General features: G+C 44.7%; 3 protein-coding genes across 12 annotated transcripts; 1 reads left to right on the top strand and 2 right to left on the bottom strand.

Annotated features, from left to right (window-relative positions):
* Positions 1–14,547: 14,547 nt before the first annotated feature.
* LOC133387851 (uncharacterized) lies at positions 14,548–22,655 on the bottom strand. Of its 2 annotated transcripts, XM_061633556.1 has the most exons (3): positions 22,155–22,655; positions 21,464–21,598; positions 14,548–15,622 (listed from the first exon to the last, which is right to left on the bottom strand). In XM_061633556.1, exons 2-3 carry the CDS (start codon positions 21,543–21,545, stop codon positions 15,018–15,020), a joined length of 687 nt encoding a protein of 228 aa, XP_061489540.1. In that variant the 5' UTR covers positions 21,546–21,598; positions 22,155–22,655; the 3' UTR covers positions 14,548–15,017. The 2 variants fall into 2 exon arrangements, with proteins under 2 accessions (XP_061489540.1, XP_061489530.1); XM_061633546.1 differs by having other exon boundaries at positions 21,464–22,655.
* On the top strand, positions 21,470–35,056 carry LOC133387832 (uncharacterized). Of its 8 annotated transcripts, none has more exons than XM_061633533.1 (4): positions 21,472–23,606; positions 26,121–26,393; positions 27,144–27,377; positions 34,217–35,056. In XM_061633533.1, exons 1-4 carry the CDS (start codon positions 23,201–23,203, stop codon positions 34,267–34,269), a joined length of 966 nt encoding a protein of 321 aa, XP_061489517.1. In that variant the 5' UTR covers positions 21,472–23,200; the 3' UTR covers positions 34,270–35,056. The 8 variants fall into 8 exon arrangements, 4 of the variants coding, with proteins under 4 accessions (XP_061489497.1, XP_061489471.1, XP_061489517.1 ...); XM_061633523.1 differs by lacking the exon at positions 34,217–35,056 and adding an exon at positions 28,205–32,760; XR_009763582.1 differs by having other exon boundaries at positions 21,470–23,606; positions 24,736–27,377; positions 34,217–35,054.
* A 1,656-nt stretch (positions 35,057–36,712) lies between these two features.
* On the bottom strand, positions 36,713–69,022 carry LPL (lipoprotein lipase). Of its 2 annotated transcripts, none has more exons than XM_061633474.1 (10): positions 68,506–69,022; positions 53,938–54,113; positions 51,833–52,012; positions 49,395–49,506; positions 47,152–47,385; positions 45,261–45,503; positions 43,722–43,842; positions 42,034–42,216; positions 40,447–40,551; positions 36,713–38,821 (listed from the first exon to the last, which is right to left on the bottom strand). In XM_061633474.1, coding segments are annotated over exons 1-10 (1,476 nt in total). In that variant the 5' UTR covers positions 68,627–69,022; the 3' UTR covers positions 36,713–38,820. The 2 variants fall into 2 exon arrangements, with proteins under 2 accessions (XP_061489458.1, XP_061489447.1); XM_061633463.1 differs by having other exon boundaries at positions 36,713–38,816.
* Between the last annotated feature and the right edge of the window lie 2,012 nt (positions 69,023–71,034).

Below are 71,034 nucleotides of genomic sequence, written 5' to 3'. Positions count from 1 at the left end.
CAAATGCCCTTCCTGCAACATGAAGTCCAATCCTGCCCTGCCCCAGAGACTCATGATAGGCAACAGCGTAATAAACGGGGAATTTACCTATGTTGGATGGGGTTACACTCCCCCTGAAGACCCAGGTTCGCAGCTTGGGGGTGCTCCTGGACTCTGCCTTGAATCTGGAAGCCCAGGTCTCGGCGGTCTCCAGAAGCGCCTTCGCCCAGCTAAGGCTGGTCCACCAGCTGCGTCCGTTTCTGGAGACGCCTGAATTGACTACATGCCCTGGTTACATCCCGGATGGACTACTGCAATGCACTCTATGTTGGGCTGCCCTTGAAGACTGTTTGGAAGCTAAAATTGGTTCAACGTGCTACAGCTAGGTTGCTGACCGGGGCTAGCTTTCGTGTTCACACGACTCCTCTGTTACAGCAACTTCATTGGTTGCCGATTTGCTTCCGGACCCAATTCAAGGTGCTGGTGATGTCCTTTAAAGCCCTTCACGGCTTGGGCCCTGTCTATCTGTCCGATCGATTGTCTGTTTACGAACCCCCCCGTCCCTTGAGATCCGCTAATGATTTTCTTCTTACAATTCTGCCAGTTTCACTAGTTCGTCTTTCAGGGACTAGAGATAGAGCATTCTCAGCTGTTGCTCCTAGACTCTGGAACTCGTTACCTGTGGACATACGTTTTGCCTCTTCGCTTTTGTCATTTCGCCGCCTGGTTAAAACGTTTTTATTCCAGATTGCATTTAATTTAAATGAATAATTAGAGTTTTTAAGTATTGGATTGGGCTTACTGTGACCTCTAAATATAGAGATTGTAATTTTATTGCTGTATTTGTGCTTTTATCTACATGTTTTATTATGTTGTTCGTCGCTCTGAGTTTCTGTGAAAATAGAGCGGCTTATAAATATTTTTAATAAATAATAATAAATAAATAATGATGGGGGGGTAATCCTGGGACACACAAACCAGAGCAAGTGAAGAGCCATTGCGTCCCACTGAAAATATGAATGCAGTTTTCCAGACAATCCTAGGTTAACTTTCTCCCTGAGACTATTACACATGCCAGGAGTAAGGGAGTAGCATTCCACTCAGTTTCATTCTTCACCTGCATTATGAAGTGGTATACAGTCCAGCAACAGATAAATCACCTGACCTGCGTCTGCTAATTCTGTCTCTCAGCGGTAAGTTAAACAGAAATGTAAACTTAAAAAAAAACTCTGTCCACAAAAGCCTTTAACTAAAGAGGACAAAAAGAGGAGGGTGGCTATCCTTTTGAAAGGGCTTTCCTGAGAATGAGACACATCAGCACCCACCGCATAAGAACATCCACTGCTTTTCTCAAGTGAATTCCATGACAATCTTTCTCCACTCCACCAGACTTGGACCCAGGATAGGCTATGCAGATAGGAGCAGGCTTGATTCTTTGTGGACGGATCTCCAGGGAACAAGCTCCACTCCAATGCTGCCCCTGAGAGCATCCCTTTACTTTCTCCCATATGTGTCCCACTTCCATTCATACTGATGGGGGAAGGTGAAGCTCTACACATTGTGATGAGGACAAAACCTGTCTCTCCTCCTGTGCTGCATGCGCAGCACATATTGACAGGGATCCTGCATGACTGTGTAATATCACTCTGCACACAGAAGACTCCAATGGTTCCGTCCAGTGTACAAACCTGCCCAGTTCCCCACCCCACCCCACACATATACACTCCATCTGTCATAAAGGTAGACATTTTGCTTGTAATCATTCATTATGATTTATGACAGATGGAGTGTATATGCACCCTGTGCCCTCATCTGATGGAACCACCTCCTTGTGAGGACTTTTTTGCCCAGGAAGTGAGTATTAAATCAATAAATCTGTTACTTGAATAGGACTTACCATGGAACAAATACATACCTTTAGAATGAGTTATATTTGATCAACAGACGCATTCTTTATTATAAGTTATTATTTGCATTGCATTCTCCATTATTATGCTACACAATTGTTACATTCGCATATTGACAATATGCAGCAGGGAGCACTGGAAGTGAGGAGAAGAGCATAAATTGGCAGTAGAAGGGTGCAGAGAACATATTCATGCCTAGGCACATAAATCAACAAAAGTTAAGCATTTATGCAACTCTCCTCTTCCAATGAAATTAATAGGATTTAAAAAGGAATTTCAACATGGGCAATTATTTAAAAGATGTATCTTCTTAGTTCTCAGAATAATCCTATGAGGTCCGTGACTATTTTCTCCGGTTTACAGACAGGAAAGTGATGCTGCAAGTTAACTACTTGATTTCCACCCACCCACCCACCCACCCACAGTGAGTTCATGGCTGAACTGAGTTATTAGGATCACCAGTCTCACACGTCTGAGTAAGTCTTTAATTTTAGAGACTCCTCTGTCTCTAAGATTAGTGTGAAGTCTGCCTTTTTTCATAGCCTGAATATCTGCAATGGCATATCTTTCTGCAGTGCCAGAGTAATTAGTATATATCTATTGTTGCCTTTGGTGATATTGCGCAGCTGTTGGCAGTCTGCACCCTGATCTTAAGCATTTGTTCCCTGACAGGAAAGTCTTCAGGTTGAGCTATAATGTAAGAAGTAGAAGAAAGCCATGAACAGAACTCCCAGGAATATGCGCATTCTTGATGGAGCACTTGTGGCATTATTGTTTTGACCAATTTGGTGATAACCTATCACTGTTAAATGCACATAGCCACAACACTGGTTAACAAGGGCCACTGTGTTCACTCTGACAGTTTTGCTTGCAAAAGCATCCTGGATTCAGAAGAACCACGTTTGTCACCCTCACCCACATTATGTTGTGATAGGGAGATTGTAAAGTCCTAGAAACATTGGACTGGCTATCAGTGGCCTACCCCTTTAACCCATTTTGTTAAATAAGTCGTCTATGGGGGGAAATAGCCTGGAGATAATTTGGGGACAAAAGTTTAGTTCAGTGATATAGTTTATTATTATTATTATTATTATTATTATTATACACAAATTTAAAAACACTTTTTAAAAATAACAATTTAAAAACACATGCTAAAATGCCTGGGAGAAGAGGAGAGTCTTGACCTGGCACCGAAAAGATAACAGTGTTGGTGCCAGACACACCTCATCATGAAAATTATTCCATAATTTGGGGGCCACCACTGAGAAAGCCCTCTCCCTTGTTGCCATCCTCCGAGCTTCCCTCGGAGTAGGCACCCGGAGGAGGGCCTTTGATGTTGAGCGTAGTGTACGGGTGGGTTCGTGTCAGGACAGGCGTTCCATCAGGTATTAGAGTACATGCTTTACATGCAAAAGGTCCCAGATTCAGTTTCTTGGCTTCTCCAGATAAGACTGAGTAAGACACTTCTCTGAAAACCTGGAGATCTGCTGCCAATCAGTGCAGGCATTACTGTGCTAAATGGACTTATGATCTGACTTGGTGTAAGGTAGTTTCTTATTTGCTTTGTTCTCATTTGCAGGGGCCGAGAGAAGCCTCCTGTCCACAATTTCTTCCAGACAAGTGCCCCAACTCTACTCTTACATTTAAATTAATTGGCAGTCACCTGTGTGGAAAACACATGTTTGAGGGTATAAAGAATAGTTCTACGCTTTACCCATCTTCCAATGTCACTTGGAAGTGAAGGCTCTATGCAAAGATGTCCATCAGTATGGTCCAGTTTGGGTCTAGATTTGTGACATGAAAATTATCTGAGAATCATTACTTGGGCACAAAGATGGTCACAAGGCGGCTCTGAAGAAATCTGAGTCTGTGATAACATGATAGATTGTTGCTTTGCTCCTCTAGGGGGCACCTTCCCACTGTGCTGGCTTCTAAAGTCTCTGAAACTAATTTCACAGACAAAATGCAAAGCGGGACCCAGCAGTAAAGAAAGTGATTATGATGATTCATGATAATGTTAATTCATTTGCCAGAATCAGATGAAGACTTCATTAATAAGAATAAGCCTCACAACAGACATAAGCCTCAGCTTGACGGTAAAGAGAACTTGTCACCGCCCCTTATTTAAGAAATTATCATATATATCATATATACCAGCAAACTCATTTCTCCAACAGCCATCCTTATGTAGCCAAAATGGTACCATCCACCCACAAGAGGGATACATAAGGAGGCATGGCGGACCTCTAAAGTTTGCAGAAATACACAAAAGAAATTAGGAAAAGAACCCTAAGGTGGCATAAAGCCTCCCCAACAGCCCAGTGAGGAGGACTGGGCATACTCTGTGGGCACAGAATGCTGACTGAAAATTGGGGGGGGGTGTAGGGGAGGGGAAATAAGTGTATCCTGGAAGGGGCCATGGCTGAACAGGAGCACTCCATGCAGGTCCCACTTATTACTAGCAAGGGATAAAGTTCAAGAAGCCTATTTTCAGATAATGCATTACACAACATATTTTGCATCTTTATTTCCCCTCCCTTGAACATGGATGCAGGGCTCAAATTCAAGAGTGATTTTAAAGGACAGTGCATCATTCCAGATCCTTTGGAAATTGGGGGTGGAGGGGATCAAGCCAGTTTTAGAACTTGAAATGAACCATTGTGTTCTGAATGTGTGCATCAGTTTTCATGCCAATATCTCAGCCTTCCAGTCAGATATCCTATTAAAATGCATTTTACATCATTTTCCTTGTTTCCCTAATAAAAAGTGCAGGAGCTAAGCTCTGTTCAAGCAGAGAATTAAGTCCTTTCAGCAGCACTTATTTCTGAGTAAACATGGTTAGGATCATACTGTGTATATGAAATTTATTTGGGGGGGGATATATGCGTACAAAATGTGTAAGCAGAAATGTGCATGAAACAAGCATTTCACATTGAGATATTTTTATCACTTCCTTGAAGTTGCTTAGCTACCATTTCTTTAACTTTTTACATCATCCAACATTAAAAGGGAGTTCTTCACCTCGCGCACAACCATATAAACTAAAAGCAACAGCTGAATGTAAGCCCAAACAATGAAACAAATTTACCATTCTTCATCAGAAAGTGACCAGATGGGAGGCTGGTGTTGGTAAGAACAGAAGATTTGAAAGCACTGCTTAACAATCCTGAGCTTCGAACTACACATGGTTATGTCCAGGTTTGTTGGTTGGTTTTAGGGGACGGGTGTGCAACCTGCAACACTCAGTCTAATTTGATGTGGGCCTCAGACTAATTGCTAAAGCACTCTGCATGTGATCAGTTCAGCATATCTAACAATCTTAATGCATCCATGTTTGGACGAGAGGGGACTAACAGTTCCTGAACCAGTCTTGCACAACTTACTACCCACCAAACAACTTGTCATTCCTGTAGTGCAGCCCACCAGGTGTTTGACTTCTCTATTCTTGCAAGCATGAGGTTTATTGTGCTCTTGGTGAGCCATATCACACATGGCCAATGAGTTGCATTCAGCCTGATCTGTTTCTGACTCACTCTGTCCTCTTCGATCTGTAATTTGGGTTTAAGCCCGTATATAATGAAGCTCTGAATTCTCCATTCACTCTTATGGGGAATCAAAAACTGATTATAACTTTTTTTCCCTTTTGGCAGAAGCAGATGAAATTTGCAAGCACTATAGTGGATTCAGCATGCCAGGTCCAGGTCCACACTTATATTACACACATATACACACATGTATATGCATACATACAATATCACTCTCATGCACAGTGCACACAGATGCCAGAGAGAAATGTTTCACTGGACTTCCTACACCAGTTTCCCAGTAGACGGGTCACTGTTGCTTACCGGGAGGGGGAGAGATGAGGCAGCAAGGAGGTTGGCCAGGGCAAATGCACCAGGGGAGCCAATCCAGTACTCATGCCAGTGTGTTTGCACTGCAACGACCTCCCTGCCGCCTCTCTCTCCTGGTAAGTGACAGAGATTCACCTGCCATGAGACTAGCATAGCGGCCCTGCCCCACCAGGTGAGCTGCTTCTGATAGCAGATCTACACTATGTTGTTGTTTAATACTCTTTTTATCTCCCCAGTGATTTCTGGGAACTGTAAATCTATGTTTGGGATGAATTAAGGGTCTTTGACAGAGAACCTTTTCCAAACTACAATTTCCTGGATTTTATGGATGAAGTCATGAACGGGTGCAAAACAAATAAAAGTTATTCTGGATGTGCCCACAGTGCACACACAGTCTTGTAAAGGCACACAAGCACAGGGCCCTTCCTTCTGCTTATGTCTGTGGTATAGAACAGATTGGGACCATGGTTGATCATGCTTTGAAAGGGGAATGTGACGTTTCTGTTCCTCATGAGGGTGAGGGTGAGGGTGAAAATATTCATGATGTGCATCCTCAATGCTTGAGATACCAGAAAAAGATGTCCTTAACAAACCATCCCTTGTCCATGAGCAGGATTTCTGATTTCCCTGAGTATGGTGACCAGCCCATTTCTTGCATGATCTACTCACTCCCCTTCTACCGCTCCTGACCCTGGTCAAAGATTCCACTTTTAAAAAGCAACAGTTTGGCAACTGGAATAAATTCAAGGAAGCAATTATTTGGAAATATGTCTGATTTATCCTAGTGACAATTAGTATGTGGCACACATGCCTTGTGCTGCTAATACATGAGTTATAAAGCTGGCTGGCTGGCCTTGGGACAGCCACTGATTAACCTACCTCACAGGGTTATTGTGAGAGGAGGAAGAACCATGGATGCCACCCTGAGCTCCTTGGAGGAAAGGTGGGACATAAACGTAATAATAAATAAATCATATTACAAAGTGTCCTGCATTAGATTAAAACTAGTAAATCTTCATCCAATATCAACGGGGGGAAATCACACTAACAGTTTTTAGGGTGTATTTTCTACCCCAATGAGATGTCCTATGTATGGTGATCTTGACCCCAGATAACACTTGTGTCTGTGGTGTCAGAAGTGTGCTTGGCAATACCCAAACACCCAGAGCCAGAAAACACTTATTCAGAGGTGGACATGATACAATGTTTCTGTGCATTTGACTCAAGTGCTCTTTGTTGACCTGTCCTTGACCATTTTTCTATGAAAAAATGGGTGTTTTTACTACTCCAACCCACGGTCATTGGCTGGAGTAGTAAATGAACCCCAATGTAAGGCTGGGACACTGTGCCCCAGGTGGCTTTTGTTTCCAGAAGAAAAATGGTAAGTGGCGACTGGCTGAAATTTGGGGACGTTGTATGGGTGACATTATGTGACAGTGTCCGAGAAAGACTATTCTGTAGGTCCACTTATGTGTAAACTGTGCAGTGAAAGCTGTGCTGAGGGTGGGGTTTTGACCCACAAAACTGGGTGAAGAAATCACACAGAGAAATTATTCTTGCTTACTCGGGCATTTTATGGCTGAAAGATATTGGCCATGGCAATCTTGAACTTAGCAACTGTGGAGGTATGTGATTGCTTTTAAATGTTTTCAGATGTTCTAAATGTTTGTAGATGGCCTTTAATTGTTTTAAATACGTTTGTTTTACATTGTGCTGTTTTCACATGTTGATATTTACTGCCCTGGGCTCCTTTGGATGGAAGGGTAGGACAGAAATTTACTAATAAATAAATAAATAGAGCCTTAACGCAACTCAGGTCCATAGCCAGCCTAAAAGTTCAGGGAGGCACACAAAAGTTTGGGGGGAAGTTTCTGTAATAAATGTAATTCTTTTTTGTAAAAAATAAAGTAGGAGGAGAAACAAATTAGTGGGTAGCCCCCCGCATCACCCCTCCCCCCCAGATATGGGCACGAGGCACCGTGGAAATGTATTGAGGCATAAACCTCCAGGCTAGAAGTATTGGCAAGAAGTATAATCTGTGAAAGCTGAAATGCATACAAGACAAGCAAAGGGAGATGTTCTCTTGTATATATTCATGCTTTGCACAGAAATATTACAGACAGTACCTCTTGCATTTCATGGCTTTTTTTCACCCTGTCTACCATTTCCCCTCATGCACAAACTGTATGACTGTATTAGGGATGGGGTTCACTGCATGGGTCCAATCCACTTGTATCATGACAGTCCATCGTTTAATCCCGATCCGCTATTTTTTTGTTCCCGCTTGCTCTCACACTTGCCAGTTCGATCTGCTGTGCACATTTTTGAGTAATTTGATCTACGGTTTATTTTTTTTCCCCAGTGGCCAAAATTTTGTATTTATCAACGTAGATACTTATGTAAATGATGTCAGTATTTGACATGGGTTTTTGGTGGCGAGAAAAAATTGCATAGTTTTTAGGTAGCTTACATGAATGATCACAATGTTCCCCCCTTTTTTTGGCAGCGGGAAAAACACTGCGTAATTTTTAGGTAGCTTGCGTGAATCATCATCACGGTGTTCCACGTGGTTTTTGCCAGCGGGAAAAACACTGTGTAATTATTAGATAGCTTACATGAATGATTATGAAAATAACTCAACGTAAAATACGAGGGAAAGTTTTAAAGAATAAATTCTTGCTGATTTGCAGCTATGGCTGCAAAATCCATGCCAATTACAGCCATGGCCTGCAGCAAGAAATAGGTGCCGGTCCAAAAGGATGGCGAACTATCAAATTCACCTGGAATCCAGTGCCAGGTCTGATTTAGCAGATATTCTCCCCCATCCCTAGTCTGTATGCTCATATGTATACATGCACCCAGAAAGATTAGGTCTGAGGTCCAAAGAAGAATCAGAGAACTTAAGAACGCCTGGTGGATAAAGAAAGCTCAATAAATCCAGCATTTTGCAGATGCTCATGATGCACAAGGCTTTTTTAATGCCACAAAGGCCATCTACGGACCAACAAATTATGGTATAAATCCCTTACGTTCAACAGATGATACCAAACTTCTAAAGGACAAGGAGTCTATTGCACTGCGTTGGAAAGAGCATTACCATGACCTCCTTAATTGTAATTCTATTGTGGCTGATGAGGTCTTCTCACAAATTCCACAATAAACTAGAGACGAGATTGCAGTATCCCCTAATTTGGATGAAGTCAATAAAGCCATTAATCAAATGAAGAATAACAAAGCTATTGGACCTGATGGGATTCCTGCAGAAGTCTTTAAAGAAGGTGGGCCTGAACTTACACAACAACTTCATAAGCTCATCGAAAAAATCTGAATGAGGGAGGAGATCCCGGAAGACTTTAGGGATGCCATAATTATCACTCTTTTTAAGAAGGGTGATAGAACAGATTGTGGGAACTATTGAGGTATCTCTTTTTTTGCTACCGCAGGTAAAATCCTTGCAAGGATCCTTGCAAATCGCCTCCTACCTATCTCAGAAGATGTCCTCCTCGAATCCCAAAATGGTTTCTGCCCTTCCAGGGGGACAGTGACTAAGGCCTTTGATACTGTGAATCAAACCGCTCTCTGGACCATCCTTCTGAAAACTGGATGGCCTGATAAATTTTTGAATATTTTGCGACTCCTTCATGAGAATATGACAATGTTGGATAATAATGACTTTCAGAGCAATCCATTCAGAGTCAGATCAGGTGTAAAACAGGGATGTGTCATTGCTCCGACCTTATTTGCTATCTTCATTGCTATGATTCTACACCTTATTGAGGAGAAACTTCCTACTGGTGTGGAAATCATATATCGAACAGATGGAAAGCTTTTCAATCTCAGTAGGCTGAAAGCAAAAAGTAAGGTAATGTCAACCTATGTTGTAGAACTTCAGTATACTGATGATAATGTAGTCTCCGCACATTCAGAAAAAGATCTTCAAACTATCCTAAATGTCTTTGCAGAAGTATATGGAAAGCTTGGGCTCTCACTTAATATTAAAAAAGCCAAAGTGCCTCATCAGCAGGTGCAAACTAGTGCCTCTGTAGCACCATCAATCCAGCTTAGTGGTGCAACACTGGAGAACATTGATCACTTTTCCTATCTTGGCAGCCATCTCTCTGTAAAAGCTGACATTCAACATCGTCTGAGCTCTGCGAGTGCTGCATTCTCCCGAATGAAGGGCAGAGTGATCAAGGATCGGGATATTCACAGGGAGACCAAACTACTTATTTACAAAGCCATTGTACTACCAACCTTACTTTACCCCTGTGAAACATGGACCATTTATAAACACCACTCCCAACTTCTTGAAAGATTCCACCAACGCTGCGTCTGGAAAATTCTGCAAATTACTTGGAAAGATAGATGGACTAATGTTAGCATATTGGAAGAAGCAAAGACTACCAGGGTTGAAACAATGATCCTCCAACATCAACTTCGCTGGACCGGCCATGTTGTTCGAATGCCTGATCATCGACTTCCAAAGCAGCTACTTTACTCCCAACTTAAGGATGGAAAACGGAATATCGGTGGACAGCAAAAGAGGTTTAAAGATGTTCTTAAAGCTAATCTTTAAAAATGTAACATGAGCATCGAGAACTGGGAAGCTTTGGCCCATGAGCGTCCCAATTGGAGGTCGGCTATTATCAAAGGTGCTATGGACTTTGAAGAAGCACGAGTACAGGGCGAAAGGGACAAACGAGCTAAGTGGAAGGCACATCAAGCAAATCCTCATTGCGACTGTCTTCCATCTGGAAACCTATATCCTCACTGTGGGAGGCTGTGTGGATCTAGAATTGGTCTTCACAGTCACTTATGGACCCACTGTTAAAGACCTTATCTTGGAAGACAATCTTACTCGGGCACGAGTGATCAGCAATGAATGAATGAATGAATGAATGAGGCAGGCAGGCAGGCAGGCAGGCAGGCAGGCAAACAGACAGACAGACAGACAGACAGACAGACAGACAGACAGACAGACAGACAGACAGACAGACAGACAGACAGATAGACAGACAGACAGACAGATAGATAGATAGATAGATAGATAGATAGATAGATAGATAGATAGATAGATAGATAGATAGATAGATAGATAGATCTGCCAAATGAGGATAATATTTTACTGTTCTAATGAAGGCTACAATACTAACCACACACACTAGGGAGTAAGACCCATGGAAAGCAATGGGATTTACCTCTGAGTAAAAATGCTTGGGATTGCACTGATGGTCTTTTGGGTGCCACAAGACCCTTTGTTGTGTTTGCTGTGACTGATTAACATGGCTACTCTGCTCGGCTGAGGCTTCAGAGAAGGATGATAGCAGGCTGCAGCCTCTGAAACAGTGACTGATTTTTTTAAAGAGCAGCATAGACAGCCTGATCCTATCCATGTTTCACAAAAGTAAATCCTATTGTGTTCATTCCCAAACTAGTGTGCGTAGGCCTGCAGCCTTAGGGCACAATCCATTGACTTTCAAATCAATGGGAATTTTGCCATATATTTATAATAGGATATGGATTGCTCCTTTAGTCTCTATGGCCCTGAGGAAGGCTCAGTGAGCATTTGCCTTGTATGCAGAAGGACCCAGGTTCAATTCTCCACATCTCTAGGTCAGACAGGGAGTGTCCCCTGTCTGAAATCCTGGAGAGCTGCTGGTGGTCATTGTAGATAATACTGAGCTGCATGGACAAATGGTCTGACTCGGGAAAAGACAGCTTCCTATATTCCTGTGTTCAAATGCCACATTGAGAGGACTCACACTTTCTGTTCTTGGCACATGGCTCTTCAGCTAGTAAGGGAATCGCTTATTTACTCCAAGCAGAATAGCTTATTTGGAAATGAAACTTGACTCCGTGTCGACTTTCATTCTGTGCTCTGCTACCCACTGTTCCTAATGTGCGGCAGATTGTTGAATCACGATGCCCTAATCCTCCATCTTCCTCAGGAGTTGAGGCATATGGAATATAGCTCCCTGTTGGCGGAAGCTGCAGCCAAAAGATGGGTAGAGTAAATGTCACAAAGGAAAAGGAGGGGGATTTGTCTGCATGGTAGAAATACATTGCTTGATGGAATAGATTTCCATTACGAGAGGCAAGGCACAGTTGGTTAACGTAGCATGCATTACAACTCTCATAAGCATTTCTTATTCTTATTTATTTATTATTACATTTATATCCCACTGTTCCTCCAAAGAGCTTAAGGTGGTGTGCATGGTTCTCCTCTTACCCATTTTTATCCTCACAACAGCTCTGAGAGGTAGGCTAGACTGAGAAACTGTGACTGGCTCAATGAGCACTCATTGAGCTTTATGGCTTAATGGAGATTTGAACTTTGTTCCCCCAAGTCTTAGTCCAGCACTCTAACTACTACATTATACTGACACCATAATTGCCCCTCTTAAAACATTCTGCCATATTTTGTTCCACATTCTGGAGGCCTTTTAAAAAGGCATTTAAGTTTCACTTTCCAGCTCCCTGGTGCTTGGTCATGCTGGCTGGGGCTGATGGGAGTTGGAAGCCTACAACAGCTGGAGTGCCACCAGTTCCCTATCCCTGATGTTAGGGTCGGACTCGTGCCAAGGGCGTGTCGGGAGCAGACCAGGGGAAGGCTGGAGCCGAAGGAGCCGAAGCCTTCCCAGTCCCCCAAGATGCCCAATTCAGGAACAAAACTATGCCAGCCCTTTGGGAAAAAATGAGAGGGAAATTGTGCAAGGAAACCCCCCCTGAAAAGTGTGTTTGGATTATTCAGAGCCTCTGATGTTAGAGCTCACCTGACCCACCAGTACTATTGCTCTGTAAATGAATTAATGTGAGGCTCTGGTGGCCTGACCCTCACTCTCTCTGACGTAAGCAAGCGCTGGACCTATCTGCTGAAAGGTAAGAAACGTTACTGGCAGAGGGCAAATTCCTTACGCTTTGATGGCTGGGTGACGCTTGCTATGCTCACGCTCGATGCTGGCCAGCGGACCTCTTGACACTGAAGAAAGGATGTTTTGATGGCTCTGCGGTTTGCCTCCTGAATACTTAGCAAGCAAGGCAGGCTCTTAGATAAACAGGCTAAAGAGGTAGACAGACTCCTGCTGAAAACCCAAACCGCTGGAAGATTGGACAGTGCTGTTGTGTCTCTGAGGGGAAAACATGTAAAGAAACTGATTTCAATACTCGGTCTAAAAAAAAGCACTTCTTTGACCTTCTTCACCAGAGTGTCTGATTGTGGTAAAATCACTGAAAGGTTTTGAGTTCACAATAACCGTACATTGCAGTTACGCTGGAATGCAGTAAAATATTTATGGAGTGCAATCAAGTCACTACAATGAGGGGGTAGGGTAGTTTCCCCCCCCCCCAAAAAAAATAGATGAGTTACAAAATAAAGGGTAGCACACCACCACACATTATTTAAAAGAATAGAAAACATAGGTATTTAGGCCAGCCCTAACATTAAGCACAGTGAAGCCATTGCCTGGGGGGGCAGACATCTTCAGCCATTCCTCTTGAGCCCCTGGCCATTTCACTCCAATGCCGATCAGGGCTGTGCAGGGCACAATCCACAGCCTGTTGTGCACCCCGTAAGCTAGCCTGCTGCCCCCAGGTGCAGTAAAGGATGCTATCCCATGCTGACATAAGATTCAGCTTCTGTACATGGAGTGAGAAGGGTGCCATTGTGTCCTTTGCCTCAGGTGGCTAAATGTCTTGGACAGGCACTGGTCTGTATTATTCATTACTTTATTTATTTATGTAGCAGGCTCAGTGTCTGTGGCACTTCACAAACTGCAAGTGAGCAGGTCACTGCCCCAGGAGCTTACAACAGAAAATTCAACACAGGACAAAACAACAGAAGGAGGAGAAACAAGTGGTGGCAGAAGTAAACACCATCCCTCACTGACTGGGGACAGAGCCATAGGGTTTCATCTTCTTTTGGTGATAAATCACCGAGAATGATGGTGCATTTTGCAATAAAAGGTAAAGGTGTCCCCGCACTTGTAGTGCGAGTCGTTTCTGACTCTTAGGGTGACGTCTTGCGACGTTTACTAGGCAGACCGTATATATGGAGTGGGATTGCCAGTTCCTTCCCCGGCCTTTCTTTTCATTTCATTTTCATTTTACCGACCATGGATGGATGGAAGGCTGAGTGGACCTCGACCCCGTTTACCGGAGATTCCACTTCCTCCTTCTGTTGGAATCGAACTCTGGCCGTGAGCAGAGCTTTCAGCTGCGTTACCGCCGCTTACCACTCTGTGCCACGGAGAATCTTTACATTTTGCAATACCTGCTTGCAAATACACACAATGAGCTCAAGGGAGTAGATGACCACCATGATAGATGGCGCCCATCTGCAAAGCAGGGATGGGGTGGCCCTCCAGATGTTGTTGGACTCCAAATCCCATCAGCCCCAGCTGCTACAGCCAATGGATGGGGGCCATCCCTCCTGTGAAGTAACATCACTTTCCCTCAAAACCCCGTTCCGCGCCCACTTACCGGGCAAAGGGGCGTGTTTGCGGCCGCCGCCGCTGCCGGGCCGCCATCTTGGGGTGTGTGCGTGCACGCAGCGCGCAGGCACGCTGACGTAGCACGCAGCGAGGGGGCGGGGCGTCAGACGGCCATTTAAGGCCGTGCCGCCAGCCGCCCTCCCTCACAGACGGCGGGAAGCTGGCGGGGTGGCCTTAAATGGCCTTTGGCTGCCCCGCCCCCCAGCCTCGTCACACGCCAGCACGCCGGCGCGCCGGGTGCGTGCGCGGCCCCAACATGGCGGCCAGGACATCGGCAGTGGCCGCAAACACACCCCTTTTCCCGGTAAGTCCCGGGGACGGAACGGGATTGCGGCCTATTGCCGAAATAAAACACAGACACCATTTCCTGGGTTAAATAATGGGCCACTTTATTTAAACAGAAACAATTAACTAACGAACCTGCAGAGGGAAAATAAAGTGCGGGAGTATTCTGGTGCTCCAGGCGAAGCCTGCTTGCAGCTATCGGGCGAACAGACCCTGCCTGAGCCCGGGGCTGCCCTGTGCCAGCCCCCGGCTCCAGCCACACCCTGAAGATGTGTAGGGGGTCCAACCCGCATCACCGCCCCTCGGAGCCCTGAAACTCCGAGCGGATGAGGAACGTTGGACCAAAGGCGGCCTGTACCCCACCCCCGGGCCGTGTAGCCCTGAGCTGCAGGCCTCCAGACCGCCTGTCACCCCCAAAGGTGCCTAAAGGTGTCACCTAGCTGCCCTTTCCCTTTAACCTATCCCCGTACTTCTACGCCACAAAAACGGGGGCAAGCCTCTGCTTAGTCTCCCTTTACCCCACACCCGATAAGAATCTGGTGTAAACCCCTCTGCAGGTCCCCAAGAAAGATGTCATTGCCCATGTCGGTCAAATGGATGCCGTCTGGCCGAAACAACTCCAACCTGTCGTGGCCAACCTCTGGGTGGTGGATGACGGAACCCCCCAAGTCACAAAGGGCCCTCTGAATTTGCCTGTTCACCTTTTTCCGGGCCCTGTCCATCCCACGTGGATCACCGGTACAATTCCACTTCCTGCGCGGCAGGATGTCTGACCACACTAGGTGCACCCCCGGCCAGCGACGTGCAATGGCCCGGAGGTCACCGCATGCCTGCTCAATTAGGGCCTTGCCCTTCAACAGGCCCAAGTCATTCCCCCCCAGGTGGATGACCAGCACCTGGGGCACCACCAGTTCCACAGCCGGCTGAAACAAGGCCGGCAAAAGCCCGTCCCATCGCATCCCCCGCCGTCCCAGCCATCGCACTGCAGCACATTGACTGAGCCCCAGTTGCGTGCCGAAGCGGGATTTCGCCGCCCTGCGGCCGGCCCAGAAAACCATGCTGTGGCCGCAGAGGAGGATGCATGGCTGCTCCGATCTTGTCCAGCAGTCTGTTGAAACAACAATGACATTAGGGTAAGGAGGGGGGCGACATCTGCACTCTGTCACCGTGCATGCCAGCAAGTGGTCTGACATAAGCCTTGTATGCGTCCGATGACCACCCGCCCACTGCCTGAAGCCTGTCCTTGGGGAAGCCCAAGAGGGCTGCTGTGGACGCCGCACCTATCCAGAAGGAGTGTGTACCGAACTTACTGGGGTCCCTACCTAAGTTCCGCAGTGCCGCCCTTGCCACAGACCAAAACTGGTACTTAGTAAGGGTTGGGAGTTCCTGTGTATGAATAGGTACCCCGACTGTGGGCGCCTTGCTGCCACAAAGTCACGCAGGGCTGTTACCGGGCAGAGTTCAGTCCGCTGGCATGGGGCTATTAAACCGAGAAAGCAGAGGTTAAATTTCCACAAGTGAGCTACGTGACTTAGAAGCGAAAGTTGGCAGAGCTCGAGCCATCTTCAAGGACACGTTGCTAAGCAACCTAGGCTCAGGCAGCTGGCCTTATCTATATAGAGGGCCAGCAGACACTTGTGAGTGTGGGGGTCGAGGAGTTTGTACAGAGAGAGCTTGTGATATATTGTCAGTAAAGTGACTCTTAAAACTTATTGCTTGTCCGGCTCATTGCTTCAACTGGCATCTAGCCTGTCACTATACTGTTCTGCATCCTGGGCATCTGCTTGCGCCAGATCCAACATCCAACAAATGTCACCAGGCGGCCTTTGCTGTGCTGATCCGTCTTGGACCGCCTGAGCCGCAAGAGGGCCCACTCCACCCTCCAGCTGAGGTCAGAAACCAGAAAAGCCCAGAGGGAGTAATTGGTCTTAGAAGCCGCCACCACCTCCCCAATTCGAAAGGCCCCGAAAAAAAGGGTGAGAGCCGCAGCATGGTATAGCAGATCTTCAAAGGAAGAAGAGCACAAGTGCCTCCACTGTCCCTGCAGGCCAAACAATAGCTCTGGGGAAAAGGGGAGGCGGGCATCCGGGGGGCATGGGCACTCACGGGACCAACCCTCTAACATACGGCAGACCCTAAAGTCACCCGTGTAATCCTGAAAGCCCCGTGCTTTCGCTAGGAAAGCGAGGCCTGAGAGCTTACCTTTGATGGTCCTGACTGCAAGGCCCTTCCGTTTCCCCTCCACGCAGAACTCCATAAGATGCTCCACGGGAATGGGCCATTCCTGGGCGTAGCCCCCGGACTCTCTGAAGTTTGTTAGCTCCCTACCTGCCCCCTGGTAGCTGGCCAAAGTGCTTGGTGCCACGGACAGGCTTATGGCCCTTTCTGATTCAATCCTCCAATCTCCCATAGCTCTGGGGGGACCACATCCGGCAGAGCCTTTGCCCACGGTGCCAGCTGGCGAAACCTCTCCATCTGGTTCCGTGATAGAGCATCAGCAATACTATTGTTAATACCCGGAACGTGTCACGCCAGGAACTGGATATTATAGCGAAGGCACTGGAGCACAAATGCTCGCACCAGACACATGACGTTGGGATTTCTAGAAGACAGGGTATTAATGACATGCACGGTGGGGAGGTTGTCGCACCAAAAGTGGACTGAGGAATTCCCCAGCTTGTCAGGCCAGAGGTGTACTGCCATGACAATGGAGAAGAACTCTAAAAAAGTGAGGTCCCTGGTAAGGCCAGCCTGCACCCAGCCCCATGGCCAGCAGCCGTGGCACCATGATTCCTGGAGAACGACCCCAAAGCCGAAGGAACCTGAGGCATCGGAGTGAACCTGCAGCTCTGCCTCCAGTAGGCGATCCTTTCTCCATAGGGAGACCCCATTAAATTCCCGCAAGAAGGTGGACCACACCGACAGGTCGGCCTTTTTTTTTTTTTTTTTTTTTAACAATAATTTTTATTCAAATTTTCATAAAACATAGAAAACAAAATCATAAAACATTCAAAGACAAAAAACAAAACAAAACAAAAATGATTAAACAAAAAAAATAAAATGTTGACTTCCCATTTGTCACATATCAAATCAGTTATAGGTCTACAATATATAACAATCCTGTCTCTTAAATCATATTATAAAATCACTTTCCTCCAGTAGTTATCTTAATTAATCATCAAATCTCATAAACATTACTTTATTCTTTCCACAAAAAGTCAAAGAAAGGTTTCAATTCTTTAAGAAATATATCTATCAATTTTTCTCCAAATAAACATGTCAATTAATCCATCTCGTTAATAATTATAATAATCTTATTGTCATAACCATAGTCCAAATAAACATTTCGATTAATCCATCTCATCAGAATCTGTTAGGTCCAATAATTTCAATAGCCATTATTCCATTATCCCTATTAGTTCCATCTTCCATCTTCAATAGTCCTGTTAAGTCCAGTAATTTCAGTGTCCAATCTTCCATTATCAGTATTCCATAATAATCTTGCTGTTGTAGCCATAGTCATATAATAAGAGTCTGATGGGAATTTCCTCTATCCCAAATATTTTCTTGCCATCCATTCTGAATAAGTTGCTGAAATACTGTTGTAAAGTCATATCTGTGTTCTTCTTTTTTACAAAATGCACTGGCTCATCTCTTAAGAGTTTTTCCATTGTCACATGGCTGCAGTTAATTCCATAGATTTTCTCTATATCAAGCTCCATCACGTCATTCCAGTCCAGAAGATTATCCAAGCCATTAATAACTTTATCTCTAATATCTTCATTAATTTCTTCAGAGATAACGTTAAATTCCAAACAGTAGATTTTATTTCTAAAATCCATAAACTCCAGATCTTTTTCCAATTCCACATTTGTTCCAATCTCCAGGGCTTGTATCTTCCCTTTATTTTTTCTTTTCTCATCTCTGATCTCATTCTCCTCTCTCACAGGATCCCCTATTTCTTTAAGCTCCTGCGTCATTTTGCTCAGTTCAATTTTCAGCTCCTTACTACCCTGTCGCAGGGTTTGTTTCGTTATCTCAATCTCATCCATTATTTTCTGAAACATAGTTACTTCCAGATTCTCAGCCACTTTCTTGATTGCCATTTTTAAAACCACAAAAACAAAGCAAAACAAAAATAAAGAAGAACCACTTCTTATTTCAGCAACAATTGGGTTAATATTCCAGGCTTGATGACATCACAGTATAAACAGAGCAACCTGCCTTATCTCTCTATGTTCAAGAATGCAAAACAAATTTAGTTCCCAGCATCAAAACAGTTAGTGGCGTCGTGAAGAAGCAGATTCGTCAAAAAAAAATAGACCAAAAAGAGAATAGTCCCAGACAATATAATATTCCTCGGAATAGAAATCAGGAATAGAAATCCCTCTTCTGTTTATATCTTTAGAATGCACTTCCAGGACAGCTTTTTGCGACAGAAACAGAGATAAGCTGTTAATTTCGTGAATAACAGAGAAGAGTTATAGCTCACCCAGAAGTTGTCCAAAGCCGATCAATCTGACAAATCTCCTTTTGCTGCAACAATTTAAACCAAGTAAAAAAAATAATAGAAAGAAGGGTGCTTGCCTGTTAGTCCGTTCTCTCTTTAAAGAAAAGATAAACGTATCGCTTAAACAGATAGAGCTTGTTCGGAAGTCCGTCCGGCATTGTTGGCTGGACCTTATCTCATAAATTAATGAAATCCAGTCCTCCCAACAAAAACAGGCTTTTGAGGTTGATCTCTACGTTTCTCCCTGCCCGGGAGAAATTTCATCAGTCAAAAAAAAAATGTTCTGACTGATTTATATCTGAATAAGCTTCTTTTGAGGCAGGAGCCCGTCCCAAAAGCAGGCACAAGCGAAGTCACCCTTCCCGGAAGTCTGACAGGTCGGCCTTAAGTGCAGCTGTCACCCGTGTGCGGTGGTGGGGGCGTGATAGGCCGGACATGGCCTCGTATATGCGCCACAGGAAAGCGTGCCCGGGCGCTACCACCCTGCATGCAAAGTTCAGATGGCCTGCCAGCTGTTGGAGGGTGGCTAATGTACCCTTATTAGACCCGGCCACCTCTGAGATTTTTTCCCTCAGGGACGCCAGTTTATCTCGGGGGAGCCTGCAGCATTGGGCCACCGTATCTATCTCGATGCCCAGAAAAGTGAGGGTGGTGGATGGGCCCTCAGTTTTCTCGGCCGCGAGGGGGACGCCCAGTTCCCCGGCTAGCCCTGCGAAATGCGCCATAAGGGCCCCACAGGCGACAGAGTCTGCAGGACCCGCAAACAGATAGTCATCCAAATAGTGCACCACAGAATGCGAGCCTGAACGCCTCTTGACTGCCCACTCCAAGAAAGAGCTGAAGCGCTCAAAAACGGAGCATGAGATAGAGCAGCCCATAGGCAATGCCCTGTCCACATAATATTCACCCGCAAAAGCTAAGCCCAACAGCTCGAAGTCCTGAGGGTGGACGGGGAGGAGACGGAAAGCCAATTTAATGTTGCACTTTCCCATAAGGGCCCCGGGCCCGCAATCCCTAACCATCCATACCGCCCTGTCGAATGATGTGTAGCGGACAGAGCACAGCTCTGCTGGGATAAAGTCGTTGACTGACTCCCCATGCGGGTAGGACAGGTGGTGTATGAGGCGAAATTCGCCTGTTGCTTTCTTGGGGACGAGGCCCAGAGGTGAAACTCTGAGTGAGGGGATGGGTGGTGCCGCAAAGGGGCCCAATACCTGGCCGGCCATGACTTCCTTCATAATTTTCTCTCTAACCACTGATTCCCTGCCCACCGTTGATTTAAGGTTGCGGGACATGAAAGGCTGCCTGGGACCCAAATAGGGGATCCGAAAACCCACTGTAAAGCCTTTGAGTAAAAACTGGGCATCTTGTACTTTGGGGTAGAGGCGCAGTAAGTGTTGGAGCTCAGTGAGTTTAACTGGGCTGGGGCCCCTTTGCTTGAGCTGCGCCTGCAGCCCCTGGCTTCCTTGTCCCCGCCGCATCCCTGTCCCCCCCCCTGAAGGGGAGGCCTCTGGGGCAGCTAGTGCAGGAGTGGGGGCCCCCACATAGGACACATTCATGTCTAAACTTGCATGGGCTTCGACCGCAGTGGCCGCGTGAGCTGAACTCCCAGCAAAGCAGGCGGGGTTGAACCCCCTGCCCCGCAGGCCCGCGGGAAGGAGCTGCCGAAGCCTGCCGAACTAAGAGATGGCCACTGTCTGCCCTATCGCCTGCCATGGGCTTGGAATGTGACATGAATTGCAGCCACACGTCGGGTTCCTTTTTATCCCAGGGGAGGGAGGTGTCGAAGGCCGCCCTCATACGGAATGCCTGGTCATAGTCCAGCCATGCCGTTCCCTGGAACTCAGAGTAGCCCCTATATATGATGTCAAGGTATTTAATCAGTACTGAGGCCCTATAAGGCTGCCTCTGTATTACCACCCCCATGTACGTAAGGAATGCAGGCAGCCAGTTAGCCCAAGAGCGCTCTGTGCGTCGCCTCTTGGGCCTATCGGGCTCTGCCTGTTCCCCTTTATCCTTGTCCTTCCCAACTGGCTCCCTGTACAGGAGTGAAAATACGTCAACATACTCCCCTTTCCATATTCTCTCCTTTGTGGCCGGCAGCAGGTGAAAACCTAGTGGGGCAGATGTCTCCCCAAAGGGTATGGCCCCCTCTCTGACTGATCCCAGAGGGTCGGGTGTCTCTGTAGGGGGGTTGGCCGACAGGGAGAGCTGATTCCCCCCTTCCGCCGTCCCAGCGGCGGGGTGCCAGACCTGCTCGCAGGCCTCCCTTAGGGGATGCTGCTGCTGTGGCGTAAACACTCCCCCCCCCCGTGGGAGTCCCTGCCTGTCTGTATCCCTCGGTTGCAGCTGGTGGGGAAAAAGGCCAGTAGGGGAACCCCCATGGAGGCCAGCTCCACTGCTGCTGCCCTTGTTGGCGAGGCGCAATAGGTGACTCACCCTGAGTGCTGTCCACCGAAGGTCCCTGTGTGGGCTGCATTGTCGGGGCTGCTTGCCAGGTGGGAGCCGCTTCTGTCTCCATACTAGGCGTCCTTGCTTCCACCCTGGGCCCTGCTTCCAGTGCGTCCAGTCTTGCTAAGATGGAGGCAACATCCCCTGTGTCAGCCCTATTCACTGGCTGCTGCGCTTTCCCCCTATGACGTTTGGGTGCTGGCCCTTTTGCTTTCCCCCTCGCAGGTTGAGCCCTGGGTGCACTAGGCTGGCGTGGGCCGTGCTCAAGGGCCTCCAGCCTAGCCAGTATGGCAGCCCATGGGGGCCCCTCCTCGCTCCTAGCACCCACTGCCGCTGGGGGTGGGCATCTCCCTCCTGCTTTGTGGGCCTTTCCTTTCCCTTTTGGCCCCCCCTGTCCTTTCTTGGGTGGCATCTCTGGTGCTTTGTATCCCTGGCCTAGCCCTGTCCAGGAAGAGGGGGGGGCTGGCCTGCCTATTCTCTGTTCCCCTCGCACCCACTTATCTGAGGCCCAGGGTCGTGTCACCCGCCCTTCCCTGAAGATGCCCCAAATAAATTGCAGCCTAAAGGCCGCCTAGCCTGTGGTCTTTGCTGCCATCGGTTCCGATCCTGCGCCACAGGCCTCCACCGAGGCCTCCTGGGATCCGCTGCTGCCGCCGCTGCCGGAACTGTAGGAACTCACGAGGGCCCGAGCCTTGCTGCCGTGCACGCCTCGATGCCGCCGATGCCGCCAAGCCTCGCTGAGCCCAGCCTCGCTGCTCTGCTTCTCGATCTCCCGAGGGGGCTAGGGAGGCTCGCCGCCGAAACCTGGTCCAGACGAGGCAAAGCCTCCTGAGGCCACGTGCGCCGCGAAAGGAGCCACGCTGCGCCGCTGAGTCCTTGAGTCCTTGCTTCTGCCGCCGGACTCACATCAATTCGCTCGCCGACGCACGTGGCTCCTCAAGGCTCCTACGGGCCAGGCCTTGGTGCTGGGTGGCCGGCGGCGAGGAGCGGTCGGCGCGCCTTGATCGCGGCGCGGCAAGGACGGCGGAGAGGCCCTGGCGCCCTGGAGGGGCAGTTGGGACTAGGCCTCTGGAGGCCCTCCAGCGGGAGGTGCAGCAGCAGCAGCCGTTGAGCTCCTCGCCAGGGAAGCCTGCAGGAGGCATCTGCAGACCCGGCGGAGCAGTGGAGGGAGTCCTAGGCCTCAGGAGGCCCTGCGGCGGCGGAGGTGCGGTGGCAGCGGCTGTGTGGCTCCTCTCCAGGGAAGCCTGCAAGAGGCAGCTGCAGACCCGGTGGTGCAGCAGAGAGAGCCCTAGGCCTCGGGAGGTCCTCCAGAGGAGCGAAGTGCAGCGGCAGCACGGCCTAAAGGCAGCGGCGGATCTCAGGCGAGGCGGCCTTGTGGCCGCGTTCTTTTTCTTTGATTGCTACCCAGGGGTCCCCTGTGGGAAGGTTCTCTGCCCCTCATCCACCCCATAGCAAGGGAAGTGGGTCCCAGCCCCATCTTGCATGCCCTCCATTTCTCACTTGGCGGCCCAGGTTGCCAGGATTGTGGGGTGAGATAAAGGGGCCCATCAGCAGGGGAGGGGAGTGAGCAGGGGACACAGTCCAGCTGGGCTGTGAGGGTGCTGCCCCCCCTTATAGGTATCCCCACGCTGACCACCTCTCACTTTGCCAGGAGGCACTTCCACAACGGGCATAGGCCTTGGGGGTCATTTCTGCTGGATAGACCCGGCTACACTCTGGCTCAGGATGCCACCTAAAAAAGGTCAAGGTGGGCCAAAAGGGAAGGGAAGGGCCCCCAGGGCAGAGGGTAGGTGCCCACCCCCAGCGGCGGAGGATGGGGGACAAGGGGAAGGCATGCCATGGACTGCTATACTGGCCAGGTTAGAAGCCCTGGAGAGGGGCTCAGCCCAGCCGGCACCTGGGAGAACAAAGGAACCACCCCCCAAGCGGCCCCGGGATAAAGCGCTGCGTCCAGTCGGCGGGGCTAACGCTGCAGCTATTACTTCTATCTTAGCACGACTGGACGCGCTGGAGGCAGGGCCTAATGGGGCCGCAGCAAGAGTGCCCAGAGCAGAAGCAGGACCAGCGTTGTCTTCACATGCAGCCCCGGGACCACAGCCCATGCATGGCCCCTCAGCAGACAACATAGTGGGTGAGTCTCCCTGGGCAGAACAACAACAGGGGCAGCCCCAGTGGGGCTGGCCCCCGTGGGGGTTCCCATACTAGCCTTTTTCCCCACCAGCTGAAACTGAGCGGTATAGGCAAGCTGTGATCCCCATGGGTGTGGGGCACGGCACGCCACAACAACAGCCTCCCCTAGGGTTGGCCTGTGAGCAGGTCTGGCAGTCCACTGCCGGGACAGGGATGGGAGTGGGGGTGCAGCCCTCCTGGTCGGTACCCCCTCCTGCAGAGGACACTGACCCTCTTGGTTCAGTGAGGGACGGGGCTATACCTTTTGGGGAGACATCAGCCCCACTGGGCTTTCACCTGCTGCCCGCTACAAAGGAAAAAATATGGAAGGGGGAGTATGTCGACTTATTCTCACTTCTATACAGGGAGCCAGTTAGGAGGGAGAAGGATAAGGGCGAAGAGGCAGAACCAGACAAGCCCAAGAGGCGGCGCGTAGAGCGCACTTGGGCCAATTGGTTGCCTGCATTTCTGACATACATGGGGGTGGTGATGCAGAAACAGCCACAGAAGGGCCCTATCCTGATTAAATACCTCGATATCGTATATCGGGGCTACTCTGAGTTCCAGGGGGCAGCATGGCTTGCCTATGATGAATCGTTTCGTATGAGGGCGGCCTTTGATACCTCCTTCCCCTGGGACAAAAAGGAAGCAGATCTGTGGCTACAGTTTATGTCTCACTCCAAGCCCATAGCCAGGGATAGAACAGACAGCGGCCACCTCTTGGCCCGCCAGGCGGCAGCAGCTCCTTCCCGCAGGCACGTGGGGCAGGGGGTTCAACCCCGCCTGCTCTGCTGGGAGTTCAGCTCCCGAGGCCACTGTGGTCGTACCCCCTGCAGGTTCCGACACGAGTGCGCAATCTGCGGGGGTCCGCACTCCTGCGCTGCCTGCCCCAGGGGCCGCCCTTTCAGAGGTGGGAACAGGGACTCAGCCGGCGCAAGGAGACCGGGAGCTGCTAGTGCAGCTCAAGGAAAGGGGCCCCAGTCCAGTTAAACTCCCTGAACTCCAGTACTTGCTCTGCCTTTACCCCCGAGTCCAAGACGCCCAGTTTTTGCTCCAGGACTTTACAGAGGGTTTTCGGATCCCCTATTCAGGCCCCAGGCACCACTTCATGTCCCGCAACCTCAAATCAGTGGCAGGCATGGAATCAGTCGTGGGAGAGAAAATTGGAAAGGAGGTCATGGCAGGCCGCGTTCTGGGCCCCTTTACGGCACCACCCATCCCTTCACTCAGAGTTTCCCCGCTGGGCCTCGTGCCCAAGAAGGCACCAGGTGAATTTCGCCTTATACACCACCTGTCTTTTCCCCAGGGTGGGTCAGTAAATGACTTCATCCCATCAGACCTCTGCTCTGTCCGCTACACATCATTTGACTGCGCAGTTCGTATAGTTAGGGACTGCGGGATTGGCGCCCACATGGGAAAGTGTGACATCAAATCTGCCTTCCATCTCCTCCCTGTGCACCCACGGGACTTTGAGCTGTTAGGCTTTGCCTTCATGGGCAAATATTATGTGGATAGGGCATTGCCTATGGGCTGCTCCATCTCATGCTCGGTTTTTGAGCGCTTCAGTTCTTTCTTGCAGTGGGCAGTCAGGAGACGGGCAGGCCGGCAATCAGTGGTGCACTATCTGGACGACTTCCTGTTTGCGGGCCCTGCAGACTCGGGCGCCTGTCAGGCTCTTATGGAGCAGTTCGCAGGGATGGCCGGGGAACTGGGCGTTCCCCTTGCGGCTGAGAAAACTGAGGGCCCGTCCACCACCCTCAATTTTCTGGGCATAGAGATCGATACAGTGGCCCAATGCTGTAGGCTCCCACAGGATAAGCTGGTGGCCCTTAAGGGGAAAATCTCGGAGGTGGTTGGGGCAAAGAAGGTGACATTGGCCACACTACAACAGCTGGCAGGCCATATGAACTTTTCATGCAGGGTGGTAGCACCCGGGCGCGCATTCCTGCGGCGCGTGTACGATGCCATGTCCGGCCTATCACGCCCCCACCACCACACGCGTGTTACTGCCGCTCTCCGGGAGGACCTGGCAGTTTGGTCCACCTTCCTGCAGGAATTCAATGGGGTCTCCTTATGGAGAAGGGATCGCCTGTTGGAAGCGGAGCTACAGGTGAGCTCCGACGCCTCAGGTTCCTGCGGTTTTGGGGTCATTTTCCATGACTCATGGTGTCATGGCAGCTGGCCACAGAACTGGGCACAGGCTGGCCTGACCAGAGACCTGACCTTTTTGGAGTTCTTCCCCATTGTCATGGCCGTACACCTTTGGCCCGACAAGCTGGGCAATTCCTCAGTCCACTTTTGGTGCGACAACCTCCCTACGGTGCATGTCATCAACACCCTGTCCTCTAGAAACCCCAACGTTATGCGGCTGGTTCGTGTGTTCGTGCTCCAATGTCTTCGCTATAATATACAGTTCCTTGCACGCCATGTCCCGGGTATTGATAATAGTATTGCTGATGCTCTATCACGGAACCAGATGGAGAGATTTCACCAGCTGGCGCCGTGGGCAAGGGCTCAGCCGGACGTGGTACCCCCAGCGCTATGGGAGATTGGAGGACCGAATCAGAACGGGCCATAAGCCTGTCTGTGGCACCCAGCACTTTGGCCAGCTACCAGGGGGCAGGTAGGGACCTGGCAAGCTTCAGGAAGTCCAGAGGCTACACCCAGGAGTGGCCCATCCCTGTGAAGCATCTTATGGAGTTCTGCGTGGAAGGGAAGCGGAGGGGACTTTCAGTCAGGACCATCAGAGGTAAGCTCTCCGGTCTATCCTTCCTAGGGAAAGCACGGGGCTTCCAGGACTACTCCAGTGACTTTAGGGTCCGCCGGATGCTGGAGGGGTGGTCCCATGAGCGCCCACACACACCTGATGCCCGTGCCCCCTTTTCCCCAGAGCTACTGTTGGGTCTGCAGGGACAGTGGAGGGTTCTATGTTCTTCCCATTTTGAGGCACTGCTATACCATGCTGCGGCCCTCACCTTGTTCTTTGGGGCCTTCCGAATAGGGGAGGTAGTGGCAGGTTCTAAGATGGATGGCTCCCTCCGGGCCCTTCTGGTTTCTGATCTCAGCTGGGAGCCAGAGGGGGTCCGCCTGCGACTCAGGCAGTCAAAGACGGACCAACACCACAAGGGTCGTCTGATTGTGTTATCCCCATGCCAACAGGAGGAACTCTGCCCGGTTAGGGCCCTGCGGATCTTTCTGGCAGCCCGGGGGCTGCAGCCAGGGTACCAATTCAGGCATAGGGACCTCCAGCCCCTTACCAAGTATCAGTTTTGGTCGGTGACAAAGGCAGCACTCCATAGGCTAGGTGTGGATGCCCGCAAGTTCGGGACACACTCCTTCCAGATAGGAGCAGCCTCCACGGCCGCCCACCTGGGTTTTTCCAAGGGGCAGCTACAGGCAGTGGGCAGGTGGTCCTCGGATGCATATAAGACTTATGTTAGACCACTAACAGAGATGCAGGAGGCCAGCAGCTAATGGCAATTGTTGTCGTTTTTGGCAGGCTGCTGGGAAAGATTGGAGCAAGTGAGCATCCTCCTCTGCGGTCACAGCATGATTTTCTGGGCAGGCCGCAGGGCGGTGAAGTCCCGCATTGGAACACAGCTGGGGCTCAGTCAGTGGGCCTCAGTGCGGTGGCTTGGGCGCCGGGGGATGCGTTGGGACGGTCTCCTGCCTACCTTGTTCCAGTCAGCTGTGGACCAGGCAGTGCCCCAGCTGCTGGTCATCCACCTGGGAGGTAATGACTTGGGCCTGTTGAAGGGCAAGGCCCTGATCGAACAGGCATGTAGTGACCTCCAGGCCATTGCGCTGCGCTGGCCGGGGGTGAACTTGGTATGGTCTGACATCCTGCCGCGCAGGACGTGGAATTGTGCTGGTGACCCACGGGGAATGGGCAGGGCTCGGAAGAAGGTTAATAGACAGATTCAGAGGGCCATCAAGGGCCTGGGGGGTTCTGTCATACACCACCCAGAGATCAAGCACGATAGGCTGGAGTTGTTCAGGCCAGATGGCGTGCACTTGACTGACGTGGGCAATGACATCTTCCTGATGGACCTGCAGAGGGGTGTGCACCAGATTCTTATCGTGTGTGGGGTAAAGGGAGACTAAGCAGAGGCTTGTCCCCCTTTTGTGGCAAGGAAGCGTGGGGGAAAGGTTAAAAGGGAAAGGGCAGCTAGGTGACACCTTTAGGCACCTTTGGGGGTGATTGGCGGTCCGGGAGCCTGCACCTCAGGGTTATACGGACCGGGAGCAGAACACGGGCCGCTTTTGGGGCCAACGTGCCTCATCCGCTCGGAGTTTCAGGGCTCCGGGGGGCGGTGATGCGGGTTGGACCCCCTACACATCTTCAGGGTGTGGCCAGAGCTGGGGCCTGGCACAGGGCAGCCCCAGGCTCAGGCAAGGTTTGGTTGCCCTATAGCTGCAAGCAGGCTTCGCCTGGATCAGCAGAATTCCCCCTCACTTGATTGTCCCTCTGCAGGTTCATTGGTTATAATTGACTCTGTTTTAATAACGTGGCCCATGATTTAACCCAATGAATGGTGTCTGTGTTTATTTCGGCAATAGGCCGCGACAAGCAGCTTTCACTTCTCTTCCAGTCAGAAGCAAACCTCAAAGCAGTTTTTCCCTTGATTGCTACAACGCATCTCTCAAATTGTTTTCCCTGACTGTTTGTTCTACACACAAACAAACAAACAAACACACTGCAGACCACTGGCATGAGATCCAAATTATGTGACAGCAACAGAACCATTATTTTAAGGATTTATGAACTGCTTCCCATCAAAGTGGTATACCACAAAAATATCGCTTATCAAAGGATGATGTGAATGAAGTGTCTATAAAGGAAAACAACAAAGACAGACTGCAGTTTGGAGAGAGAGAGAACGAGCAGACTGAGCTGTAGTGTCTGTAAGCATTTGGAGGTACTGGCTGCCTCTTTGGACTGAAGGCCTGATGCAAGAGAAGTGGACTTTGACTGTCTGATAGACTGTTAGCTGTGCCTCCATCTGCGCTCAACCTGTACATTTGTAAATAAACCCAGCTTTACAAAACACTAATAACCCTCCTGTGACCTCCTTCCAAAGGTAACCAAACCTGGTTAAGCCCCTGGAATTTCTCACCGATCAGAGAAATGGAGTGAATGTAACACTATCTTGCAGGGCTTTAAGGAGTTGCTCTTCCTGGAACTGTATTCCTACTTTTTAATATTGGATTTTGCAGCGTTCATTTTGGAATGCCAGGTGCAAATCTTTGATTGTGGGCCTCTAGTTTTTGAGGGAAGTACAAAGAATTCCTGTAAGATTCAGGGAGACATTTTTGACAGATTACTAAATCTCTCCTTGAAGCCCAATAGAAGAAACTAATGGAGAAGACTGCATCTTAAGACTGGTATTCAGAGACACCTCTAGAGACACCTCTACAGCGTCTGATTGAGCAAGATAAAGTGAGAAACATGTCTTGGAATAAAGCAGTCCCTTTTCCATCACTTCTTTGTTAGTGTGTAAAGACCTCAGCCAAGATCAAACATCTTAGGTCACTAGGCATTGTGCCAACATATAATAACATTCCCTTGCATGAATGTTTTTAAGAGGAGTAAAGATAACTGTATATTGGATTTTCTTTTTATCTTGATCAGTCTTCAGATGTCTTTTCCTCAGCTGGCTGAAGATGGCTCTAAAGCAATAAAAAGAACCTTCCAAAATGAATTGAATATTTGCCGAGTTACAAAGCTCGACAAGGAAATATGTTCTTCTAACTTTTTTCTTCATCCTCCTCTTCCATTTGATTCTGGCAAACAAATTGATTTTTGAGACATGTTGTTTTTTAGCTGTGGGTGGATGCATGCACACGCTAGAGGATCAACACATTGAGCTTAATGCAAAATCTCTCAGGTCCAGTTTCCAATGAAGGGCCTGCTGAAAGTCAGCAACATCCCAACTACAGAAGCAACCCAAGAAATAATAGCTTGGTGTGCTCTTGTATTATCTTTTGCAAAGCTGCAGAGGCTGCTGCTGGGCAGAACTCTTTTGAAATTCACTCTTAAATTTAAATGCTGAATTGCTCCCAAGCTTGCAAAGCAGTGCAAACTATTAAAAATATATATTTTAAAAAATACAATATAAAACAGGCCCTCCAGATGTTGCTGGACTACAGTTCCCATCATCCCTGACCATTGGTAATGCTGGCTGGGGCTGATGGGAGGTGGAGTCCAACAACATCTGGTGGGCACCAGGTTCCACCGTCCTGACAGAAAATAATCACAAATGAAAAGCGGAAACAGAAAGAGAACTAAATAAAATCACCATCAGTTGCCTCCCAACAACCCAAGTGTGTTCTTGTGTAAAAAGGTTTCACTGAACCTTTCTGAAAGCCATCATTGAACTGGCCAAACAAGTTTCCTAAGGCAAGTTCCAAGTTCCAAAAGGCTATCACAGTAAAAATCTAAAACTATCCCATTCGGGGCAGGGACACAAAAGAGGTCTTCACCTCATCCATTGAGGCACATAGGAGAATGTATAAGAAGGAGGTGTGCCTTTCAGTCCCAGGGTCCAGACCACCTGGGGCAAACCTAGCAACTTGAACTGGATGGGAAAACAAACTGGTAATCAGCACAATTCTTTGAAAATAGGTATTAGACTGGCCATTTATGCATTGCCAAAAAAGAAGACATATACCACCAAAAGGGGAGGGGGCAAAGAAAGGCACAGATCTGCACATGCTAGTGTATGTAATAGATGGAAATTGATAAATAATTACTGTAATTTAAATATCTCACCACAGTGAGGAAGAGTGTGACCAAGTGAACTCTGTAACTGCTCAAGTCTCCTGCCCAGGAGCTAAGTGATAATAGGCAACTTCTTCTGCCTTCTCAGGGTTCTTAAACTTTAAACTGAAGTTATAGCAGTCAGCCCTTCACCCATGTCAGCCTGCCCACACTTTGAGATTTGCTTCAGCGGTCTGGCTGATGTGCCTGCCTGGGAGAACAATCGGTCTGGCAGGGACAAGGAAAAGGGCTTTTTTATTGGTGGCCCCACATTTGTAGTGATACAAATCCTCCTTTCTGGCAATGGGGTTGACTGCTGTTTTAATGTTTTAAAAAATATTTATAATTTTTAGTTTTATTAAATGTTTTAATTCTAAATTGCGTGTTCTATATTTTATTGTTATACATTTGCTTGACAAACATGCCTTGGGCACAGCCTTGTGAGAAAGTGTCTTTTTAAAAGGTGGAATGTAAACCTATTAACACGGACAAATAAATGCAGCCTTGGACCATGAGGGCAGCCAAGTGTTTTAAGATGACCCACAGAGACTACAAGCATGAATTTCCCAGTCTTCAGCTTTCAGATCAGACAGTGTGCCCTCCCCCTTGCTATCCATCTCTTGCTCCTTTTTGCATTGTTGTCTTGCTTCCTGATAAGCGTATACCCGTCTGACCATATTTTGTCATAATTTCTAACATTTACTCAATCCCAGTAGGCGTTAAAGTCTAAGATGGTATTTATTCATTCTGATGGCTGAAGATATACACATACATGAAAAACAAAAACGTCCTACAATATCGGCAATTCAAAACAACAAGCTCAGCAAGCATATGCAATTGCTAGCTGTGCGTCGTATTGTGCCGTAGTGGAAATCTGCATGCTTTGACATGCAAGTGCTATAGTGCCAAGGTGCCTCTATTACCCACTTGGAGACTTAGCATCTAGAAATCCAGGGGAAAGAGCAAACTCCTAAAGCCCCACCAGAGCTGTCCCTGCACCCCCACTGAGGTATGCAGACAGGCAGGTGGTTGGGGGAGGGCTTTGGAGACTGAGGAACAAAGCAAGCTGCCTTATCCTGAGTCAGGCATCACTTTTAAAATGTTAGTGTTGATAGGGCCTGAATCAGACAAATTCATTTTGACAGAGCATGGTATAATCAGTTTAGCTGTGAGATTGACACCAACACTGGAGACAGAATGAACTATTAACTAGGATTGTTTATTAAATGGATATTTTTTACCTAAGGGAATACTGGTGTTTACTTCAAGTTTTACATGTGCTTGATGGCACTTTCTAAGGGCTCAAGAGACACGCTTGCTGCTGCCAGCCTCGAAGAGGTCAAAGACCCTCAACCTCCACCCCAGCCAAATTTGTTCACAACCAGAGTAGCTACTTGGTGCAATCTGCCTCTGACCCCAAAGCTTCTCCGGTTGTACTTCTGGCTGCTTGAACAGTTTTGCCAATTTTAAAACCCACTTGTGTAATCTCCATTTGGTAAGCTGCCTTACCAAGGCCTCTTAGCCAACACAGCCACCATCTCCTTTCTTCTGATCTTCACCAGCATATAATCATCACACTAGGCAAGACTACCTTGATATCTACCTGAACTTCAGCATTTTCTGGTCTTTGCCTCACACCTCCCTTGTCAACCGACATTCTCAGCTGACCTTATATATCTTCCCATGAACACAGTTAGCTGCCATTTCTTTAGTGACTTGAACCTCCAGCCAATCCACTATCAAAATGAATGTGCCTGAGCCCCAGCTGAAAAGAGTATTAGGCAAGGCCAGGTTAAGGGGGCTGGGAACCATGGTGCAGTTCCCAAAATAGGGTCCCTCCTTGCTAGGGTTGCTATATTCTAGTTCTACATGTCTGGACAGGCTAATGTTTGTAGTATGCAAATTAAGCATATTAATAGTTGCATTTTTCAGTTGTTTTATTTTTGTGCCTAGTAATTACCACCACAAACTGGGAAAGGATGTGAGGAATCTTTAAACAAAAAATTACATTATCAACGCAATGCAGCACTATAAAAAGCCAGCATAAAACAAAAAGCCAGCAAAGCATAAATGAAAAGCAATATTGAAACCAAGAGTTTGTCTGTACCAACAGTTAGGAAATGTGAAATGAACACACCACTACAATTTCTAACATAGACAAAAATAAAGATTTCAATATTTCAATTCAGTCAATCATCTCACCTAAACAGGGTATTGTCTGAGCAAATCGCTTTCTGTACTGTGTCAATATTAAATGTTTGCTGGTCCTATCATCTTATAAGCTGTTATCCCCTGATGAAGGCCTGCAGATAACAGGCTGAAACGCGTTGGGTTTTATCTATAATAAAAGTTCCTATTTTCCAGCATCTTGGTCTTTGACCCCTTTTTTGATTCCTCATTGGCTAAGAACAACGAAAGGTTGGAATAAGTTGATTTCTCACAAAATGATTGGGCAGAAAACTGTCTCCACATTTTGCCTCTGGATCCACAATGGCTAGAGAACTTGCTTTTTAAAAAGAAAGAAAGAAAGCTGGGAATCCAGGCCATCTAATGGGCTAAGTGGGTACCGGGTAGCATGGCAAGAATCCAGGTAAAACCTGGCTAACCAGGCAATATGGCAACCCTGCTCCTTGCCTGGGAAATAAGGCAACACAGAATAAATGTTGTGGTATCTTAAAGACTAACAAATTTATTATGATACAAGCTTTTGTAGGCTACAAAAAATACTCTGACTACTTGCAATTTCCCATTTTAAAACTCATTGGTTTTGTTTACTTCCAGCCTTGGACCATTCACTCAAGTATCAGCCTACAATACTTTATGTGGCTGTTGGGAAGATATAGGGTGGAGTGCTTAGTGCTTGTATCATTCATATGCATCAATATTGCTTCCTTTAACCAGAGTGATGATCTTTGTTCTATAATGGGCCATATTTTACTGCCTCCTCCCTCAAATTAGTACAGCTGCAGTGCTTCAACTAATCTTAATCTGACCTGATTATTGTGGGTTTTAGATGTGTAAATCCCAGTTGTGTTCAGTTGAATCTATCCTCAGTAGTTGAGGAAAAACTACATTTTTGTACTACAGATAGGTTGGTGTACATAGCCACAAAGAGCAAATCAGACAGCTGTGCATTTCCAGCTACAAGACTGAGCCTGGCTATTATTTTTACTTTCTTACACTCTCTCCCCTCCCAAAAAAATCAGATTAATCTGCAGCAGTCCATTAACTCTCTCCTGACCAAACTTTACAACTAAGAATCACAGGGCTGCAAGGAAGCCCTCAAATGCATATCTAGACTAAGCCTCTAAATGTACAAATAATGTAATAACCAGTTCCCATTCGTCTCTTTGTCACATCCTGAGTTCTCACACTCTTGAGAGTAAAGTTGGAGGGGACACACACACACATACACAATCCCAGTGCTGAGTTTGGGAAGGGTTAGGGTAAGTTAACCACATAAAATGGGCAAAACTGTCATTGTCTCATAAGATTGTTTTTCAAACAAGCCTGAAATAAAGTTAAATTAAAATTTATTTTTGTTTGCTCTTTTAAACCACCAGCACAATTGTGCCAAGATTAATAAGGATGTGGATTTTATTTTCATGACATCTGAACATAGCAATATAATTAAACTCCAACTGCATGCATTGATTGGTGTGTGTTTTTAGTGGAAAAATTTGCTAATGTAGAAATTCTCCTATCCTAATTTTCTACTAGTATAAGCTCCATTTAAAAAAACAAACAAACAAATGTTATTCTCTCTTTATTTCTGCATAATGAATTGTGTCTGTTTTGATGCATTCCTTCAGGCTGCAGAGAAAAGAGAGAAGTGAAGAAAGGTTCTCCCCATCTCCTCTCCTGAGAGACCAGCTGCCTTTGGCCCACCCTCAAAAGTCACCTAGCAGCAGGACATTCCATCAAGTTACCTGAGCAGTTTTCTTCCCCGCTGGTTGTTATAGGAACTGTAACTTTAAAAACTGGGGCCTGAGCTTAACCTTTTTTCCTCTTTCCTCTCCACTCCTTTCCCCCCAAAATAAAAATATTTTTGTATAGTATGTCATACAACGGACTGTCAGGGACATTATTCATTCACATTTATATCCCACATTTCCTTTCTCCCCATCCCTTCCATTTCATCCTCACAATCCTTTGAGAATTAGACAGAGATAGTAACTGCCCCAAGGTCACGGAGGGAACTTCATGGTTGAATGCTGATCTGAGCCTCAGTCTCCCAAACCTTAGTCTAACACTCTAACCACTACATCATACTGCCTTTCTGAAACAATTAAAACAAAAAAAGATGGTTATGACCAATCGGTTGCTTCCTGTTTTTATGGAGTGTCCAAATCTATTAATTAGTAATAGTAGGTTAAGCAATAAACTGTGACTGAATAAATGAAATTGAATATATGGAATACCTGTGTGCATCTAGTAGCAAGTATTTGGATAGGTAGGCAACACATTATATTCTGATACCAACAGTTCATGAAATAAAGGTGTGGGGAAATAACTCAAAAGGACAATATCCACATTAAAAGAACCACCATTTGACTAATTGGTCTTACATTTATGAAACCTATATAATGAGACTTTTGTTATCTCCGTGTTTGGGTGCGAATGCTCTGTCAGAACCAAAGGCCTGCTTCAAATGTCCCTGTGCTCATCACTGATGTTTTGAATTTATTTTCAGCCATGTGAGGGTCTTCTGGCCTTGATTCAACCACTGAGGGCTTAAAAGGAGTATGTCTACCATGCAAAATAAACTGGTTTAATGACAGTTCCCACTCCCTAAAGGTGCTTCCAAATGATTTACTGTGTAATTGGTGCTTCTCATGCATGGAAGGGTCTTTTAAATGCCATCACTGGCATCAAAATGCCAGGTCATATTTTTCCCAATTTAATTGAATTTACCTCTTCCATGGGGCAAATGGAACGATCTATTTGCAATGTTAAGCTCCCCACCCCGGGGAAGTACCTAAAATAACAGTAGTTCTACAATAAGGGTGGTTAGGGACCTCTTTTACAGTCCTTTGAGGGAAGCCACAACAGTTAATTAGTATGAAACGGGTAAGTGTTTGAAAGATAGATATGTCATTTGTGGCAGGTAGTTTCAGACAACACACAAACATTCTACAGAAATGAAACTTATGTCCAAAGAACCGCTGGAAAAGTTGGGATTTAAAGACCTAATAGAAGAGAAATCAGAAACCCAACCTAAGACATTGTAATGAAGAGAAACGAAAAGGGAGAAAATCCTGACCATCTCTTATGGAAAGCAGCAAATCTGCAGTAGTACATATTGTACATTGTATATTTCAAATGTGATTGCAACATGAAGTGCGCCTTCAAAGAAAATGCTGTAACTGTTGGCCAAATAGAAGAGTTACAGTGCAATCTTATATGCTGTCTACTCAACAATAAGTCTCATTGAGTTTAATGGGGCTTACTTTCAAATAAGGGGATAGGATTACTGCAATCCTATCACCAATTTATTGGGAGTAAGCCCCAGTGAACTCAGTGAGAAGTACTTCTGAGTAGACATGTGCTGATACAAAACAAGCCTCCCCTCTGAATAATGAAGTTTTGTAGGAGATACAGTAAATGGTTTTCTTTAGGGGTTTGGGGTGTTAATGGTTACTTTTTTGTTTTTAAATAATTGTTTTATTATGTTCATAATGTTGAAAAGTTGTTTTTGGTTATATTTGTTATGTCACTGTTTTATTATTTTTTGTTATTAGGAAATTGTTTTTGCAATTGTTTTTGACATGTATTTTTGTTCACCTTGTTGTAAGCCGCCTTGAGCACAATTTTATGTGGAAAGGCGGCATACAAATAAAATGATGATGATGATGATGATGATGAAAGTGTTAGCTTAACCTGGGTCAATTCCGCTCCTTTTGAATAGCTGACCAGAAACACCTTGAAGCAATAGGGAACTGATTGCCCTAATGTATCACATCAAATTGTTACTTGGGATTTTATTCATATGAATGAACTGCCCATCCTATTTCCATATAGGCATGCTTATGGAAACAGGATGTTCCTTACAGATTGGATGGGAAAACATTAATTTCAAACAGATATTTCAGTGCACTTCTACCTTTCTTTCTGAAAGTATGATTTATTATAGTTCCCCACCCCTTCAAGAAAGTCAGCCCAGTGTCATTCCATATTAACTTGTTGCTTTTAATAAGTTTGCATATTTCAGTGTAGTACAAAATGGAGATTGCATCTTGAAAAAAGTTTCATTGCAGCCTTTCTCATATAACTGATTAATAATTTCTCAATTTGAAAGCTGTTAAAAATTATGGCACACATATTTTTAATTATGCATATAGCCGTGATAACATCAGCAATATGTACATACTAAACTTTTACACATATACACACATGTATTTTACAGATAATAAATAGGAACATTTAAAGCCAAGTTATATTTTCTGACATATAAAACCCTTCACAATTTGGTTATCAAATGCTGTTGGTGTTTATATTTATCTTAATTTGAAATGTGCAACATAATACAACTATCAAAACTAAAACCTCCCTCTTCAGGAAGCTCAAAATGGAAGCTTTATCAAGAAGAAACTTTGGGTCACCTTTATAGATCTCCTTCAGGGCTCATGTAATGAAACTCAAAATTATCCTACCTAAACCATGATTTGTGAGAGTATGGAAATAATTTTTGAGCAACTTTACTACTATAAATTCTTTTTAAAAATAATGTTCTTGAAGGATGCTTAGACAGAGGGGCTGTAGTAGACCACAGTTTTGTCTACACACAAACACACACAGAGCTTTAAACAATTTCTTTGTGACAGATTTTTGCTCAAACAATAAATATTAAATTCAAGACAACCCATCACACAAGTGTTAGAAGGCCAGTAAATATTTTTTCAGGCATCTTCATACAAATACAGCTTCCATTGTTAAGTGTGTGATTTTAAAAAATATACACACATTAATATTGTAATTGGGTTATTGGTTATAAAACTGAAATGATTTGTAAATTATTTTGAGCATGCTATTAAACACTTCTTAAAACCCCTTTGTTTTATACCTCTTCCACGTGTTTGTGGCTTTCAGATTCAAAGGGTACATGTCTGTGCATATTCCAAAAGTGTGCAATACTCTATTTTGTTAAATATTTGCATGATTTCAGACAAACACTGTTGTTTCAGCTTCTGACGTTCGTCACATTGCTGAACAAAAGCAGGTTCTATTCTCAAAATAAAGAATATCAGTATCAGAAAGAGAAATACACTGCCTGTTGGGATTAGGATAAAGGGAAGTAAGAGTGATCGCAGTTGTGATAATTGCTCAAGACTAGGTGTTATAATTTTGTATCAGTTAAAACAATTTGAAATAGATTATAGAAATAGTGTTCCTGCAGTCTTTTAACAGATTTCTGCTCTTTTTTATTAATTATTTGGTTCAGTGTCACAGGTTGGATTCTTGTTTAAAAGAAGAACACAGGCACTGAAAATGCTAGCTAAATTTATCTGGAAAATTTATTTTCATATAAAGAAATGTATGTATTAATAACTAATTCCAATGTCTAGGTAAGTATTGACCAACTGTAGAAGAAAATACCCTGGAATCTATGTCTATTCAGTCACGTTCAGGTTTGGATACGATATTTATCTTACAGGCATATGTCAAGTGAGAAACCTATCTAATCACCTAATCCTTTAAGTGAAACCATTGAGTTTCGGCCAGCAAAGGATGCAACAATGAATGAATTGGCTAAATGGACATTGCCCAGCAAAATGTCCAAGTGGTAGATCAAACAACAACAACAACTCATCAGCTTAAAGACAGCTTAAAGATGGCATGAATATGTAGCTTTTAAATAAATAGGTTTTTTTACACACAGTACGTTGTAAAAATTAAGAAACTTTATAACAAGGTGGCATGAGAATTACTGTAGTTTGTTCTCAATAATGCATCGCATTTGTAAGAGGTTTCTTGCTTTGTCATTAAAAAGAACAACTTGCTCATTTGCTCTCTTGTGCACTGAGATGAAACAAAAATGCTCTGACCCAAATAAGGACATCCACATTAGTAGGGTTTTGCATACATATCACCTATTGGATCAGGAATACTGTGCGGGTTTGGATTCTCTTCTAAATGAAAATGTCCACTGCACTGCATCGATTTCAATTGGATATGAATTCAGATGGGCACCCCAAACAACATTCTGGTGCAACCAGTCTATAGCTGGGTCTGGGTGAAAGTCTCCCAGAGTAACTAAGAACGTAGACAGTATTACAGAAGGCTGATAAATATTTGAATAGTTTCAGTCCCTGAACAGCCAACATACTGAGGTTCTTTTCCAGAACGGAACTTCTTCATCAACTTGCTATTTTCCGAAGAACTCAAGTGCTGATATTTATTTCATTACTTGACCTGGTCTCCAAAAAGAAAAGGGGGGGAAAGCACAAGTTGTCATTTAGAAGCACAGTAGTTAAGTGTTGAAGTCATAATCAAGTCAAAAAAGAAAAAAATATGATTTAAGATGTTTTAATAGATGTTTTTAGTATTTTGTTGTGTGTTTGCCACCCTAAGCTCCTTCTGGGAGGAAGGGCATGACATAATAAATAATAATAATAATAATAACAACAACAACAACAACAATAAATCATCCAATTCAGTGATCTGAGGACATTAGGGCACAAAGCTATCATCCTTGGGAGGGTTCCCTAGGAGTATAGGACTTTGCAGATCTCCTTCTCCATGGGCAGAGGGAGATCCATGGGCAAAGCAGAAGGTCCAGACACAGAGATATCCTCATTGCAGTCATCTTCAAAGCTGTTCACACACACACACACACACACACACACACAAAGGGTGGGGGAAAGTGCACCAGTTCTTAGGCTGGCATGTTTGTTTCCCCAATAAATAGGAGAGAAAATTTTGAACGGAAAAAAAACTGCTGACAGAAGGCAACGGGGGGAAGTAAAACATGGTGCACCCTCCTCCCACTTTATCAGCATGAGCCCACCAGGGCATAGGATTTGGTTTGTCTTCCTTTCTCCCTCCCTTGTCAAAGTAAGATTGCTCTGCCTCAGTTGGCATAATTGTCCAAATTAAGAAAACTAGGAACTGCAATTCTGTAAGGGTTGGCCAAGTACTTTTAACAGAGTTGGAACCCCTTCCCAAACTACATTTCCCAGGATTATTTGGGGAACATCATGACTGTTAAACAGGTATAGAAGTGAGGTTTGTAATGCAGATGTGCCCTGGGGCTCTATTGCCAGGATAAAATTGAATGGTTCCTCCAGGTGTTATTACACACTAGCAAGAAGCACATTCCTTTGACTGAGGCATCAGACAAAGGTTTATATAAGCCTCATCTCTGCAAGCAGCACAAGAGTCTTAAAGAGGAACTGGTAAAGCTTTCTGGGAATCATGAACTCAATTTCCCTGAAACATGTATTGGCATTTATACCAATATTCAGAGGTCAGCTTTTATACTAAGATTCAGAGCTGGAAAGGTTACTTTTCGAAACTATAACTCCCATCAGACCCAGTCAGCATGGCCACTGGATTGGCCTGATGGGAGTTGTAGTTCAACAAAGTAACTTTTCCAAGATAGCAGGTTGTGTACAGAACTTTTCTCTTCATGGAGGAGCCAATCATGCAGTATGAAGAGGTACAGTTCAGCAGAATTGCATCACATGATTTTGATTGTTGTGGAATTTGGCTCTTAATTACTGTTTAAGAAGAGCAGGCATGAACTGAGTTCGGTAGTGACCCATGTCACGGAGTGGAACTGTGCTCCTGACACTGGTATCACTGCAGCTTACCTGGATGAGACTAAGATGGAGCAGATAGTGGCGAGGTAAAGGCCATGCAGGCGCACCAGCAGAAGAGCCAGATTGGGTCCACCACTGTGCCTGCCCGCCCAGTCCTGACCTCAGTGCTGCCATGCACCCCAGACAGCTGCAGCTACACCCCTGTCAGAAGGATGGCTGTGCCCCCACCACTCAGGGCACTACCGTTTGAGTTCTCAGCAATACAGCTGCAAAGTTCTTACCATGAATCCTCAACGTTAGAATTTTTTCCAAGGCATCTCACAAATTCTGCAACTCCACTTCCTTTTTTGAGGTAAGAGAATCCATTGCGAGAACAGAACACCAATCTGCACAATACACATAAAGTTATTGTAGAGCTTTCCTGAAATAGCTATTAATATACCATCCTAAATGTAATGTCTTATCTGTAATTATTTAATCTGGTCCTTATATTAAAAAAGGGAGTCCTCTGAAAAAGCGACATTTTATAATTGATTTTTTTTAAAGGGGAAGGGGGATAGAAGAAATAAATTAAAGTGTTAATCTGTTATGAAATTATACATATGGTACTTTCAATTTTTCCAAAACATCTGCTTGAAAACCACAAAGACTATGTGGCATTTAAAAAATCATCCTGGGCCATATTTTGCAAAACATTTAATACCACAAACTTCTGTAATATAGTTTGCAGGGCATATTGTACAGTCTGCAGCTACGCCACTGTCAGAAGGATGGCTCTGCTCCACCACTCAGGGCACTACTCTTTGAGTTTTCAGTGATGCAGCTGCAAAGTTCTTACCATGCTGCTCTGCACTACATACAGCCTAGATTATAGGTTCTTACTCAAGTCTATTTTTAGTAGAAGTCTTGAAGTTAGACAAACACTGGAAAAAATGTTTGCCGATCCTCCAGTTAACACAGTCAGCAGAACTATGTGGCTTTTCCTGAATTGTACTACTGCATTTCCTCATTTGCTATACCAAGCATTAACTATTCATTTGTATTCAAGAGAACAGCAGGCCTACCTCTAAGCTCTTGCTAGGACTGAATATATGAAACTACCGTATATCAAGACAATCCAGCCTGACATTGCCTACTCTTGACAGGGGGACACTCTTAGGGGTCCAGAGAGCCACAAGCACTCTGCTTGCTGAACGGACTGTTCTCTCCACCCTCCAGCATCCCCCAAGAAGTTGATCCTGAGAGACACGGGACCCTCAAAAACAGTGTGGGATATGGTATAACAGGCTACTGATGGTGGGGAGGAGTCAGCCCCCCCTCCGCAGGAATAAAGCTGCCTTTCTGCTTATATGATTCACCTCTGGATCCAGCCACAACTCTCCAAAATCTGAGGCCGAGGTCTCTCTCAGCTCTGCTACTAGAGATTCTTTAATTCAGGGCTGGTGAACCTGTCCCCCCCCCCCGATGTTGCTGGACAAGAACTCCCATCTTCCCCAACAATTGGCCATATAGGCTGGGGCTGTTGGGACTTGGGAGTCCAACAATATCAGGAGGGCCACAGGTTCACCAGCCCTGCCTTAACTAGGAATGGTCATTAACACTGAGGTAATTCGTCGGTGGTCCCCACACACAGAAAATTGCAACATACACTTATTTATTTATTTATTTAATATCCCATCCTTCCTCTAAGAAGGAGCCCAGGCCAGCATAGTGGATTACTAGATGGCAACTAGTCCAAGGTCAAAGCCAAATTTACTAGAACTAGTCCTAGGTCAAAGCCCAAGTAAAAGATGCACACACACAAAATGAGTCATAAAACATAGTCTGACCTCTCTTTCTTGCAATAAAATAAAATAAAGATGTCTTACTTTTTCTGGGTTTCTCCAGCCTTGACTCTGATCCTCTGGATGCCAAACTCAGGGGTACTCCACCAATCTGTCAAGCTGAAAATAGAGTCTTTTTCCCATTGGAGTTTGACAATGAGCAGGTCTCCAATATCAACCTCTGTGCATATCAGGAAGGAATGGGTTTTGTTTGTGGAGATCTCAGGTCTGTTGAAAACAAATAAAATATATGTCTAGGAAGTACTTCTCTGAAACCTTATGAGAGTTCATTTACCTAGTTTCAGAGTACACTTCTTGTCGCTCTTTAAACAAGGGTCTATGGACAAGACTAAGGTGTTGGCTCATAAGATATAACACACATCTTTCCAAACATGTGTAGGACCAAAGGTGTGTCATTAAATCAATTCCACGCTCTATGTAAATACTTATAGTAGCAACCAAGCAGGCACACACTAAAAGACAAAAGCAAGACAGGGGCTTGCAGCAGACCTCTGTGGGATTCCAAGCTGAGAGAGAACTCAAAACTAGAGCAAGCAGTCCATGTCCCATGCTTTGGCATAGTAATTCGAGTACATCTGTCCATATATCTTACATGCTAAAGTTCAAATTTATTTTTAAATCTCTGGTGACTAACTTTTATTTCAACTGGACTTAAATGTGACTGTCTCGTGATCATGACCTTTGTACCTGTACACATATGATTAGAGGGACATTGAAATAAAAGTTCAAAGCTAACCATGAGATATAGGTCATGAGACATAACGGCATAAAAATACAGTGACTTTTAAAGCTGAGCTCTTAATTCCTAAAAAAAAATAAGAGAGGAGATAGGTGGGTGGGTGGAGATCTGCATACACAAAAAGTAGTATGTGATAAGACATCCAACTCATAGCTTTATGATTTACATAACTTACAAGTCCCACATGGCTTTTACCATACATGATAGATCGAGTCCCATAACAGATAAAGAATAATAATTTTATACTCCACCCTGCAGAGCTGCTTAGCGCTTTATCCGTTTATCAAATTGGATTGTTGCCATTGTATGCAGAAGTGTCAGTCTCTGTATTTTGAGGTGTATGTGTGTGTTTTGGACTCAACTTGTGTACAAGATGCATACTGAGAAGCGAGCCTCTGCATAACTTTATATATACATGCAGAAATGCCTAAATAAAAAGAACAGATGAAAGATCCTTCCTCTTTTCATGCCTCCAGATAAAAATGTGTCAAAGGGAGGTGCACACCTCGTAAGTCCACTTTGCACCCTTCTCTGGAAGTGGGTGGGGGAAAGAGGAAATGCATCACAAACATTCTTCCTGTTTTGGTGCTTCTGTGTAATATTCAGAGGTGGCCTGTGAGCCACATCTCAGTTTATAAAATACATGCACTTTGTACATGATGACAGTTTAAACAGTGCACATATGCCACCTTTTCCCAGTGACAGAGATGGAAGTGGGGCTTCAATCTTTTACCCAATGGTCATCTTGTAGAAGTCTGAGAAAAGCAGCAATTCATACATGAAGCTGCCGTTCTCAACTGGGACGGCTGACTCAGCACAGAAGTGAGCCTTCTGAATGTAAAGAGTTTCTTATTAGGATAAACTACAAATTAAATGTCCTGCTGCCATTTTTAAAGTCTAAACTGGATTCCAAAGTGTTTCTTCTAGATTTCAGACATTTTAACATTTTTCATGGTTATGTGATGATACTTACAGTAAAAATGCAATGTCCTCACTTTCATCCTTAGTGCCATAGAGCGAGATAAGGAACGGCTGGTCTGTCTTGGTTATATTCACCTTAGCAAAAAAATGGATCTTGACTTGGTAATGAAAGACTAAGCAACAGAAATAAAAAAGATGAGATGAAAAGCTAAATTTAATACTTTACAATACCTTGGCTTTAAATCCACTACATTTATTCAAGCAGAATAATACTTTTGCATGAAATCACCAAATCTGTTTTATTTGTATTACTTCATTGCATCATTTAATCAAAGGTGGCAAATCCATTGCTAATTATCTTCAGCACAATGTGATAGAAAAGTAGGGTATACATTTTACAAATAAATAAATAAGTAAATACATTTATACCCAATCCTAGAATTTTCTGTGAGATTTGCAAACAACTGGAGAACATAATGTCATATTGATGCAAGAGTCACTATAATCCTACGTATAATTCCCCAACAAGTCTTAAGATCAGCAAGCAAGATTAGTTAGGGTCGTACTGCAGTGATAAGTATTAGGGCGAGGGGAGGGCAGCTCTCACAACAGAAATTTCTCAGAAAAGCTTCAGGCTTCACTTGTCTTAATAAAATCCATGTTTTTGCATGCATGGTGCTTCCCACCATTTATAACAGACACATGTCTGAAAAGGCTATTTCTAGCAACATGATTACTGAACTCAAGCTATCAAAGAAATCAAAGGAAGGGAGAACTTGTTTCCTTTCCTTTGTTTTTCTTCATAGCAGCCACGTCTATTGCATGAGAGGTGGGTGTCATCAAATGTGATGGGGAAAGGAGAACCCACTGCCAATGCCACCAGGTGGAGCTTGAATCATGATCGCTCAACTCCACCTTGGACTGGCTGACTGCAGTTCCAACCCAAGAAAAAAAAAGCCATCACAATTCAGATCTTTAAAAAGATAGAAAAACATGAAAAAAAATTGGATGCATGCAGCACATTTAAGGTCATCAAATATTCTCCAGTTTTGATTTTTGGAATCAAAACAAGTAAGGATTTTTTTTTAATGAAAAGCATATTAAACTGAGAATATTTGCCTTTTTTATTTGGATAATGATTGGGTTCTCAAAAATAATGAAGTGAATTAAGGATGTCAAATCCAGGCAAAACTGGTGGTGTGGAAGCACCCTGCCTCTCACTTAAGTAACACCTCCTATAATATAATTTCTGAGATATAAACCTTATTCAGGGGGGAAAGGGGAAGGATTCATTGGGAAGGTCTCCTGCACAAGCTCCTTCAAATAAGTAGTGCCTGTGCAAGAGAACTATCATGTTTTTCTATAGCTGTTAGTTATATCCCCACCTTTCAGCCTAAAAAAGGGCTCCCACACATACAACACAAAAACCCCATTAGTACAGAGTCATTAGAACTGGGTGTTACTATTTCCCCTGTGCAAGAAACCTTCCTGCTAGATCTAGTTCCAAACCTAGGTTAAAATGGCATATCCACAATCACATTAAAAAAAAAACCTCCAGTAAGTAACCATCTTAGTAGTCAAGTCATCTTACCTTTATAAGGCATTTGCGCTCGAGTCTTCAGATACATTTTGTTGTTCCTCTTGGTTCTCACTCTGTTGGCTTTGTAGCCCAAATTATTGCAGCGGTTCTTTCTGCAGCTCAAGCAGAGCCCTCTTTCAAATGCTTGTTTTGAGTTGCAGCGGAATGCCACAATTGGTTTTTCTTCATACAAGAGGGAATCAATGAAGAGGTGGATGGAGCGTTCATGAGAGCATTTCACCAGCTGATCTACATCTTTAAGGAAAAGGAAGCAATTATGTAATGGGTGCACAGCATATACATGTGTGTCACTTGTTCAATAACATTTTTTAACATAAGGGGGGGACATGTACATGATTGACAGTTTTGACTTTTGGAGGGTCAAAATTTATAAGTTTACTGACATTTTCCCAAAAAATTACTTACATTGCAAGGATATTTGCCTTCCCCCACCCCACATCATGATGAGCACCTTTATTTCTCCTGGTTGATTTTTCAGTGCTACTTTGTCCTCCTTAGCTGCCACTTCTTCACCCTCCCTGAATTAGTCACATCAGTAATCTTCCCCCATCAGTGCACACAGTGCATCTAATACTACCACAAAGCTCTATAACCAATCAGATTTGGCTACATGATAATATCACTAAGGGCAAATGTAACTAAGGGCAAGTTAAGTCAATGCAAATAAACAAAAACTTTTGCAGTGAGTGCTGACAAAGTGTTAAAAAGTGGAGGTTATTTTTAGCACTTTTGAAAATACTGCTGAACAAATGTGATTTTCAGCTCAGCTCCAATGTAAGGATTCTCATTGGGCCTAGTTTTCACTATAAAGAAAAAAAAACATGAATTGTTGTTTGGACCAATATCAAAGAATTATTGGTATATATATATGGTCTAGGTTAAGTACTATCACTCTCTCAGGCCTATAGCCCATTAAGCTCCTTAATTAAACTGCTGCTTAATTAAGGTGCCACCCTGGGCTCCTGCTGGGAGGAAGGGCGGGATATAAATCAAATAATAAATAAATAAATAATAAGCTACCATAATTTGCTGCCCTGGGCTTCTGCTAAGAGGAAGGGCAGGATATAAATCAAATAACAATTAAATAAATAAATAAATAATGAGTGTTTCTATGATTTAGCACCTACAAGAGAAACAGACCAATTTAACATATGACACTGTTGATCATATTTTACTTGTAAAATATTGTGGGTCAAGTCCCAATTTTTAGCTAATGTACCAGAGAAACAATATAAACATGAGCAGCTCTCTAATGTGTAACACCTCTGGGAAATACTGTGTATTGTCTTAACTGCTCACCATTGCCTCTCTTGAAGGGTAATTAAGACAAAACTCAATATCCCCCAGGCTGTGAATAGATAATTTGATTGTGAAATCAAAAATCTAGCTAAACGTGGAACCAGTGTAAATTCTAATAAGAAAAATTTATTGAACTAATGGATGCTTCTTTAAAGGATATAAGATAGGCAACTAATTTTCAGAAGAATATAATTTTCAGTAGCACATATGAATGCAAGCGGCCACTGGGTTTCAGTCATAGTTATGCTTTTATTAGTACATTGTTTTTGTGGTTTATATATCCTGCTCCTGATTTTCCCCTCTCTTATCTCTTAGGTTGTTGCTGTTATATTTGTATTGTTTTACAATTGTACCTGAAATAAGTAGGTAATAGCTGATGTTATGAGATGTTGTATTTTATTTTTTATTTCTTATTATTACAATTGTAATTTTATGCATTGTATAGATATCACATTATGTATTGACAAATGTTGTTTATTATGCTCTATGTTGTAAACTACCCTGTGCTCTTTTCACAAAAAGAAGAATATAAATTGAATAAATAAACAGATAAATAAACAGTCAATTAGATTTGAAAACCTACTTTGAAACCCTTTTTCTGCAATCAGACGCAGGGCTTGTCCTATGTTGCAGCCTGGCTGGAAGGCACCTCCATTAGGGTAGATATCAATATGCCCAACAGGCTTCTGTATCCCAATACTGCGATCTGGGGACCCCCTTGTGAAAGTGTGCAAGACATCAACAAAGACAGCATCATCTGGAGAAAGGCGTACAGAGGCCTCAGCATATTCAAAGTGAGGTCCAGCAGGATCTAAACCTTAACGGGAAGGTGGAAGGAGAAAATAAAACTATGTTAGAATTCCCTGTATGATGTAGTCTATATTAATGGTACACTTCATATCTCATTCAAGTCAATGGCAACATTCCCATTTATATAAATGGCTCTCAGGGCTCATCCAGACAACTGCAAAATGTGTGACACACCCGCTATGTGTGTTCATTATTTTTCGGTCATCCAAATGACGTCTCGCGCTGTTACGCATTTTCGCGGGTTAAATCCGCTCCTTGCAATACCGGCAAAAATGCAATTTGCTGTTTAAAATCGGGAATCATCCGCTGTGCCTTCAGGAGTTAGGATGCAATACCGCGGACTTTACAGCTGATGGGCGGTTCTTGGGTGTTTCCCCTTGCCCCTTCTCCTCATTCCAGCCAATCACGTATCTGCACTTTTGCACATGTGTGAGAATAAGCCCAGGAAAATTGAACCAATCATCGCAATGGTGGGGCGCTGGGGGAGGTCTGCAACTACTGCGCAGATGCATTTTATTTTTTGCCAGCCTGCAAACTGGGCGGCCGCTCTGGGTGAGATCTGGAATGCACAGCAAGCGAGAAAGGGGGGATGGTCGGTTTCAGCCTGCCTCCGAAAGCCTTGTCAATTTCATTCTACCTGCTGGGGTTTTTGCTTCAAATCAGAAAAGCATACATTAGTTTAAGTGTAATATCCCAAATGCAAACAAGAAAAGGTTTGCTGGTTGGTTTCAAGCCTGCTCCAGAAAGCTTTGTCAATTTCATTCTCCTGGGAAGGAAAGGGAGAAGGGGGGGGCAGGTTTCTTGTTTTTTTGGAGAAATAAGTGCATTGCCAACGTGTGTATCTCCTTAAATATCAATAAAGGCAGAAAAGCATACATTTGTTTAAGTGTAATATCGCAAATGCAAACAAGAAAAGGGTGTCAATTTCATTCTCCCTGGCAAAGCAGGCATGAAACCGACCAGCAGCCTTTCCTTCCCAGGGGAGAACTTCTTTACAGCCATATTGTGCTTCGTTGCAAAGGGGGAGAGGAGCATAGGTCATTTTTTTGCTGACCAATTGGTTGATAGGGGGAGGTTTTAGAGGCGGAGCTTAGAAAAAGCGAAAAGAATGTAGGGGTCTTACCGCTGCGGGTGCAGGTGCAAAAAAGCGTTTTTTTTAATTGGGAAGGAGCGAACTAAAAGGCAAAGTGAGGACTATCAGATGACAAACCGAATATGGAAACTGTGGATTATCCCGTTCCGTTTGGATAAGCCCTCAGTTGCACCTTCTGTTCTCTATTGAACAAGAGATACATACTGGGAGGGAAATGTCAGTCCATAGTTTGGGCGTTCCCCAAACATTCTAAAATCACTCCCATTAAAAGCAAAGGGGCTGAGGATACAATCCCATACCCACTTCCCAGGGAATAAGCCTCATTGAATTTAATGGGAATTAAAGGAATAGACATGTATAGGATTTCATAATGAAAGCTGGAGTGCACCCCTGAAAAAAAAATTAGGCAGAAACCAGGAAAGAGTCATCAAAATGTTACATAAAGGCTTTATAATCTTTCTGAAATGTGAAGTAACCCTAATAGTTATAAGATTCCATTTCTAGCATTTGTACATGAATTGCATAATTTGTACTCTGAAGGCCTCTATTACCTAAGACATCATTAAGACTCAATTTAAGTACCAATCTGATATAAAATCTCAGAACTGCCAACCAAATAACCTGTTGCATCTATTTTAGCTTATTCTACAGATCAGATGCCAATTAATCTGGGGTTTCAGGTTGTAATCTTTGCTTTAAAAAAAATGGCAAGGTCATTTTCAAAAACAATACCTGCACAGAATCATGAAAAATAATGGCATGCAAACTGGAAAATACACTTTATTTCCAGTATCACAATCATTATTCAACAGTTACCAGCATAATTCCACACCAGATTCTCACATGAAAACATTTATAACATGGAAGGGATCACAACATTCTAGCTTCTCTTTTTTACCCAAACATCATCAATATTTGCTTACCAGTAATTCTATTAATCTTGTTATTGGTCAGACTTCCAGCAATGCCAGCAGCATGAGCACCGAGGCTGTATCCTAGTAAATGGACTTTGTCCAGTGAGTAACTGAATTGCTCCTGTGAATGATCATTATTAAAATATTAAGATCTGTCTCCAAATCTTGCTTGCCACTAAACAGCAAATGAACTGACTTATGGCATCTGTCTTAAAGCATTCATTTAAATCACATATGGGGACCTCAGGCCAGTCTATCTAGCTCTGAGGACTGCCACAGGCTACACACCCTCCCAAGTCACTCCCATCACCAGCCCTCTTTTGCACCTCTCTTGAGTGTTTTTGCGTTGCTGGAGTGTGCCCAAGAACTCTGATTGTGCTTCTTGCCTGCCTGCCTGCAGGTAGTGGGGGCGGGTGAGTGTGTGTAGAAACTAACCTACCATGCAAAGGTAAAAACCATATTAATTGCTATGCCCGCTTTTGCCACTGGCCCTGCTCAGCACTGGTGCACGGCCTCTGGAAATTTGGTCAGACAGGAATGCGGCCCTCAGACTGAAAAAGGTTCCTCATGGCTAATTTACACCAAAACTACTATAGCAGGAACCCTACCACAAATCTATATGCATATGCAAGTCAATTACAGGATGGTAGCTTCACAGAAGCAACAGAAGTAGGGATCTTTTTTTTAAAGGCAGACTGCAATTTTCATACTAGTTGTATTTGTTTCTAAGTAAGACACATTGATGTCAATGGGATATACTTCCAAAATTTTTATATCCAGAGCTTCAACACGGGGCCCAAAGCAGCCACTGCATTAAGAGTTAATACCACTTAAATATACTCTTAAAAAAAAAAAAGCCTCATAATACAACAGAATAAACAGCAGCTGGAGCAGACAAAATAAAAAGCAGCATTATACAGCATCTTAACCCCTCTCCCCTTGGTTCTCCTAACAGCACTGCATGTATTCGTCTCCTAAAGGAGAGGAACCTGCGGCAAGATGGAGCTTCCTGAGGAGGAAATTCCATAACCTGGATACCACTGATTTAAAGAAATGCCCAGAGATGTCAGGGAATTGGTGGGAGATGGTCAAAACTGTGAATGCCACCGATCAATTACTCACAAGGAAGTTTGGGACGAACACTGTCCTGGTCATAGCCTGCTGCAAGTGGACTAATCAGGGAGGTGTACATCCTGCTCTTTGGACACCCCCCCCCCAAGTGTGCTGTCTTGCCAGAGACTAGGATAGAGCCTAGCTCCAGTCCAGTCCCCCAGTGGGAGAAGATGCTTATGACTGGCTCTGCCACCTCTCTATCCAAGGTACTTTTTGGGAGAGGGGAGTCCCTGGAAAAGGGAAAGTGGCAGAGGCGTTAGGAACATTGCAAGCATTTGAAGTGAACACCCGCAAGGCCTTGAACTTTTGTAAGGATTCGCTTACAACACTCACAAAAGTTCAAACCCTTTGGAGGCAAAGAGTGGGATGCTCATAAAGTGCCCAGTTCTTCAAGTGGCCATCTGTCTAACCTCTCCTGGAGATGGCACAATGTATAGAGCTTCAGATAAAGATCTAAGCATGGAGGCAGTTGGTCCTTTAAATATCCCAGTCCAGTCCCATCCTACATCATTTAGGGCTTTATGGGTAAAAACCAGTAGTTTGAATTTCATCCAGAAACCAACTGAAAGCCAGTGAAGATATCTGAACACCAGCCTTATGTGCAAAAACCAGTGAGTGCTGATAGATTTGCCACTATAACCTAGAAGAACTACTGTTTCTAAATGATTTTCAAATGCAACTCCTGGGAGAGTGCACCATAATAATCTAGTTCCCTGTCTGGAAATTGCCAAATTGAGGACAACAGTAGCAGACTCCTTATTCTCCAGAAGAGATTGTAGTTGGCACACCAACCAGAGCTAGCAAAAAGCACTCCTGGCCAGAGATGTCACTTGGGCATCCAAGAGTAGAGCACAACCAGACCAGGGAGTACCCTGCCCCTGCTCCTTAAACGTGAGGGCAACCCCATCCAGAAAAGAGTTAACATCAACTACAGATCAACAGATCTCTCCACCAGTCTTAACCAGCATTGAGGACTGAGTCTCATTTTATTTACAGTTCAGCTATCTGACTATATTAACTTGTAGTAAGGCAAGTTACCCAACACACTTGCTTATGCTGTCCATGGAAAAAGAAGCAATTTGCTCTAGAGTATGACTACTGCTCATTTAAATCCAGGGGACTAGGAGGCGGAGCCAATCTACACATGAAAAAGGGTGCAATTCTTGCTGAAATGTACTACAACTGCAGCTAAAATTGGAATACACTTTTATATTAAAAATCCCTGCACACAAAAATCTTGTGTGTGTGTTGTGTGTCTATATATGTATTCACATATGCTACATCTTTAATCTTCCTGAATGTTTTCTTTACTGAAATTGAATACAACTACTTACCTCCAGCCAATCAACAAATGTGGCAATATCTTCTCCCACCAGCTTTGTGAGGCTAGCAGATACTGGATAATGTAAGCTGCTTCGAGCAAGCCAGTCAACGACGATGACATTTGAGTCAGGTTCCCTTTTATACAGCGCCTTTACCAGCTTGGGAACCCAGCTCTCAAACATGCCAGCTACCTAGAAGACAAGAATATAAACCACAGTATTTGTCTCAATCTGCAATAGGGACCCAAACAAGCAATATAAGCAATGTATTTATTTATTATTTGGTTTATATCCTGCCCTTCCTCCCAGTAGGAGGCCAGGGTTAATGCATCTTCAAAGATTTCCAGGACATAACATCAATGGGAAGTACATTTGACCATGGAATTATGTCACAGCAGCATCTAAGCCATTTTTAAGAAAAAAATAAGAGATTTCAGCAGTATTAGTATAATTAACATAGGAAATTCACTCTCACAAGATGTGGTGATGGGTTATAGCATTTTGTTGTTGTTATGTGCCTTCAAGTCGACTACGACTTATGGCGACCCTATGAAACAGCGACCTCCAATAGTATCTGTCATGAACCACCCTGGGGTTATAGCATAGATGACTTTAAATAAAAATCTGTCTAAACAGTCACATTTACCAAGAAGTCCATTATTAACAACAATAGCTAAATGGAATAGCCATGTACAAAGGCAATCTCTCCCTAAACAGGGCCAGTGCCCTTGGGCACCAGCCTGTCCCAGGCCTGCAGCACTGTATCCCAACACTCACTCCTGATACAGGCAGTGCAGGGCTAATAAGCCTGCCCGCATGTCCCACCCACTCCCTTAGGGAAGCCCCTGCCGCTATCTTGGGTGATGGCAGGCATGCACACACAGCACGCACGGCTTTTACCCTGAGCAGAGAGGTAGACAGGGCATGCAGGCAGGCTTATTGAAGCCTGCGCTCCCTATATGGGGGTGTGCCTAGGAGCTCCATCTCTGTGATCTGATGCAGCGTTGGATTGCAAGACCTCATGCTGCCACAGATCGCAGAACAGGAGTACCACCCTCTCATCCGGGTCTTTCAGGGGCCCTCTGGGCCACAGGGACCCTCAGCCAGGGCCCAACCTGGCTGCCCTTTGGCACTGGGCCTGTCCCTAAATACCAGATGCTGAAACTAAAACTGGAAATTGCCCTCATCTTCATGCCTTGCTTGTGTCAGGAGCTGCCAGAGCTAGAACTGGGGGCCTTCAGTTCTATATGAGGCTGTCTGATGTGATAACATATCAGAACAGCAGCTCAGAACATCTTCCTGGCAGAGAAATATTCTCCACTCTGGACTGGTACTGCCTACTCAGGCTGACTTTTGGGCCCTCATAAATCAGGAAGCCTATAAAAGGCTTCCTATTTGGGATAGGATACTGCCTGGCTGGCAAGGTCTTCCTGCTCCATTGTGTTTCTGTGCCCCCTGCACTGCAGATTCCTAGTTTCGTGCCTTGGCTCTCCTCTGACAACTGCCTACAAGTTGGCTACAGCTTGTTGGCTTCCAGAAGTATTTGGCTGGTACTAGTGGAAACACAATGCTGGACTAGACTGACCCTTGCTTTCTCATTTTGTTGAATTCTACTGTTCTTATTTTGCTAGAGATGATGATGATGATACAGTTTTTTAGATGTTTTTAGAGATGTTTTTAAAGATGTTCCATTTTAATCTGTGTTAAAGATGTTTTGTTTTAATATGTCTTAAAGTCTTTTGTTTTTAATATGTTTTAAAGTGTTTTTAGTGTTTTTGTTTGCCACCCTGGGCTTCTTCTAGGAGGAAGAGTATAAATTTAATAAATAAATAAATACAGTTATTTTTTAAACCAAAGTTTAAATGAAGATTGATTGTGCTATAAAAGTTACTTATAAAAATCACACAATTTCTAATTTCTAAAACACAAGCCTAAAATGTTTTCAACACTGAATAGAACTTAAAAGACTACCCACCACCCAGAAAGGAAGCAACTATTTTAAAAAAAGAAAAAGAAAAAGTGATATATTGTATGAGAACAATGCAGCAAATTCACTGCTAGGCCTCTGTTCAAATCAGAAAGCAATTGAAGCAACAGAGAACTGGAGCCCATCTTACCGTCCATCCATGTATAACCACAAACGTTTTACTGGTATGATTGAAGTTGCATTGCGATGTACTTGTTTCTTGGCCAGGAACGATGTAGCACGTGTCTTCATCAGGTTTTCCAGGTGTCCTTAAAGAAAATTTGCTCTCAATATAATTGAAGTCCCTCTTTTTTTCTATAGTGTTTCCTGATTTGAAAACAAAATATTCAAACATCAAAATTAGCTTGAAGGAAAAGGAATGTCAGCAAATAATGTGGTCTTTCTACATAGAGTATGCAGCCCTAGTTCTACTGGAGGGTCTCCTGGAGGATGGCATGTAGGGTGGAGGGCTGCCAGCCTGCTGCACACACGCCCTTCAGACCCCTGGCAAATCCCATGTCCACAGTAACCACTGCTTCAGTGCCAGCTGCCAGCCTGATTTGGCCACTGAAGGGGCTAGATGGACCATCCAGTTTCTGATCCATAACAACGTATATCAACAATGAAACGAAGCACTCAAATCATATTCAGCACAGAGATGTAGAAAACTCACACCACTATAAATTAAATATATTATATATGGTTTCTCTTCTCCTTAGCTCAGCCTTGCAAGTTAATTCACAAAAGTTAGGAGCCCACCTGCACTTACGTGTGCGCAACATGCACACAGTTCTCAGGCACTTTACAAAAGCTTTCTGGACTAAGTGCAGAGCTACTTGTCCCGCTTTCACCATATATTTTACTTTACTTCAATCAAAAAATTTTCACTTTCACTAGCAGCTTCCATCTTGCTCTTTAACAAAAGTGTGGACAACATGTTTTGTGTTGAAGAACCCTCCAGAAAATATTGTCATCCAAACATAGACACAAAGGTTTGCTGTTTTTAAAATAAATAAAAATGGTAAAGGCTAAGAAGAAGAGAAATAAGTTGTCCGCACTTGTTAAGAAACACTTTCCACTGGAAAGCATTTTAACTCACCAAAGGAGAAATGCCAACTTAGAAAGAATGTAGTTTTACTTGTAGGATAATTGGCCATATTATACTAATTCAGAGTAAAAATGTAAGTTGCTTTAAAAATCCACACACACCATATGTTTACAGACCTTCTACAACACTGAGACATATGCCATAGCACAGTCACAGATTACCCACATAAGTCATGCATGAGATCCAGGGTCAATCCCCAGCACCTCCACTTAAAAGGGTTGCAGATAAGACCCTCTGCCCAATACCTACCTCACAGGGTTGTTGTGAGGATAAAATGGGGAAGCAGAGAACTATGTATGCCACCTTGAGCTTGGGATATAAATACAATAAATTAACTGTGAAAAGTATGGCTACTTTGAAGGATCAGTTAACACAGATCACCATATACTGGCTAGGAGTAAATCTGTCCCAAATAAATATCAGTGAAATGCTCACCATTACAACAGGCAGTGTGTGTGGAACATGGCCAAGAGCTCATGACAGCTCCTGATGGGAGGTCCCATCAACAAAGTCAGGCCACTTACTGACAGGAACAATGACTGGGATTTGCTACTAATGCATCATTTTCCTCAAGTTCAGCCAACATGAAAGGCAGCCATTCACTCATCTGTGATAAAAGTAAGGGTGTTGACTCAATTATATCATTGTCATGGAGGAGCCACTAAGAACTGAGCCAGCTCCACACCTTCCACTGCATGTTGTGGGTTTCATTTATTGGTGTGACAAAATTCTCTGAACTCGTTTTTGTATATTGACAGAGGTGTAGTCATCCAAGATAATGAGTGTGTGTGTCATTGACCCATTACTTTTTTGGGATTGGGGTCCCAGCCAGGTCCCTGAGCCAATCAGCATGAAAAGGGAGCATGTTAGCCACTGCGAAGAGTCCTTGTCCTTTTGTGTTGATTGGAGCAAAACAGAGTGAAAGGAGGCTAGTCAGTCACTAGGAAGACTCTTCTTAGTAGCTAGCACACAGCTTCCCCTTTTATGCTGATTGGTTCCTAGGAATGTCTGTTATAGTGGAGTATGGACTCATGAGATGACAGAGAGAGCAAGGGAGACAAGGAAAAGTGGAAAAGGGGCTGTGGCATGACTATAATGAAGAGACACTGACCTCTGAATTTGCCACTACACTACTATACATTGATGAAGTAAAATGATCTTGGGGACCCTAGCCCATTTTAATGGATGGTGCATGAAATGGTCTTACTACAGCAAGCATCTATGCCACATGTTGTGCTTCTACATATGTCTTGGATATGAGATCTAGAAGTAGGTAAACATTTTAACACAATACATGGTCTAATATCAGGCTGAGCCCTCAGGCTGAGTCCTCTGATGAATAGGAACGACCATAAGTCTATTCCAGGAGTGCTATGGCTAAGTCAGCTCTTGGTCTACTTCCATCTATCAAATATTTATTCACCTTTTCGTAAGAGAGCAAAATGTCACCACAGCTGCATTGTTTATCTAATTGTGCAGTCAATTCATCGTTTTCCATAAGGGTTTCACAATGTTCTGGGAACATATTTGTTGACTGTTGTTCAGAACTAGCAAAGGAAATGACAAAAGTACAGTGTACTATATTTGTGTACAACAGAGGCTTGGACTACTCTTGATTAGGCTGAGGTATTGTTTTTAATACCTCCCTTATATTATCTATATCTTAAGATGTATATATACAAAAAGATTCCACCAACAGTTTTTCCCACTAAAATCACAAATATTGAGCCAGAATTAACAACAACAAACTTTATTGCAGACTAAGCCATAGGCCATGTGCAAGGTTACAAATATACAGTAAAAGAACATTAGATAGAAATATTTTTAAAATCAGTGTCTTGCTAAAATAAATGGGTTAACTATTTCAGGGCGTTGGCCCTTTTACAAAAATTTTCCTCAGATTTTGGGCAGCCAAGACGAAGTTGGCGACTGCCAGGGTCACTGAATTGTTATTATCGCATAAAAGAAAATTGACCTTCTCTTCGTCTGTATAGTAGGTTAAAAGGGCTAAAATTAAAGATAAAAATTTCCCTCTGGGGTTTTCGTGTAGAGGGCAGTAAAGTAGGTAGTGGACTAAATCTTCTATTGCCTTACATCCGTAGACACATTGGCGTTGAGCCACTGGTATGCCGCTGTACCTACCCTCTAAATAAGCCGTGGGCATAGCTTGGAATCGGAGGGATGTAAAAGCTCTTCTGATGGGGGCAGAGTCAAGGGCATCTAAATAGTTAGACATAAAATGGTTAAGTTTAAAAGATGGGGACCAGATTGAGTAGGCAGCCGCTTCTATATGTAGACGATCTTGCTCAGCATCCTTGTCAAAAATCCAGTTACGGAGCGCAATATTGCTTGATTCCATTAACTTTTCCAGGGGGGGGTTATATTTAGCTAGAATCGTCTGATAAAACTTTGCCCAACCTCCCACTCGCATTTGTTCATACCAGCAATGTTTCACTAGGGTTGAATCCTCCGTTTTTAGGATTCGGAGCCAGTATCTTAGGTATGCCAAGTCAATACGTGCCTCGACTGAGGGAATCCCCAATTCTGCTCTGAGGTGGGCAGCCGGTGTTCCCGGGGGGAGGCCTAACACTTGTTTCATAAAACTATTTTGAATAGTGTCTAATTGAGTTTTTGCTGTATCCCCCCATAATTCTGATCCGTATAGGATCTTCGGTAGTATTTTGGTTTTTAGTATTTTTAACATTGATTGGGGGGACAAGTTGGCCTCCCTTTGTAAAGAAATTTTTTTTCATTAAACCAAGGACTCGGGAGCCGGTTAAGGACATAGCCTTAATCTGGGTTGTCCAGGAAAGTCTGTTTGACAAGTGTATACCCAGGTATTTGAAATTGGAGACTTGTTCCAATGGGACCCCGTTTATTGACCAGCTATTCTTTGAATTCCTAAATTTGCCGCATACCATGATTTTAGATTTGGCTTGATTGATTCGTAGCTTCTGGGAGTGGCAATACTCTTCCAATTTTAGGATCATTCGTTTAAGTCCTATTTTTGTTAATGAACATAGAGCAAGATCGTCGGCATATAAAAGCATTGATATTTTTTGTGTGTTAATTGAGGGGGGGGAAATCAGGCGATGATAGAGTCTCCACCATATTGTTAATAAAAAAATTAAATAAAAAAGGGGCCAGCAAACACCCTTGTTTTACTCCCCTATGGACAGGGATTTTAGATGATAGAACACTATTAGTCCCTTGTCGTACCTGTATGATGTTTGATTGATAGAGAGCTCTTATCAGCCATAACAGTCTTTGCTCTATATTTGTTTGTGACAATTTTTGCCAGAGAAGGTCTCTGTCTATTCTATCGAAGGCCGCAGCAAAATCTATGAAGGCAATATATAAGGATTGATTCGCTTTGGCTTTAGTTTTGCTTATGAGATGTTGCAAAATAAATGTTTGGTCTATTGTGCTCATGTGTGGCCTAAACCCGGCTTGTTCTTTACAGATTATCAAATTTGTTTGTTCCCAGGCCATGAGTTTGTTAAGGAGCATTCGGCTAAACAATTTCGATGTTATGTTTAATAGGTTTATGGGTCGGTAGTTTGACGGGATCGTTGGGTCACCTTTTTTAAAAATTGGGACCACTATGCTAGTCAACCATCCCTGTGGAATTAAGCCTGTGTTGATTATGTAAGTAAAAAGTGATGCGAGAAGAGGAGCCCACCATGCTAGATATTGTATAATAAATTCGGGTGGTAAGATGTCTTCACCTGGTGCTTTGCCTGCTTTTAAGTGGAATACTAACTCTCTAATTTCTTCCGGTGTCACCGGAGGCCAGGGAGGAAGGTCCTTCAGCTTCTCGGCGATAGTCGCCGGTTTTGGGGGGAGGAGACTTCCAAAAATTGAGCTAAAGTGCACCGCCCATTCGTCATTTATTATAGGGGGAATATTAATGTAATTTATTGGGGTTATCTTTCCCTGGAGGAATCTCCAGAATTCTGTTTCGTTCTTCTCACGGGTTACTCTTGTTAGAGTTCTCCAGTTTGTCTGATAGAAAAGATTTTTCTTTTGTTTTATTAGTACTTTGTATGCCCTTCTTCGTGTTATTAATTGCTGGAAGGTATCTGGGGAATTGTTTAAGCGAAATATCTTAATTAGCTTAATAAGTTGTTTTTTGGAGGTTCTACATTCCTTATCAAACCAGGTTCTAGGCTGGGGCGGAGCTGTTGTCTCCGCGAGGTCCGCAATTCGTGGACTTAACTCAGCTAATAATAATTCATACGCCTTTAAACAGTTTTGGGGGTTTGTTATGGCCATTTGATGTAACTGGGCTATGGGTTGGCTGGACAACAATTGATGGGCTTTTGTCCCAATTTCTTGCGACCATTTTAGGCACCTGCGCCTACAGGTGGACTCATTTTGGTTGTTACTTCGTCTTTGAGTGGCCTGCAGAGTAACCTTTATTGGTAGATGGTCACTCTCTGGTCTTGATAAAACATTGAATTCCTTTATTCTATTTAACAAAGGGTAAGAACCAAGAAAATAGTCGACTACGCTAGCCCCCGTTCTTGCTAGGTATGTAAAGGCGCCCCTAGAGTAGTCCCATGGGGAGCCATTTAAACATACCAATTGAAATTTTAGGATCAACTGGGAGAGGGCTGTACCGTATTTGTTAACAACTTGGTCTTTAGTAGTTCTATTTAAAATTGGGGGGTCCGGGATAAGTTTATTTAAACTATCTTCATCCGATAAGGAACAAGGACCCATTATGGCGTTAAAATCACCTCCAAGGAGAAGCTCATGAGATATAAACTTAGATAGTAACGTTTCCAAGCATGTATCTAACATCAGCCATGAAGAATCTTGATGGGTAGAGTTTGCTGGGGGGATATATATATTTGCACAGATAAAGGGTGGTAGGCCAGGGATCTTTATACCCAAGACTATGAGAGGAGTTTGTGTCTCTGCAGTAAGATCTGTTATATAGCTAGTGAGGTGAGTGGCCACCAAGGTGGCTATGCCACCCTTAGCTCTACCCTTAGATGAGATTTTAATGGCTGGTTTTAGCCAAGTTTTATACCCTCTAAGTTCAATAGGCTCTCCTGGTGTTAGCCACGTTTCCTGCAAAAGAATAATTTCAAAAGATTGTAAAAATTGCATTAGAGCCAAGTCCAGTATTTTGTTTTTCCAGCCAGCTATATTCCACGATATTATAGATATAAGGGAGTCCTTTTGGGAGGTGTCCAAGGGTTTATCACTTTTGCAATGGCTAGATAAAATTATTAGATTGTTTGCATTGTCTATTGTTCTTGGCTGTTGTCATGGGCATGGGGTTATAATATTCACTGTTGGCGTAAGTGTACTCACATTGGACGAGACTCTATATGTTGGTAATGTTGGAGGGGTCAGGATTAATAGTTTGGTTTTGGACCGGGGATCCCATTTCTTCCGGTTGTAGCATTCGCATCTCTAACCAAGTGGGTTCTGTTGGTGGCTTCTCTTGGTCTGGGACTACTTCCCTAGGTTGTGGGCTGAAGGGTCTCCACTGTCTTCCAGATGGAGAGGAGTTAATTTCCCTATTGGAGGTCGAATGTTGTGGTAAAAGTTGTTGAGTTAGGTTTTTAAGAGAGGGGGCTTTTAGGTTATTTGGGATTAGCATCTGGTCTGGGGAATAATTATCTTCATTTGTCTTGGAGCTTTGCTTCATTAGATTATGTATGAGGTTGACCAAACTGAAAATTATGTCGTCTTGATCGGGTTTCGGTAAGCGCTCGTACGATTCCATAAGGAAGTGTTCTTCTGGGACAAGTCCTTCTTGCCTCAAATTCCGACGCTCCAGGGCAGCATTTCTATGTCGATATTGGCAATGGCTTTGTCCGGTAGGAGTAATTTGTTGTCCTTGGCTATTCAGCCCCCTAGGGGTTGTCTGAATTCGATGCATCTTAGTCTTTGTGTGTGAGGAGAAATGTCTGCACAGTGGCTTAGGTGGAGCCTTATTTACAAAATAGCGTTGCAATGAAATGCCAATTGCAAGGAGATCTCCCTTGAGCTTGTAAATACGGTCAGCCAAATGTGGCGAATGTAAGGTAAAAATGGCACGCTTATCTGGCTCCGCAGAAAATAGGTAGGTCACGTGTTTAATGTAAGTTTTATACCGGATATCTGGTAGAAGGGTCTGTAGGCAAGTATCGAAGCATTGTCTTATTGAAGTAGTCCTCCATCGATCCAACGTTGTTACTGAGAGAGATACCACTAATTTTTCTTTTTGTAGTTGTAGGTCCCAGTTCCAGTCATTGCGATTATTTGGGGAGAAGTGATGTTTTTGTTGCAAGTTAGTAGTATCTTTGGCGTTGATTCCACTGGGTGATAGCTCTGGGACCAGACTAGCTACAGCTTTGTCGTTTCCTACAGTGGTGCTTATATGTGTCGAACTTGTGGGGCTTACTCTTGGTGATGAGTTTTCACCTTCAGGTGGTAATTGGTGAGTTTTAGATGGAGTATCCAGTAGTTTAAAAAGAGGTTTAAAGTTCATTTTTCTATTTGAAATCAGTTTGGAGTTTTTAACATTTTTAGATTTTTTCAGTCTTTCCTTTTTTCGGTTATCTGGACATGTTCTCTTGGAGCCCTTTGCCTTAGACCTCATCCTGGGTTTCTGTTTCAGAGTATCCTTGTTTTGAAAACTGTTAGTGGGTTTGTCTTGATCAGGGAGGAGAGTCCCCATAGACTTAATTAAGGTGGTTAATAGGCTATTTGTTTCCGTAATATACGACTTTATTAAGCCTAGTTCCTCAGTTACTGCCCTGCCCCATCCTAGAGAGAGTAAACTGAGACCAAGATTTTCCTTATTCAGGATAGAGTTGTTTTTAATGTAGTTATCAGAGACTCTTGATTCCTGGAATTCCTCTATCGGGTCGCTAATAACTATTTCTGATGGAAGATCTTCTGCCCTTGATGTTAATGAGCAATTAAGGCCCGCATCTTGTAGTTCTTCTGCTAGGCTTCTGACATGTGAATTTTCTTTGAAAGGTCTAGTTGTTAGTTGCCGGTCTAATGACCATTCGTGGGGGCTTAGATGTTGTGGAGTAGTCTTAAGGTTACTTAAAGGTGCAGGCAAGACTTGGGTCGCTTCCGTTTGTGTAGAAAAAAAATGAGTTATTTTAGTTTGAGAGGTTATTGGAGAGAATATCTCATCTTCAGGGACAATGCCCATTTCCTTGCATTTTTTCCTTGTAAAAACCATCAGTTTGTAGCTTAAGTAGCTTAAGTAGAGATCTTTAAATACGCTCTCTTCCCGTAAGCAGAACTCTGGTACAAAGGGCAGCTTGTAGGCTCAGTTTGTATTGGAAGATGTCTTAATTAAGCCACAGTTCATAAATTATACCAGTGAGTTGTAAAGTTCGTTCGTTGTTTACCAAGCTGAGGGGTTTTGTTTTGTTTTGTTTTGGGGGGGGGATAAATATTTCTCTTGGCGTCCTCCTAAGTCAGCTTTGTTTGCTACTATTCCGAGCCAGAATTAAATCAGGCTGATAAATTGGCCCAACATATCCGAGCAAGCCAATGGTCCCCTAACAGTTACCTTAATAAACTAATAATAGTTGAAGGCATGCCACCATTTTCAAAGAACGTATTACAATATGAAAGTTCAGCATAGGTATGTTTGCAAAATGAGTCCAGCACCATATTCCTCAGTTTGAAATCAGGAGAACTTTGTCTCACTGGCTCCTGCACAATGGTGCCAGAAAGGCTAAAAGGTGTGTGTAGCAGGAAGGAAGTAAAGGAAGTAATTAAAGCTTATTTGTTTTTGTGGAAATTATTCTCAAATGGAATCTATGACTCTTTGGCTCCCCTGCCTCTGAAGGAAAATGTTGTTATGCAACTAGGATTGCACTTACCATACTGTGCGTTTATTTGGACTATATACGTTTTAGAATGAAGTTCCATTTCTTTATTTCACATAATGTCTTTCATCCTGCTAAAGCTCATTGCCATCTTCATGGAGCTCCCTTCCAAGAGACATGCATTTTATTCCCTCATTTTCTACACCTTCTGCCACTACATGAAGAATTTATGCTATTGAATGATGCACTTTTTTTTTAAAGCTGGCTGGTGTTAGTTTGTGTTACTGCTTAGAATATTTTATGGTAGTTTTTACATCTGTTTTAAATTTCAAAGAGCATTCCTTACAGTACCATTGCAGCACAAAGGCTGTATCTCCTCAACCTATTGCCAATTTTTAAGTACATCTTTAGGTTTATCACAGAGTTGCTAGGTAATAAATATTCATATTACCCACCAATAAAAGGAAAGGCCTCATGGCTGAATGGCCCTTAAGTTAAAGCATAAACTCTTTGGTGCTCCACTCAGTGATGAATCAACAAAGTTCTGAACGGGATAAAAAGAGCTTTCAACTATACAGAATACATACAGGAAACCCATAATAGACTTTTGGCATGAAAGGCTCTTGTTCCAAACAGGAAAACAAACAAGAACTCCATGTCTGCATTTTATTTATACCTTTCTCTTTCAATATTTAGCTACTATACATCTCCAATGTGTTAACATTATTTCATAAACATAAAGCTTCTACCCATTTGTGCCTAGCAAGACACATTGGCATGAAAAGTGAAGCTGTTTCATTTGAACTACTGCCTGCTAGCTAAGTATACGTAGCAAAGACCCACAAACAGTCTACGCACCAAGTAAAGGTGAATGAGACATTTCCTCCTACCACGAAGTGCAATTACTTCTCGGAATGCTAGTAACTGTTAAAACCAGGCTCAACCTACATGCAACACTAAACACATTGCTTGTATTAGCATGTTGTTGTTGTTGTTGTAAATTGTAATACCAAACATTAGGAGGCCCAATCAGGACTTCCAATCAGGGAAGGCGTTAACTTTTTCCAATGAACCATATCCTCTACCCCTGAAGCTGCTATTTATTAACCCCAGGAGGGCAGCTTGCACTGACCAGTAGAATTGAAAAGAAGTCTGCTAGTTTAAGATCAGAGAAAGAGCATGTTCTATGAAACAATGCAACCATCATTCATATCAACTGAACACATGAGCAGCAGCATTTATTGGACTTTATGCACATGGATAAGTCCAAATTAATGCAATTTATACAAGTAGCAATACTTACAATTTGCAAATATTAGCATTTACACAAACAGCGTATTCCAGAAACTGGTTCTGCTGCAGATAAGGAGTTGTAATTCTGCTGTTAACTGACATCAGTCATCAGTCATATTAAGTTATTGGCCAGAGTTTTTGCATAACTTCACAATCCACAGTAAAAAAAGTTATGTGACCTGCAAAGTCTCTTGTCAGTAAAACTGAAAATATGTTTATTGGAAGTAAAAATATATATTTAAAATATGCCATACTCTTAACTTCCTGCAGTATAACTTACTTAACTATCTAACACACTAGGACAGAGCTTATTTAACACTCATAAAATAAGAGATTTCTGTGAATCTACTTCTATGATCACTAGTGGATGGATGGAATGCTACAAACACACCGGTCCACTGATTAGGAACAAAAGCCCACACAATTACTCCCACTGTTGAACTAGAACCAAACCTAATCTTTGAGGAATGGGTGCTTAAGTTGGGTCCAAGTGAGATATTTTGCAAGGGGGATTATGAAAAGCTTTGCGTAATTTTTTGTACTTCACTGAAGAATTCTCATTGCCATTCTTCTCATTTTCTGCATTTTAGAAATGTATGCTTTCACAGCTTAGCACAGAACATAAGAAGCTGCTGCTGTGTGGTCCTGTTCTGCCCACCTCAGTATGGTGGCTTAAAATTATGCTGGTGAAGTATATTGGACATAACAATATGGGAAAGAGTATTCTATCTGCATTGTTCTCTAGATTTACAGTGTTGGCCTACAATGCTGGTGTTCCAGCTGTTAGTAGTAGAACACAAACTTGAGCAGGACATGCCTGCTAATGCTATTCACAAAGATGCATGAAGCAGAAACTCTGAAAGAGTCAACTTTGCTCAAACTATGGACCTGGTTCACATGGTTTACCATTACCATGCTAATGTGCTGGGTCCCAGAGAGGAGTGTGCACCAGCTTTGCTCCTTCCTAGGATTTTTCAGGTCAGTGTGGCCCAGCGGCTAAGCCATGGTCTGGCTTGTGTGTTGTCTGAACCCAGGAATCTGGTTCAGGTCTCTCCTCAACCATGACCTATAACTATAGGGCAAACCTTGACTTCAGAATATGCAGATTTAGGGACGGAAGAACTTAATACGTTTCTCCCAATCACAAATCTGTTAAAAGCACATGAATCCTGCCATTTTGCACCTGCAGCCATAAAATCAGAGTAAAATATTGCACAATTAATTAACATGAAATAGCTGAAATGTGGTCAAGGGGTGACTAATCTGTAATAAGTAAACCTGAATATCATGCTCAACCTGGTTGAATGTTAATGACACTTTACTAGTTGATAACCTACTATGGTAATAAAGGTTGCTTTCAGATGACAAGAAAAAAGTGATTTTCTATCCTAGCAAGCATTAACTCTGTTCAGTAGTGACTGTGCTTTATTTAGTATCAATGCAAAGAGGAAAGCAGCCCGCCACAGCTCCAGTGTTGGCACCATCACAGGAAAATGGGAAGCTGCCTTATACTGAGTCAGGCCAATGGCCCATCTAGCTCAGTATTGCCCACACTGACTGGCAGTGGCTCTCCAGGATTCCAGATTGCTGCAGGGGTGCCACTGTGCTGGGGCCATCAAGGGGCAAGCTTGTCCACCTGCTTTGCCCCCTCACCCCTGCTCTTAGTGACATTTCTCTGGGGACTGTCCTTTACCAGGAAGATGAATGCCTTTGGTTTTTAGCTGCTGTCGCTTTTTAGAAATGCTAGGATTTTGTTGGCTTGAATTTTTGTAAATTGTGGTGTTTTTATTTGTGTTTTTCTATTTGTGTGTAAGCCTCCTGGGGGCCTTTTTGCCCAAAAGGTGGCCTAGAAATAAACTATAACAGAACAGAGAGGGAATATCTCCCAGCCCTACCTGGAGATGCTGGGGATTGAACCTGGGATCTTCTGCATGCAAAGCAGGTGCTCCACCGAGCTAGGGCCCTTCCTTTATCATCCAATCTCTTGCCATGGTGAAACTGACAGTTCCCAAGTTCTTTCCTGAAAAGCACCCTGAAACTGACAGACAACTCTGGACTTCCAACAACTCTAGCAACTTTACAACTTTTTATAAACATCACCAAATTCTCCCCAAGGAGTGTGTGTGTGTGTGTGTGTGTGTGTGTGTGTGTGTGTGTGTGTGTGTGTGTGTGTGTGTGTGTGTTCTTGGCATATAGGGACAACATAAGAACATAAGAAGAGCCTGCTGGATCAGGCTAGTGGCCCATCTAGTCCAGCATCCTGTTCTCACAGTGGCCAACCAGGTGCCTGGGGGAAGCCCACAAGCAGGACCCGAGTGCAAGAACACTCTCCCCTCCTGAGGCTTCCAGCAACTGGTTTTCAGAAGCATGCTGCCTCTGACTAGGGTGGCATGGCTAGTAGCCATTGATAGCCCTGTTCTCCATGAATTTGTCTAATCTTCTTTTAAAGCCATCCAAGCTGGTGGCCATTACTGCATCTTGTGGGAGCAAATTCCGCAATGTGCCTATTGCCCTTTGATAAGCCTTTTGACAATGCTCTGCCAAGCTTTTTTTTTTTTTTTTGAGGATGATGTGAGGGCAGAGTTTTGCCACTGCCCATCATCCTTGAATGGCCAGTTCCTATGGTAAATCTCTCTCTGCCATCCTCCATGAATCAGCTTTCTCCCTGGCTCTCTATGAGTGGATTCTGGGGGGGGGGATATCTTGCTTCCAATGTGCACATGTATATAAACGCACGTGCATGAGCATCAAATGACTGGCTTCCAACGTGCTATTTATATATGTACTCTGTGAAAAGCAAAACATTCAGGAAACAGCGCACTTCCTTCCCCCTCTCTTGCCTGGCGCTTTCATCCTCCAGGGCGCATACCAGCCAGGTTTTCCCGGGCAGGGAAGCTGAACCACACACTGGCCGCTCTCCCTCAGCGCTATACTATCTCCCGCTTCCCCCCAAGGCAGGGCTGCCTGCACCAGCTCCCAGCAGCCCTTGAACCAGGGTGACCTTGGCCCACGTTCCAGGCATTCCTGGGCTAGCCGGCGGAGGAGTTACTAGCGGTCACCAAGAGCGGCAGGCAGCCGGCTGGCCCCTTCCCCGCCCAGCACACTCCCCCAGAGCGCATGGATGCCGGGGGAGCTGCCTTGCTTACTCTTTACGCGGCGGGACTGACACGAGGAAGCGCAGAAGCCACAATCAAACGAATGAATGAATGAATGAATGAATGAAAGAAAGAAAGAAAGAAAGAAAGAAAGAAAGAAGCCTTTGCCTTGTGGGCACGCGCTCCGGAGCTCCCGCGCCCTGGGCCACTGAGTCTGCCTCGCCGACGTGGGCGCCAAGCCCCACCAAGCCCTCGGTGCCCTTCTTTTTATCGCTTCTTTCTCCCTCCCCTCAAACGCAACAGCGCGTCAAGCTGCGAAAGGACCCGCCAAGCCGCTTACGCGCCCCTGAGCCGGCGGCCTTCTCTACCCAAAACTCTTCTGTGCCTCCAAAGCCGCTTCTCCCCACCCCACCACCCTAATTCCTCTTGTTGTTTTTAGCCCGTCCACTTTGGGTCTTCCCTAAGCTCCGCCCCTCTCCATACGCGGCCCGGGAGGACAAACCTGCGCCGAGGGGACCAACCGTAACCCACCCACCCCAAGGATGTTCCCGGCAGTACCTTACCACCAAGAAACCCCAGTGGGGCCGGGCAACTACTGCACAACGCACCTGCTTCTGCAGTCCCAGGCAGGCAGCACACACAAAAAGGAAGGTTGTGGTAGTCGCACACAGCCCTCATCCCGCGCCCCATGCGTGGCTAGTGGCTTGCAGGGTCATGGCTTGCCCTCGGGGCTCCTAAGACTCAGCACGTATCTTTGCCCTGCCGTACTCAGAGGTGAACTTCTCCGGACGCGCGCACGCACCCCGCAGCCCACTGGCCAGGCTGCTTCCCCTCATTCCACTGACCGCCTAAGGCCTCCCTCCCATGCCCACTTGAAGTCAGCGGGGATTCCTCCCGCGTGAACGTGCCTGGGGCTGCCCTGTCAGTGTTCTGCTCTCTCCCGCCGCCGCAAGTGATGCCCTGGAGGCGGCGAGCCCCGCGCTTTAGTTCTGCTCGACCAGCGCCCTCAGGCTTCCCTGCTGGTTCCTTGTCCTCCCGCCTTCTCCCTCCTCAGCCTCCCAGACGGGTTCCCTTCGCCCTCCCTCAGCTCTACGCGTCTACCTGTCACTTGTCCCGCCGCCGCTGTCTCTCCCTCCCCCCGTTCCCGTCCTCTTGTCGCTGTGCAAGTCTATAGCAAGAGGCTCCGGGCAGGCAATGCTGCTTTTCTCCTCTTCCCGCCAACTCCGGCAGGGCTTTGCCAGCAGCGGCACCAGAAAATCAAATAAAGGGGGGGGCACAAAAGGGGCAAAGTATATTTCTATGTGGGCAAAATATACTTGGTGGTAGGCGAGCTTCTCGGTGGGGGGGGCTTCTCCCCCCCCCGGCGCCGTCTCTGCGCTTGGCGCGTGTTTGTGTTACCCTTTGGGCGCGCGCGGGTCCGGACTTACTTGGGACCGAGGTGCCGGCGGCGGCGGCGGCAAGCCTGCTCTGGGTGGTGAGGTCTGCGCAAAGAGCGACGAGGTAGTGGCTCCAGATACACAGGGCTGCCAGTAGAGCTCGCCTGTCCATTGCTCGAGAGACGATACGACCGGCCGGATCTAAGCTAAGCGAGCGCAAGGCAGCGGGAGCCGTCAGTGCGGGAAACTTCCCGAAAGTTGAGTGCAAAAAAAGAAAAGAAAAAGTGCAAAGGCTTCCCTCGGAATCGCAGGAAGGCAATCCTCTCGCGCTTGGCCCCCCGACCAACCCAGCGCCTTATAGAAATATGCAAATGAAGCTCAGCATCTATTGGCTCGAAGGAGAAGTGAGGGGAGGAGGGGTCCGAGAAAAAGTGGCTGGCCGAGGCGGACAGGCGGCTCAAGGGAGCTGTGTTGAAACGTTTCTGGTTTGCTCTCTCCTGTGCTTTTGCTGTAGTTTCGGACAGCATGAGTTGCTTTGAAAGTGGAGAAGAAAGCAGCTATACTATGCCTTGCAAACCTGAAACCAGCTTCTGAGGAAATGGGTACAAGGACACAACTACCTGAGAACTGAATTCGATGTCAAGTGTAAAGCGTTTGACGAGGGGCGTCACAACCGGGGTGCGGGGGCTGCGGATCGCACCCGGGTGACACCATGAGGGGGGTGACACCCAGAGCCGCACCCCCCCGCACTCCCGCTAGTGACGCCGCTGCCCCCCCGGCACCCGGTCTGGTGCGCGCCGAAAGCAGGCGCCTGCTCGCTGGCGGTGAAGCCTGGACGGGCCTTCCACCGTCAGCCTGGAGCGTGTGGTGAGCGCTCGCGCACGCATGCACAGCCGCCCACCCCTGTCCATGCCCCTGGGAGGGCGCGTACCGGAGGTCAGCACCCCCCCCGCACTCCCGCTAGTGACTCCGCTGCGTTTGACCTTATAGAGACTTCCGAAGCTTGGACGTAGATACAGGGGCGAAAGCTTGCTTTTGGACCGAACCAGGCTCGATGTAGGAGATCCTTGATCGGATCTTCCTTCCCTCCTTATCTGAAAGTGGCAGGATCTCCAATTCTGCCTGGTTTCCCATCTACTTTCCTTCCGCAAAGCCACTATGCTCGTCCGTTTCTGTGCATCTCGTCCCACTGCGTTTGGATAGGATTGCAGCCTTAGGACTGTATCAGATTCAAACCGCACATTACATAAATCAGGGTCGGTAGAAGGTGGATTGGGGTCTGGATGATCTCCAACAGGCTGGCTAGCAGGGATCTCTTACTTCCGACTGTTTAACTATGACAATACAAAAATTACACCCCCCAAAAAATATAAACCGTGGAAATGAAGAAAAGGTGGGTGTTCACCATGAATAATTTTTTGTTAAAAAGTACTATGGATGTCATTCTGTTCTGATCCTCAAAACAAATTCCAGAGCTCACAATGCTAAATGTACCTCCTGAAATCTGCCCACTTTTATTCAGAAGTACAGGAAGAAATTGATCACACACCAAAACAAGATGTTCTGATAATCATGGGGGACTGGAATGCAAAAGTAGGGAACAGAGGAGAACTAGAAATTGTGGGGAAATGAGGCGTAGGATATAGAAATGAAGCAGGAAAGAGACCAATAATTTGTTTCTTGCAAACACATTTTTTGAGCAACCGAAAAGATGACTAGACATGGACATTGTTATGGAAATGTGTATATATATCATGGACATTGTTATGGAAATGTGTGTGTATATATATATATATATATATATATATATATATATATATATATGCAGAGATCCTCAGCGGTCTGAGCTGTGTGTGTACCAGTGTGTGTATTTACCTAAGCAGCAGGCTTTTACCCTGCATTTAGATCACTGAGACTTAAGACTTAGTAAAATAAGAAAAGCTACTTCTTTTATAGAAATACATAGTAGATAGGAAAGGTATACCTAGTTCCACCTAACTAAGTTGGAGGCACAATGCCCAGACTTGGGTATTGCCCTTAGGGCTTAAGAGAGAGAACAAAGACAGAGATGTCTCCTCTCTACAAAATGACATAGGAAGGAGGGGCAAGTCAGCTTCCCTGAGCATATCAGTTTACAACGGAAGGAAGTTAGGTAGAGAACAGCACAGGTAAATATAGGCAAGCCTAGCCAGCTGGAGGACCCTAACTCAATCTTCCTTCTGGAATACAAACAAAAGAACCCAAACAGGAGTTGCTTTAGCCCCACTTCCAAGAGACATCACCAAATGGTCAATACAGGCATCAATTTGATTATATAATTGGTAGCAGAAGATGGAGAAGTTCCATACTTTCTGCAAAAACAAGATCAGGAGCAGACTGCAGTACAGATCATGAACTGATAATATCGAAAATCAGAGTAAAGCTAAAGAAGAAGAACAAACCAATCATAATGCCAAAATACAATTTAAATAACATCCCAGAAGAATATAAAGATCAAATAAGGAACAGATTTGAGGCTTTAAGCTTAGTTGATAGAGAACCAGAAGAACTATGGACTGAAGTCAGAGACATTAGGGAAGA

The sequence above is a fragment of the Rhineura floridana genome, chromosome 1, assembly GCF_030035675.1.
Source record: "Rhineura floridana isolate rRhiFlo1 chromosome 1, rRhiFlo1.hap2, whole genome shotgun sequence".
NCBI lineage: Eukaryota > Metazoa > Chordata > Lepidosauria > Squamata > Rhineuridae > Rhineura > Rhineura floridana.
The sequence above is the reverse complement of the archived record's forward strand: the minus strand, read 5'-3'. Positions and strand labels throughout refer to the sequence as shown.

Excerpts from the sequence above, each read along its gene's own strand:
- LPL (XM_061633463.1), bottom strand. The coding sequence starts at position 68,626 with ATGGACAGGCGAGCTCTACTGGCAGCCCTGTGTATCTGGAGCCACTAC. Across the intron at positions 40,552-42,033 it reads GCTGGAGAAACCCAGAAAAA|ATTGGTGTTCTGTTCTCGCA; the intron begins GTAAGACATCTT and ends TGTATTGTGCAG. Across the intron at positions 38,817-40,446 it reads TCTAACGTTGAGGATTCATG|GTCAAGTAATGAAATAAATA; the intron begins GTAAGAACTTTG and ends TTTGGAGACCAG.
- LOC133387832 (XM_061633487.1), top strand. The coding sequence starts at position 23,201 with ATGCCACCTAAAAAAGGTCAAGGTGGGCCAAAAGGGAAGGGAAGGGCC. Across the intron at positions 23,607-24,735 it reads CTCAGCAGACAACATAGTGG|GCCCCAGGCACCACTTCATG; the intron begins GTGAGTCTCCCT and ends TCCCCTATTCAG.
- LOC133387851 (XM_061633546.1), bottom strand. The coding sequence starts at position 21,887 with ATGCCACCCAAGAAAGGACAGGGGGGGCCAAAAGGGAAAGGAAAGGCC. Across the intron at positions 15,623-21,463 it reads TTCGGTGGACAGCACTCAGG|ACTGCTGGACAAGATCGGAG; the intron begins GTGAGTCACCTA and ends TTGTTTCAACAG.